The 72,089-nt window shown below is 37.3% G+C and overlaps 3 protein-coding genes, 2 long non-coding RNA genes and 2 pseudogenes across 12 annotated transcripts; 4 read left to right on the top strand and 3 right to left on the bottom strand.

The window, feature by feature from the left end:
• Positions 1-17,897: 17,897 nt before the first annotated feature.
• Positions 17,898-25,481, bottom strand: LOC147485737 (protein FATTY ACID EXPORT 5-like). The gene is made up of 3 exons (XM_086570810.1): positions 25,189-25,481; positions 24,983-25,070; positions 17,898-18,188 (listed from the first exon to the last, which is right to left on the bottom strand). Exons 1-3 carry the CDS (start codon positions 25,385-25,387, stop codon positions 18,116-18,118), a joined length of 360 nt encoding a protein of 119 aa, XP_086426936.1. The 5' UTR covers positions 25,388-25,481; the 3' UTR covers positions 17,898-18,115.
• A 5,832-nt stretch (positions 25,482-31,313) lies between these two features.
• On the top strand, positions 31,314-34,378 carry LOC147485736 (uncharacterized). Of its 5 annotated transcripts, none has more exons than XR_015203131.1 (4): positions 31,314-32,040; positions 33,278-33,592; positions 33,863-33,929; positions 34,021-34,378. It is a non-coding gene; the product is annotated as an uncharacterized LOC147485736 (long non-coding RNA). The 5 variants fall into 5 exon arrangements; XR_015203129.1 differs by having other exon boundaries at positions 33,863-33,933; XR_015203130.1 differs by having other exon boundaries at positions 31,319-32,040; positions 33,278-33,298; positions 33,408-33,592; positions 33,863-34,378.
• A 4,291-nt stretch (positions 34,379-38,669) lies between these two features.
• On the top strand, positions 38,670-39,074 carry LOC147485735 (uncharacterized). The gene has a single exon (XM_086573579.1). It carries the CDS (start codon positions 38,670-38,672, stop codon positions 39,072-39,074), a length of 405 nt encoding a protein of 134 aa, XP_086429705.1.
• Positions 39,075-50,389: 11,315 nt separating this feature from the next.
• On the bottom strand, positions 50,390-51,891 carry LOC147485734 (uncharacterized). The gene is made up of 2 exons (XR_015201158.1): positions 51,758-51,891; positions 50,390-50,724 (listed from the first exon to the last, which is right to left on the bottom strand). It is a non-coding gene; the product is annotated as an uncharacterized LOC147485734 (long non-coding RNA).
• Positions 50,602-56,046, top strand: LOC147485733 (stromal processing peptidase, chloroplastic-like). Of its 3 annotated transcripts, XM_086570952.1 has the most exons (10): positions 50,602-50,742; positions 50,949-51,008; positions 51,760-51,958; positions 52,756-52,803; positions 53,208-53,315; positions 53,846-53,998; positions 54,423-54,549; positions 54,802-54,881; positions 55,093-55,193; positions 55,896-56,046. In XM_086570952.1, the coding sequence occupies exons 2-8, from the start codon at positions 50,992-50,994 to the stop codon at positions 54,816-54,818; spliced, it is 669 nt and encodes a 222-aa protein (XP_086427078.1). In that variant the 5' UTR covers positions 50,602-50,742; positions 50,949-50,991; the 3' UTR covers positions 54,819-54,881; positions 55,093-55,193; positions 55,896-56,046. The 3 variants fall into 3 exon arrangements, with proteins under 3 accessions (XP_086427078.1, XP_086427077.1, XP_086427079.1); XM_086570951.1 differs by lacking the exon at positions 50,949-51,008 and having other exon boundaries at positions 50,606-50,742; XM_086570953.1 differs by lacking the exons at positions 50,949-51,008; positions 53,208-53,315 and having other exon boundaries at positions 50,606-50,742.
• Positions 56,047-56,063: 17 nt separating this feature from the next.
• Positions 56,064-59,365, top strand: LOC147485732 (patatin-like protein 2; annotated as a pseudogene). The gene is made up of 4 exons (XR_015201157.1): positions 56,064-57,100; positions 57,264-57,448; positions 58,760-58,952; positions 59,158-59,365. The product of XR_015201157.1 is annotated as a patatin-like protein 2 (transcript).
• Positions 59,366-64,923: 5,558 nt separating this feature from the next.
• Positions 64,924-65,764, bottom strand: LOC147485731 (ubiquitin-ribosomal protein eS31 fusion protein-like; annotated as a pseudogene).
• Between the last annotated feature and the right edge of the window lie 6,325 nt (positions 65,765-72,089).

Here is a 72,089-nt window from a genome sequence, read left to right as displayed (position 1 = left end):
AAATGGATATCTCTGATATTTCCGTTATATCTGATATATCTCGGTTTATTAGTACATCGAGATATTCATCAAGATATTCACCGAATTTGATATTTTGGTCCTTGCAACTTACTGCATCATGAATGTTTATTTTTTGGGGGGAAAGTGTTTTTTGGAAATAAGCCGTACGAAAAAGACCTACGGATCCCTTAAATATAGCGCAGAGCCCAATACATTTGTTTTCGTTATTTTATCCAACGTGTCTGAGTGTCTCTCATCTCTCATCTCTCTTCAACCGTCTCTTCAAAGCCAATATCAAAATCAAGAAAATCAAAACTCGAATTCGAAGAACAACCAACATTTAAAGGTATGTTTTTTTATCTCTACTTGCATCCTACTCTTTATTTGTTCGACAGAGATGACCTAGCCTAAACCATGTATTTTAACTCGAAGTGTTTGTTGAACACAAGTTTTTGTTGGCAGACAGAGATGACATAGCCTGAAAATTAAATTAAGTTTTGTTTTTTTTTTGCTAAGTGAGCTGAGAATTTGATTAAGTATAGGAAAAAGGGGAGGGAAATTACAAAAGGTGAAAGTGTAAAAGAAAGAAAAGGAAAACCAGAATCACAGTGTGATATTGTCTTAGGTAATAGTATTTGAGGGAGTGAATTGCAACCCTACTAGGTAGGCCTCCAATACAACACTTCTTCAAGCACCTCACCCATTCAGTCCAATCTAAATTAAGTACTTGTGCAAGCCTTCCATTTATATAACCATGGATGCTTGCCATGATACAGAAAACGTGACTCAGACAACATAGTTGTTGCATTTTTAGCCGATTGATCTGTCGAGAAGTTCACTTCCCTCCAAGTTACGATTATTAAATTAAGTTATTTGTTGAACACAAGTGTTTGTTGGCACACTCTATCCAAGCTATCCAGGACAGTAAATAGCTTTACCAATAAACTATATTAGGTTCTAAAACCTTGTAACTTGGGTGTTTTTGCTGTTTCTGATAAATTATCTAAGCAATCTTGTTTCAATATATTTAGGATGAAAAATGGAGTAGAAGGGAAGGGAAAGCAGACTCTTGTAGAGGAGGAAGATTCTGGATCAGAAGGTGGACCGGAGATTGACATCACGACGCGTTGTAGTCCGAAAAAGCTGCATGCACAGTTTTTTGAAACATTTGATGCAGATGAATTAAATGACTTCAAAACTTGTCCGTTTGGTTTCCCTCTTCGCACCACAAAGGAAACAGATCCAGGAGACGATAAGGTGTACTCGTTGGTAACCCACAACAACTTAATTGTTGCGATTTTGAATCGGAGGGTTTGTAGGCTTACTTTCATAATTAGAGATATACATTTGAATTTCAAGAAGTCCGATGTTGCGATACTAACTAGACTATCCACCACAGAACTTCCCGATGAATACTGGAATATGGAGGATACAAAGCCCACACCTTTAGGCTTAAATATTTTCTCCCGAATAAAAAAGCCAAAAATAACAAGACGGATAAAGGAGCGGTTCTTCTGGACCTGATATTGGAAGCCAGTGAGATGGCGAAGAAAAAAGCCGAGTCACATCCGGAAACACTTTCGGATGTCTACCGACTGAACCGGTTTTATGTCCTTGGTGCCTTCTTGATTCCATCGGGGAGTAAGGATGTTAATGTAAAACATATTGACCTTGCTGATAATCTTAATAGCTTTGATTCTTTCCCTTGGGATTACCTTGTCTATGAAGGAATCAATGATGGGGTAGAGACGCTCCATGGTCAACTTGTAAGTCACTTCGAAAATGCTCCTCAAGAAAAATTTACAGCCTGCTTTCATGGTTATGCAATCTTGTTCACTCTTTGGGTTTTCCTCCACATTCCATCTTTGGGGCCTCGCCGACTAGATCCTAACAGTTTCCCTTGGGTGCTTGGGTGGGTGAAAATTCCTGGAAAAAGCACCCGTGGAAGTACCTGGGAGGCTAGGTTGGCGAAGGAAAATTTCAGAGTGAAGAAACTGCTGGAACTTCCAAACTCGGTGAAATCTGAGGATGTCGTAAGGCTCGCGCTAAAGGTTTGTTTGTTTGTTTATTAGTCATTGCACAAGTTAGTGTCCTTACCATGTCAATAATTGACAACATAGTATTGTCAATGGCGCAGATTAAATTTTTTGAAAATTCTTATACAGCGGCCTGCCTAGCCTATATAGAGTCCTCCAGTTATATAAATGTTATGTACTCATACATAGTCCAGAGTTTTACAACACAATGAAATTGATCACATTACCCCCATTATATTGTATTTCCTATGAGTAGTGTGTATACAAAATTTCATAGTTTAATTTGTTGTTCTTCCACAGGAAGAAAAGAGCGATCGATCGTGGTTGTACGACGTCTTAGATGCGATCGTGGACAACTCCCCAACTTTTGTAAGTGGTTGTTGGAACTCATTGTGTTTAAATATTAGAAGCTCTTACTAAGTACATTGATAGCAATTTGACTATTTGGTTTTCAAATTCAGATAAAAAGACGAGAGACGAGGAGTACATAGAAAGTGAAGAAGAGGTAGAGTTGGAGGGAGTTAGGACACGGCAGAAAAAGGTGCCTCCAGTGGGGAAGACTACGGTGGTGTTGGAGGGAGTTAGTACATGGCAGAAAAAGGTGCCAGTAGTGGAGAAGAGTACTTCAAATAAAGGAGTCGGTGTTACCCAGACTCAGCTCGTAAGAGGAGGGCAACTGAGGAGGGCAGTAGTAAGAGTGTTAAAGAGGGTAACCACACTGAAGGGCCTTTGAAGAAGAAAGCATGTCTTGCGACTGGCAGGAGAGAGGTCATAAAGGGCGACCAAGACCCTTTGAAGAAGAAACCTACATCTGGAAGGAAAAAGTTGCATGTTACCCGTGTTGGCACTCAGTTGAGGAGGAGCATTAGATTGATGGGTTCAGATGATGATGTGCTTCTTCAACCAACTACTGATGAAGATGTTGACATGTCTGTTGGACAGAATGATGTTGGCCTTGTTGAACTTGGCACATCAAGTGATGAAGGAGATGACACGTCATTTTCTAAAGATAAGGTGGTGGGTTTTGAATCTGGCACAGCTACTAAACCATAGTTGGGTGCCATGTCATATGCTGAGGATAATGCTGTTGAAGTTAAACCTGACAAAGCTATGGATACTGATGAAGTTGATAGTGAAGTAAGTTGTTGTCTATTAATTGTTAAATATTGTATTGTACTAGTGTACTTGAGTTGCATAATAGGAGACTGTATGGATGCTTTAAGTTATCATTTTGGTTTCAGGAAAGTGAGTCTGTCAATGAAATTGAGTCTGACGTAGAAAAGAAGAAAGCTGCTCCGCAAGCTAGTGCTCAGACTGCCTCTACCAAGAAAGCATGTCTTGCGACTGGCAGGAGAGAGGTCATAGCGACTAGCGGGAAAGAGGTCATAGAGGGTGACCAAGACCCTTTGAAGAAGGAACCTATATCTAGAAGGAAAAAGTTACATGTTACCCGTGTTGGCACTTATTTGAGGAGGAACACTAGATTGATGGGTTCGGATGATGATGTGCTTCTTCAACCAGTTACTGATGAGGATGTTGACATGTCTGTTGGTCAGAATGATGTTGGCCTTGTTTAGGATAATATGGTGGGTTTTAAACCTGGCACAGGTACTGAACCCTCATTAGCTGCCATGTCATATGCTGAGGATATTGCTGATGAAGTTGATAGTGAAGTAAGTTGTTGCCTATTAATTGTTAAATATTGTATTGTACTAGTGTATTTGAGTTGCATAATAGGAGATTGTATATACGTTTTAAGTTATCATTTTGGTTTTAGGAAAGTGAGACTGTCAGTGAAAGTGAGTCTGACGTAGAAAAGAAGAAAGCTGCTCCGCAAGCTAGTGCTCAGACTACCTTTGCCAAGGAAGTAAGTTATGAGGATGGTGATGAGGATAGTCCTATTAATTCTGAGGTAGATAAGGAAACAGCTGGTAGTCAAGGTACTCCTGATACTGAACAAAAGAAAGCCGGTATTAGTCATGGTAGTGGTCAGAATGACTCTGTCAGTGATATTGAGTCTGAGCCAGAAAAAAAGATGGCTGCAACTGAAGCTAGTGATGACGAGAGTGCTTAAGATATTACGTACGATAGTCCTCCTCCTAGGGTGGGTATCATAGGGGGGCGCACAAAAGAAAAAGCTAGGTGGGTGCCGAAGGTGAAGGGTAGTGATGAATCCGATAGTGAGGAAGATGAGGACAATAATGAAGACTAAGATTAGGGTAGTGATGAAAAGAAACAAGCAAGGGTAGTCACTCTGTCGTATAGGATTGTTCTTAACATTTATTTATTTATTTTTGCAACTACTAGACAAGTTTCCCTGTAATTTAAGATGGTTGTGTGAGACATCATAATGGCTGAAGAAGACATTATACTAGACACTGCAAAAGGAGTAGCCTGAACCCTTGGTGATAAAAAAAGGTAGCCAAGGTATTCTTTAGGTAGCCAGTAACAAGTATTTGTGGTAAAGGATATTTTGTCATGATGGCTAACAGGGTATATAGCCATCCTGGGTGAAGTATCCTTTACCAGAAATACCTGTGACAGGTACTCTTCAGAAGTTACTAGTAAAATGTATTATTCAGAAGTTACCTGTAACAAGTATTCTTCAGAAGTTACCGGTACCAGGTATTTGTGGGAGAGGATATTTCCTCAGGATGATTAACAGGGTATATAGTCATCCTGAGTGAAGTATCCTTTCGAAAATAAACGTGGATACTACTCTTCGGTTACCCGGTGACATGTATTCTTCAAAAGTTACCTATAACAAGTATTCTTAAGAAGTTAATAGTAATAGGTATTTGTGGTAAAGGATATTTTCTCAGAGCAATAGAGAGTCTTTTTTCAATATTCTTATAAAGTGTCGTTTAGAACTTGTATCGTGCCTCGCACAACTTGTATCGTGTCTGGAACAATTTTGTGGTAAAGGAGTTTTCTCATAATTTATTCTTGAAGACCCAATTTTCTCAGGATAGATCACAATTATGAATAATTTATTTAGAATGGTTCCAGTTATTTCCAATAATCTGTGTTTTTCTGAAATCCAATTCGATATTTTGTTGAATTTGACAAGGATATTTGTGTTTTGATTATTAAAAAGTTTATATCCGATTTTTCCCAAAAATAATGGGTCGCAGTATTAGCACCCCATAAAATAGGACTAGCACCCCTTTTGGATGTTATATAATGTGTTGATGCATTTTATTTAGTGTCTTGAACAGCTTATTTGGTGACCTATATCATTCAAAGGGGGTGCTAGTCCCATTTTATGGGTGTCAATACCGCCCCCCAAAATAATTGGATAGGAATTGGATGTGTTTTCAAAATACGATCTGATTATTTTCAGAATTTTGAACATATATTACATGCCAATTTCATTTATAGTCGCTAAATCATAACCACAATGGACCTAACCACAAATTATATCCGAATATTTATGATTTTTGCTGATTTTTCAAAATTTCCTAATTCGGAACAAAAATTGTTCCATCCGGAAAAAAAATGAGGATCAGAATCGGATATTGTGATCCGAAATAAATTTGATATTTTTCCGAAAGCCCTTCTTTCAAGTTTCCCAAGGCGAGACACATAGAAACCGCATAGAAAATGTAGATCACGCTAAATTCAAACTATAAAAATGTTATTCAATTAGTACTATAAAAAGGTTATTCAAGTAAGATCAGTCCTATACAGTTGTTTCGAAACATGTCCATTTGTAGTGTTTGATAGGAGCTGTGGCAAATGCAAATCATGGCAAATAACACTATTCACACATTTGCCACTATTTACCACGTACTATTTGATATGATTTCTTACATGTGGTAAATGATTTTGAGTTTTGCCACAACTAGTGATTTGCCATGATTTTGATGACAAAATTTACTGAGCGGAGAGCTATCTAAATTTTGCCACAGCAAATTACACACAAATTTGCCACAAACTATTTGTTATCATGTAATCAAACAACAACAAATCTAGATTTGCCACAAACTATTTGCAATTGCCACTTTGATTACCATGATAAATTTTCCATTGGCAAATGGTGACAAAATTTGTCTTTGCCATAGCTCCTATCAAACACAATAAATTCAATATAGTGGTGGTGGATTGTCTTGGTTAGGGGTGCAAACGGAGAGGTATTGGAATTCGGATATGGATGTATCTGAATCCGAATCCAAAAATTTATCCCGATATCCAAATCCAACGGATGCGATTATAAATCCTATCTGAATCGGATATCGGATAAATATACGATCGGAAAATGAATATTAATTAAAATTTTATTTGCTTTGAATAATTCATTTTACCACTATAAAAACTAGTATAAATATATATTTTTGTCATTTATTATTATTTTTTTGTTATTATAGTTTTATATTATTAATTTATGATTTTATATAATATGTTATACAATAATAAATGAATAAATTAATTATATATATAATAAATTAATAACTATTAGTTTTTTAAATCGGATGGAATATTATGGGATGCAACTTACCACGTGACAAATGTTTTTGGGGGGAAAGTGTTTGCCCAAAATAAGCCAAACGAAAAATATCTAAACCACTTTTATATTTGAATATTTAAATTGTATTTTGATCGGTCTATCACTCTATCATATCTCATCTGATTCATCTCTCTTCAAAGCTAATCTCAACCCAATCTCAAAACCAAAACTCGAATTCGTAATAACAACCGACCATTCTCAAATAATTTCCGTTCTATTTAAAGATGAGGGGTACTATTTATCAAACAGGTATGTTTTTTATCTGGCCGTTTTTATCTCTACTTGCATACTCTTTATTTATTTGTTCGACAGAGATGACATAGTCTAAACCATGTATTTTAACTTATTATATATATATATATATATATATATATATATATATATATATATATATATATATATATATATATATATATATTGTTTGCTCTATATTGTTTGTCCTCAAAATGGTTTAAAGCTTTAGAATTTAATAGATTTTTTCCTTGAGCAGACATTATAGTCAACACATATTTGTATTGTTTCCTTGAACAGACAGTAAAGCCTGAAAATTAAACTATATTAGAGTTATTTGTTGAGTTATTTGAGTTATTTGTTGTTTGTTGAGTTATTTGTTGAACACAACTGTTTGCTGGCAGACTCTATATAAGCTATCCGGGACACTAATTTGCTTTTCCAATAAAGTATATTAGGGTCAAAAAACATTTTAAGTTGGGCTTTTTGTTGTTTATGATGAATAATCTAAGCAATCTTGTTTCAATATTTTTAGGATGAAGAAGAAGATTACAGAGAGGAAAGGGATTACAGAGAAGAAGGTCAAAGCGGTGGCAACAATTGGAAAGGCGAAGGGGGGCAAGAACAGTGACACTGTGAAACTTAAAAGAAATGTGAAGTCGAAGATCAATGTAAAGATAACAGCACGCAGTTGCACAAAAAGTCTGCAGTCATTGTTCTTAGATTTCAGTCAGGAGGAGGTAGAAGATTTTAGGCAGTCGCCATTTGGTTTTCTGCTAGATATAAAAGAATATATGGTTACGCAAGGCAATCTCATTATGTCTGTTTTTTCAAGGAGGGTCGCTAAGCTAACGTACAAGTTAAAAGGAGAATATTTGACATTTAAAAAATCATATTTCACCCTACTTACGGGCCTCTCTACAGCTTATCCTCCCGAAGAATATTTTGAAATGGATGAGTTGGATCCATCCAAATTTCGCCAAAAGTATTTCCCCTACTTAGAGAAAATGCGAAAGACGTTCAAAGGTGCGGTTAAATTGCAGGAGATTTTGGCTGCAAGGAAGGAAGCCAAGGCAGACCCTAGCTTACTAGAGGACGTCTATCAGCTGAATAGGTTGTATGTGTGATGAGTACCGAAAACTGTGTTTTAAACCCCGTAGAGACATTACATTTTGGTCAATTATGTGTTTAATAAATGTAAATTAATTGTTTTTTCGTGTTTTCACAGGTTTCAACAGACAATGATAAAATACACACAGAACCTGCATTTTAGCATGAAATACAGCCGAATAAAGCTTGGACTTGAAATCTTCAGTATCAGCTCATTTAAAGCTCCAAACTGCCAGCAAAGCTCATGGACTCAGAGAACCCATGAAACAAGCTGAAGAATCCAACTTGAGTCCCTAAGCCAGCTAAAAAAAGATATTTTGGTCAAACTGACCTAAATCAGACCAAAAGTCAGGAGAAAACTTCAAATGGCGATATCTTCCGTCTCCTAACTCTGATTCAAGCATTCGACTAGCTAAAATGATCAGCGCAGGAAACTTTACGTAACGGTATCTAGCTTCCAAAAAATGGTCGTATAGTTTGGAATATGAAGATAAAGCCAAAGCATGTTAGTATTTAGTCCAAGCCCATTACTATTCTAGATAATATTCTTAGAATTTTCTCTAAGATATTATATTTTATTTGTAACCGTTAGATTTAGATTAGATGGATTGAATCTAGACCGTCAGAAAAACTATAAATAGAAGGTTCTAGTTTTAGTTTTTCGGATGGAATGGTTAGCATTCCATCAGTAGGAGTAGAGTAGTTTACTGCTTTCCTAGTGTAATAAAGAATTTAATTTCCAGTTTTTAATTAAAATGTTTTTAATTCAGTTTTATTTTCTGTTAATTAGAATAACAATTTAGTTTCTGTGATCTCATAACAGAAACTCTGCTCGAATGAGGATCCTTTAAAGAAGGTGTTTCAATAATTATAACGATTAGGAATCGAGTAAGTTCACCCAGAGATGGGGTTCTGAATCGATTCCACGTGCTAATAACGCTCGTTCAGAGATGAAGAGTCATTATTAGGGATCAAAAATCGAGACTAACTCTTTTAACGGAGGTAAGATTCGCTCAAACAGATTTTCTATCTCTGAAATCAAAGTCTGTTTTATTTTATTTTCATCATTTTCTCATCTAAATTCACTTTCACAAATTCACATGATCAAATTAGTTTTGTTTATAAATAACATTTTGCAATTTTATTGAAATGTGAACGAAATGACAAACCCGACCGCTGTTTTACAGAAAGATCAATGTGCTTGGGGAGTTTCTAATCCCGGTTGGACACAAAGGAGTGAGTGTCATACATATTGATCTTGCAAGCAATGTGGAACAGTTGGATCAATTCCCTTGGGGATGGGTTGCTTTCGATACCTTCAAGCAAAGCACCGACGAATTGTGTGATAAAATGGAGGACCACTTTAGCGAAAAGCCGAATGAACTCTTCACAGGGTGTCTACATGGTTGTGCTATGGCTTTTACACTTTGGATTTACTTACACTTGCCCAAGTTGGGCCCGCGAAGGGCGGATGATAAGAACTTCCCATGGTTTCTTGGGTGGTCAGAATTCCTTGGGAAAAGCACGGGGGGAATACATAGGAGTCAAAGTTGGTTAACAAGAAACTGTCTCTCAAGAATGTGATGAAGGTACCAGAAGATGTGAAAGCTCGTCCCACCGTTAGAGCTGCATTGGAGGTCAATTTTAACAGTAGTACATGATGTCTTGTCACTCTTATATTATGACGCCTGCCTCTGAATGTATATCTAACTCTTCTTTGATGGTTTGTAACTCTTATTTGATATAGTCTCCCTCCTATTTGTTGTCTTCTCACTCCTATTGAATGTCTCCTCACTCTTATTTGATCATATGTAACTGTATTGCTCTTTTACAGGAAGAAAAGGGAGAAATAGAGCAAATCGAACCTTAATTTTAAAATCATGGATGTCCTCTTTGAAAGCCGCCAAAAGCCAAAAGCCTTCCGGAAAATGTTCCATTGGAGCGACACTAAGCAGGATTATGGTGGAGCCGTTTAATATATCGAAAAAGAAAATGTTCCATTGGATATCTCGGGGACACTAGGCGGGGATAGTGGTGAGGAAGACTTTCAAATTAATTTATTAACAATTGGGATAGTGGTGAGGATGACTTTATATCGGAAAAAAACTTTCATATCGAAATTCTAATATATCTAAAAAAAAGGTTCAATATTCGATGGATATATATCGGATGTGTTCTTTAAGATAAGACAAAAACCAACTATTGGTTGAAGACCCCTTGAAGAAGAACGCACAAAAACCAGAACGAAATGAAAGTCGTACCCCTTCAAAGAATAAAGGCGGCGAAAAAGTTGTCCCCCACAATCGAAGAAACGAAAAGTAGCACTAAAAGTTGTGCCCCTTCAAAGAAGTCAAAACCCGAAGAAGAAGCGTAAAGTAAAAAAGTCGTCCCCCTTTGAAAGAAAGCGTAAAAAGTTGTGCCCCCTTCAAAGAAGTTGCCCTCGAAGAAGAAGGTCGTAGGAGTAAAAGTCGTGGGCAAGCAACATGTAACTTTTGAGGAAAGTCTTCCCGTTGGCAGCCCCATTGCTAATGTCACTGAAGAAGAATCTCTATCGAGTCAAGATGTTACATGCTGTTTTGGATAACACCATTCCTTTTTCGGACCAAGCTGGTGTTGTTGGAGGGACCATCAATGGAGCGGTATGATTTCCGTTGTTTCATTTACAGGCTTAATTTGATATATAAGCGGTGTTACTATACGTAATAAATGTCACTAAAAAATTGTTTATTTTCAGACCATGGACAAAAATGATGTTGAAGCCCAGAAAAGTGTTAATGGACACTTTGGAAGACATTAACAATACCATAGTGCAGAAGCTAAGATCTCCATGCAATGTAGCTGATCTCTAGTCAACACTAACATACTGAATGGTAGCCAACCCAACCCCGAAGAAGGTGTTAGACTGCAGTTCATACCTCTGTTATCCGATTCTGAACACCTAGATTGCTTTTTGAATCGGAGTCAGCCTGAACTGGAGAGAAGAGAAGAGGATCACTTAACAAAAGGCATATCTAACGCTGACATTCGCAACGATTTTTTGCAAAAAAATCAGTCCGAGCAAGGGAGAGCAGAAATAGGTGAAGCTGTTAAGGACATGAACATTAGTGATCACAATGCTCTAAACACTCTAAACAATGGTGATGCGGATATTGCTGTTGGGGATGGTGCGGACATTGAGGAATCTGTTCCTGTGGACATTGAGGTATCTGTTCCTGCTGTTGAAGTGGTTGATTCGGCAAAGACAGATGATGGGAATGTAAAAGAAACTTCTGCTGAATCAAAGGTTAAAATTTAAATAGCATTTTCTTGTGTTGTTAAATAGCGTTTTTTATATTTTATTTGCAATTTGGACGAGTTCTATGATTGAACATTTTTACACTGGTATCGGTGAGTGGTGAACAAGACAAGAATGTGGATGATGATGAGCAGTCTAGTGACGATGAGGATGACGGACGAAACTCTGTGTCTCCTTCCACAGCGCAGGCCGACATGGTGAGAAGGCGACCGCGCAAATTTGACACAGTGAACTATCCAGAACTTGAAAAGGAAGTTGCCCATTTCTACCAACCCTTGATTCGAAGCATTTTCAACAAAGGCCCATTACTGGATAGGCCACCGGGGATTGCAAATAGGAGAAGGCTCCTCAATAACTATTTGAAGTTAACTATAGTATTGTGTTTACGGAAATGTTATATAGGGTCTTCAGAATCTTATCTACTGTCTTCCACTAGGTATATGGTGTCATATAAAAGCTTTCCCAAGCAAGTTAACAAGTTAAAATTGTTAAGGACATACCCCGCTCCACCATGAAGTCTGTTTATGAGAAAGCATGCATGACGCCCTTAACTAATAAATTTTCCTTTCCATGACTACAGCGTTGTATGTACTTTTCCCACAATACTTTGGCAGCGACCCTTGACGATGACAAAATTGATTTGGAAACCAAGATCAAAGAAGTCACACATTCTATATTGGGAGGCTCTTTACACACAGGCAACATGACAAGGGTTTTCCTTTCATTTGTTAACGACATAGCGAACAAGTCGTGTTTGATGATGATGGTTAATATTGGCAGCATCCATTGGATTCTCATTGTAGTCAACTTCAAAGACTGGTCTGTTCAGATCTTTGATTCTTTGGAGGCTGCTGAGAGTGATGAGGAGTGGGAGCTTGACCACAGGCCGACTTTGGAGAAGGTACTCTCCGTATTGCCTTACGGGATGTTGGCTTTCAATAATGACTCTATCGATCACTCCAAATTGCATACCAAGTGGAAGTTTGTGTTCGCTGATTGCTGCAAACAAAATGATGATAACAGCTGTGGGGCCTATGCATTGACCTTTGCTGACTTTCTTCTCAGGAATAGGTCACCAAATTTTGACCCTAAGCGCAAAGTATACATCAGACAGAGAATTGCAAAGGATTTATTGGAGTATGGAATTACTGCTGCAGAGTATGTTAAGATGGGTGCTAGTTGTCATCAAGTGGACTTCAATGACGACGGAGAGGGTACTGTAAAGGATGGTGGTGACGGTACTGAAAAAGAAGTTGATGAAACCCAGACTAATGATAAGGTGTAAGCCAAGAGTATGACACATATTCAAAATGTCAAAGATAATTTTATTTGCTTTTTTTTTTTTTTTTGGTAGGCAAGCGAGGTTTTTAGAGAGGTCCCCTACCCCTTTTCATTAAAATAAATAATTTCCAACTTGTTACAATCTCACATAATCAATGCCTATCGCATCTTCATACACAATTTTCCTAATGTCCTCTGAAAAGGAGCTAGGGATAATATCGACATTCCTTACATTAGGTACATTATTGGCTAATGCATCCGCCAATTTGTTTGCTTCTCTATACACATGTTGTATAGTGAATTTTTCCATCTTCCCCACTAATTGTGCAATGTGCATGAGTATCTTCCTTGCTCGCCATGGCTGCTGCTCTGTTTCTTTCATGAAGGCGACGACATTTGTGGAATCTGTTCTTGCTTCTATCTTCTTGACCCCCTGCCTTATTGCCAGTTCCAGTCCCTTCTCCACCCCTTGTAGCTCAATCATCGAGATTACTCGATAATCCGACTTCCCTTTACTTGCTGCAACCACTGCTCCCTTTATTTGCTTTTTCACTTTAACACTTAGCTTAAACATGATCGTGGGGGCAGCTTATATAATCTCTTCCAACACCTTATCTAGTTTCGTGAACAACTTTTTAATGTACAGTTACTAACGTTTTAATTTAGGCTTATATATAACACTATATAAGTTGTACAAGACCCTATATAACGTCGTACGTACACAGACGTCTGATCTTGTGTCATATATAAGCTTCCCTCGAACAAGTTCTTAAGCGGAAATTAAAAGTTATTGAAGACTCGATATAAGCTGTTCAAGAGACTATATAGCCTAATATGTTCACCCACGTCTGATAGTGTCTTGATCAGCTTATATAGTGTCTTGTCACAGCTAATTTAGTGTCATATGTAAGCTTACCAGGAACAAGTTGATAAGTAGAATTTCAAAGTTATGGAAGCCACTATATAAGTTCTGCAAGACACTATATAAGCTATTCAAGATTCTATATACGTTCCCTTGTGAACGTGTCTCTTCACGGAAATGTCCGTTGAAGAGAAAGCCTTAAGTTGTGAATAGTCTTCAGTATGTATACTGCTTTATTGTGAAGTCCATTGCGCTGTACTAACGGCCTATGCCACTAATCTGGATTTGTCAAAATGTATTTGAAGGTACTGTCCTCAAACAATATTGTCGATGACCAGTTCACAAAAGGAATGCACAGAAGGAGTCCCAGTGGAACAAATTTAGTGTACTAGAAGAATAAGTGGCAAAACTATGCCAAAAAGATTCAAAGATACTTTTTTAAGAATGCGAGTAATTGCTAGAAACTCTACTGTATGCACTCGAGGTGAACTTACGGATGATCCAGTGAAAAGGACCACTACCGCCTATGTCACAACACAGTACTGGTGGCAGCATGATCAACCAAACATGGAAGCTGTTGCACCAATTATTAAAGTCAGATGTTTTGGCCGAGGCTTACTTGCTTTATGACAAACAATGATTGAATGATGAGGTTTGAAAACAAATTATTACCATATAGTAATCCGTCAACGCCCATACGTACACACAATGGCAAACTTCTTTTACTTTATTTATTTATTATTGTTATATTTTTTTTCCCGTAGGTTCTTTCTGTTTACATAGAACTTTTGAATAGGTGGAATAATAAAACGGTGGATCCAGATTTCCAGACACATTATGCCAGATACACTATCATCCCTGACACACTTGTCCCAGTAATTTATTAGACATTCCCAACCATCGTCCTTCTTCATTTTTTCTGATATAGTGACACAAATTACTTCTGTGTCTATTAACTTAGGTTTCGATGGAGGCGTTATATGGAACCCTGCAAGGCACCCTCAGTGATGGGAGTCTAACCACAACAGAAAAGCATACAAAAACTGGTTCAGTAATATCGTGGAGCCTAAACATGACCTTCAAAGATTTGGTTCAAGAAAACAGGCACATCCCTCACGCGGCAAAATCGAAAGGATTGATGATGGCTTTGAACGTGGGAAACAACCCGCACTGGATCCTTGTTATCTTCAACTTTCAAAATTGGACGTGTTTTGTGTACGATTCATTGGTTTCCAATGCGATCGACCCTTCCCCAACTATAGATAAGTTGTGTGCTTTGCTCCCGTATGGACTCCTATTGCACAACCCAAATTGTATACACCCTACGTTCTTGCAGCAGAAATGGCAAATAGAACATCTTGATTGTATAAAACAAACTGATGGGTGGAATTGCGGAGTGTTTGTACTTGCATATGCAGACCAATTAATCAGAGGTGATCACCTCCAATTCGAAAGACCTGCACATTGCATCCGCAATACCGTGGAAAAGGACCTAGTTGACTGTGGTATTGCTGAACATGAGTTCCTCGACATCGACAAAAATATGAAATACTTTGTATAGCTTTTATTCGCGGGGACTCCATCTTTTTCGTAGACTTGTTTGTTATAATGTAATTTTGGTCAATTGTCTACTAATCAGGCTATTGTTATGTGCCCTATAATGTTAATCTTAATATTTGTTAGTAATAAAACATAGAAACATTGTATGATATAAATATATCATTGTCTTAAGATTTACCTGAATCATTATACCTACCTACCAACATAATCTCAAATATCTCAAAAATGTCAGATGTAATAATATTCGAAGCATTACAAATATACTATAAAAACGGATTTCCTCGAGTACGTATCTACTGTCGTCGAAAGCTTATATAGTGTCATATCTAAACAAGTTAGTAAACTATAAAAAAAAAAAATAAATAAAAAAAAAAAAAAAAATAAAAAAAAATAAAAAAAATTATTAAGGACACTATATAAGTTGTCCGTGACACGGTATACGATTTACGCGAACATGCTTCACGGACATGCCTTATCTTAGGAAGCTTATCAGGAACTTATCCAGCAACCAACTATAAGAATGCAGATTTGATACTGGGAGAGAATGATCTCTTACTGCATCTTTAAAACGGCTTCAAAAATTCTTATCCAGAAACTCGTTCCATCCGCCCCAACTCGACTCCCAACTATACCTTGACATACTCATAAGGCTTTCGTTTGGCACAAAATCTGACATTAGTTTATGAACGTGGTTCCAGCCAACTTTTGGGATTTCTTTGATTATCAAATCCTCGGTTTTTGTTAAATTATACCACACCATTTGCCTTCCACAGTTAAAAACTGCAACACCATTATCTACTAGGTCCACAAAATGGGGTCGACAGATGCCTTCAACATATAAATTGTCCAACTTAAACCTCCGACCTTCATCCCAACAGTTGTCAATTACAAGTCGAAGCTCCAATTCATGTGTACGATACCCAACCCCTATAAAAGAGAACATAACTGCAATTGTTCCCTGAAATTGGAAAAGCTTGAAACTCTTCCAATGGCAGCCTGTCAACAGTAGTGCAATCTTACTTCATCTCTCGGTGACAATATTGAATCGCAAAATCCCCCCCTCACGAATAGGCCAATGAAAACATCCTTTCGCCACAATACCCGGATTCATTTCAATGTGCTCACTATTGAAGGACAACTTCAAATCTTTCAACCTTCTCCATTTGCGTATGCGGGAGTCGAACTTTTCAACCACATGACAAATGACTACCCTGCGGTTGTTGACTTCGGACTGTCTTATAGTGTTTCTTCAGTCTTCTGACAAATGCAATATCATAAACTCCAACGGTTCCACAAAACTCACATACAAACCCATACACTGTGTCCGAAATCTAGTTTTAGGACTGGGCAACATAAGCATTTGCTGCGTCATGGGTTTGCAAAGGTAGTACACGTCCTTCATTTCAACTTCCTTGTGACCTAAAAGGATACCTTGCATTGAAGACGCCAAAATTTTGAAACCTTATCCACAGAAGTCCAGAGTAGGAGTAGGAAGTGGTGGAATATAATCAATGTTCGAAGCGAAGGATGTATATGTTTCCTAACCGTGTGCAGTCTGAATTATGTAACCTAGAAGAGTTCTTATCTTCAAAACATAATCGTTAATGAATGAGGGGTCAAACCTACTCTTTTCCCACTCACGAAAAACAAGCTTTGATTTGTCTAACAATGGGAATGGAGCACAGAGAAGAATCTGTCGGCACATTTCCTGAGGAAGAACGCAACCCTCATCTTTCCCCTTTCTTTTAGAAGATTGGGCCATCGTTATAAAAAGTCACCAATAATTCATGCACCAACACCCATGCTTATATAGCGCATGTTTACTATTTAGGGGAAGGTGGAAAGTCACCAACAACCTAAGGACGTTTCACTTCCAAAGGACACTTCCAAACACATGAAAAACTAAACTAAGCTCATGGTGATTTACAGATTTACTGGACTAAAACTCAGAAACTCAACAAACGACATGTTCTTGTTATGAGCCTACTAGAAACTGTACTGGTCTTGAGAAGTTCAAACACAATAGAACTAGATAAATAAGAAAAGAAGAGAACTCTCTGGCTTCAAAATGAAGTTAAGAGCCTAAGATAAATTTTCTCATTAATTTTCTGACATAAAAACCTTACAGGGAAAGTACCTTTATACTCTCATTTTCTAACAACCACTATCTCACCGACTCTGCAAATTCCCTCACGTGGCATGGCACTCTAACTAATTTCTAGATTAAGCTAGAAGCGGACTAACAAAGATGCTTTAAGGGATAGATTAACTGATATATGTAAAATTGACTGACCAAACTACCAGTACAAAGACTGCCCTTCTGTAACTCCATTTGCTCAGCATGATTTAAAGAGAACTTCAGGCATGGGGCATGACAGAAACCTTCGCTGACCTTAATTTTTCCCATCTTCCTTGTACTCCTTGCTAATGATTTTTTCTTTTTTGGCAATAGCATACTTATATTAGAAAAGATTAACTGGGCTTACAAACCGGGGAAAACCCTCCACGTACTACGTACATTCTGCCAGAATATGATAAGACACTAGGATCTACATATACCTCATTAGCCTGCAACTAATTCCATGCAATTTGTTTCTTCCAATGTTCATAGCGGCTCTCAAAAGAAAGCAGTATAGATAAATGGCAAGCAATTATGGTAGTTTCACCTAATAGATGACATTGAAACAGTAAGGCTAGGCCTGTTTGAACAGTAAATACGGATACCTTTTGAAACAGAATATGAATTCACAGTAATTGCTTGAAGATTGGGTAGGTCAGTTGATGCTTCCACCACCAAAATCGTCCCAACAAGGACGGAAATCCACTCATAACTTTGCTCCCATTTCAGAATTGCAAAATTCTGAGTATTTGCATTCTTTTTTAGAGGTGGAACAGCAACCAATTCCCTGACTCGTCCCCTGTTCTAATCAAAATTCTTCCTCGAATAGATTACAGAGTTCCCGATTGGCAGTGCAAACAAACACAGCCTAACAAAAGTAAAACAAAAGGAAGGTGTAGTCATCAGAACAAAGGTTGTATACATTCACTTTCAAAGATAAGTGGCGTTTGTTCACCTTGAGACACAACAATATTAATCATTCAACACAGTGGACCATACAGAAACACATTTTACATAAGAGTGCAATAAGCAAACAACAGGTGTGATTAGTACAACCAAACCCCACAAACTCGAGCTCCAGTTGAAGAAAAAGATGACCACCAGTTGACCAGTGTTACTCAGCCTTGGTAGGAATATGGTTGCCACCGGTCGCAATCTTATACAGATAAAAGCCAGTCATGAGAGCACTGCAAGAAAATAAAACTATTAGCATGCAGATAAACCTTTTATGACTGACACAAAGAACTCGTCAAACAAACACAACAAAATGAAGGACGAAGAAGTTGTTAGGAGACCTATACAAAGTAGTACGTTAGTTAGTAATAGACTTCTATTTTGATTAGACTTTGTTAATTTAGTTGCTTATAAAAGAACTAAGATGCAATTCTGTTTTGGTATCGATCAATTTTAATAAGAAGGTTTAGGTGGTTTGGTCTCCAATCAAAGGATCAATTAGGTGGTTTATCTCCAATCAAAAGATTACTTAGGGTTCTTCATCAAATTGAGTTAAGAATCCTAACATACCAGCGCCATTCTTTTTTGGGTACAAATTTTTTTTTCCCCTCTTCCACACAATGGTGCAAGTTACTGTTAAAGAGGTTAACGAACATGTCGATGCGATCGAAGGGAAATTGGATCAGCAACATGCTGGATTCAACACCAGCTTGCATAATCTAAGCAATGAGGTTAAGGCAATTACTGATACTACGCACAATGATCAACTTACTCAATTAAACAAAAGTGTGAACTCTCTTGTGGCCTTTTTCACCAATCCAGCAAGTGTTCAAGTTCCTACCAATGTACCGACCATCGTTCCTACCAATCTAACGACTAGTCAAGATGGTGAACTACGCCAAGAAGGTCCTCAAGTTCCTTTTGTTTTTCCTCAGGGTGTCACTCAAGTACAAGGTGTTCAATTACAAGGACGTACACTACGAATTGATTTTCCTCAGTTTGACGGTAAAAATCCGGAAGATTGGGTTTTCCGAGTGGAACAATATCAACAAGTTCATGGCCTCCATGCTGCTCAATTGGTTCCAATTGCTTCCATTCACTTAACCGGTGATGCGGTAGCTTGGTATTGGTGGATGCGACACTCTATTGGCCCTATGACTTGGTCAAATTTTCTCATGCACTTTGTGTTCGTTTTGGGGATCGCAAAAATCTAGACCCTGGTGGCTCTCTTTCTAAACTTCGCCAAACAAGTACCGTTCGCGAGTTTCTGCGGGAGTATGAACGCTTGGCTAACTTGGTTCCCGGTTTACCTAAATCTCATCTGATTAGCATGTTTATTTCTGGTTTGCATGATGATATTTGAGCTAGTATGCGGACCCTTCGGCCCTCAATGCTCACCGAACCTTTTGACTTTGCTCTTGCCAAGGAGGAAGAACTTGCTGCTCTCCACGAATTTTCTATTCGCCCTGGTCCTCCTCGTCTTCAACCTTTGAAGTTTGCATCCACTTCATCAAAAACAACACCTCCAGGTTTTAAACTTCTTCCTTGGGCTGAATTACAGGAACGCCGCTCTAAAGGCTTATGTTTTAATTGTGATAAACTTTATAAACCAGGACATCAATGCAAGATTAATCAAGTTTTGCTTATTGATGCTGATGAATCTCCTTTTGTGGATGATGTAGCTACTGATGATTCCGTTGAGTCCAATTCTGAGATTTCTTTACATGCTCTTACTAGTCAAACTCAGCCACAAACTATGCGTATTACTGACACCTTGAAAAATAGACTTATCACTGTTCTTATTGATTCTGGTTCTACTCACAATTTTGTTCACCCATCATTGGTTAAACATTGTGGCTGCTCTATTGAACGTAATAACTCTATTCGTGTTATGGTTGCCGACGGTGGATTTTTAACTAGTGCTAGCAAGTGTAACAATGTTCCAATCACTTTGCAAGGTTGTTCTTTCTCTGTTGATTTTTTCCTTTTGGCTGTGATGTGGTTTTGGGTGCTCAATGGCTCAGTTCTTTGGGGATGATTTCTTGGGATTTTACTAATCTCATTATGAAGTTTACCAAGGATGCTCACGAGTTTACAATGGTTGGAGATAACTCTCCTTCTTTGATGTTTCTTGACAGTCCTTCAATGCATCGTTTAATCGAGCGCAAGCGTCATGGTGTCCTCTTTCAGCTATCTCTGCCATCCAATTCTTCTACAGTTCCTATCCCTTTGGCAATTGGTACAGTTGTCTCTCACTTTACGGATGTGTTTAGCTCGCCAACTAGGTTGCCACCGTAACGTTGTCATGATCATCATATTCCACTATTGCCCGGTTCCATTCCCGTTAATGTGCGGCATTATCGCTATCCACACTTTCAAAAGGCTGAGATTGAACACGCTGTTAACGAACTACTTGATGCTGGTCTTATTCGCCCTAGTTGTAGTCCATATTCATCTCCTGCTTTGTTGGCTCGAAAAAAAAATGGCTTGTAGGCGCATGTGCATTGATTATCGTGCCCTTAATCTACAAACGGTTAAAGACAGATTTCCAATTCCCGTGGTTGATGAGTTACTTGATGAATTGCATGGTGCTAAAAATTTTACTAAATTAGATCTTCGTTCTAGGTTTTGGCAAATTCTTGTACATGGACCTGATATTCCTAAAATGGCGTTTCGCACTCATGATGATCAGTATGAATTTCTCATTATGCCTTTTGGCCTATCCAATGCACTGGCTACGTTCAAGAGTTTGATGAATGATATTTTTCATCCCTACTTGCGCAAATTTGTCCTTGTTTTCTTTGACGACATTCTAGTTTACAGTTCTTCCCTATCTGATCATATTCGACATCTTTATGTTGTTCTTGGTATCCTGCGGAGCCACAAGTTATTTGTCAAGGAACCCAAATGTTCTTTTGGTCAACCTTCAGTTGCTTATTTGGGCCATATTATTTTTGTTAAGGGTGTTGCCGTCGACAATGATAAGATTCAAAGTGTTGTTGATTGGCCTTTACCTTCTTCTTTAAAGGCTTTGCGTGGGGTTTTAGGCTTAACAGGTTACTATCGAAAATTTGTCAATTGGTCAAAGACTATGGGACACTTGCTAAACCACTTGCCCAATTGCTCAAGAAACTCTTTTGTATGGACTGACGAAGCCACTAGGGCTTTTAATTTTCTCAAAGCCTCTTTGACATCCACCCCCGTGCTTGCTTTGCCCAATTTTTCCGACGAGTTGTATATTGAATCTGATGCTTCAGGAGGGGGTTTAGGAGTTGTTCTCATGCAGGCTGGTTGTCCTCTAGCTTATTTCAGTAACCCACTTTCTGTTAAAAACCTCAATCTTTCGGTTTATGACAAAGAGATACTTGTCATTGTATCTACAGTTCAGCACTGGCGCCCTTACTTGCTAGGAAGATACTTCAAAATCTTTACTAATCATCGAAGTCTCAAATATTTTCTTGAACAACGACTTTCGTCAGCAACAAAAGTGGTTATCTAAACTCATAGGCTATGACTATGAGATAATCTATCGAAAAGGGTCAGAAAACAAGGCTGCTGATGCCCTTTCTCGATTGCATGAACATGGCAGTCTCTCTATTATTTCTTCTCCAGTTTTTACCGGCATTGATGATATTGTTCGCGAGTATCATAACCACCCTTCTCTCCATGCCATTATCAACTGTCTTCAACATTCTTCTACTCCAGAAAAGTATTACACTTATACCAATGGTGTTCTTCACTATAAAGGAAGGATTGTTGTTGTGCCTAATTCCCTTTGGTGTTCTAAACCTTTACAAGAATTTCATGCTACTCCAACTGGGGGTCATTCTGGATTTTTGCTTACTTACAAACAACTTCATCATAATTTTTATTGGTCGGGTATGAAAACTGCAGTCAAGGATTTTATTGCACATTGTGATGTATGTCAACGTAATAAAGCTGAAGCGATTGCTCCTCCAGGTCTTCTTCAGCCACTACCCATTCCTGATGATGTTTGGTTGGACTTATCTAAGGACTTCATTGATGGACTGCCCAATTCTCAACGCAAAACTTCGATTTTGGTTGTGGCGGATCGTTTATCCAAATATGCTCATTTCAACGCTATTTCTCATCCTTATACTGCTACCACTGTTGCTGAAGTTTTTGTGCGTGACATTGTCAAATTGCACGGGATGCCTCGTTCTATAGTGAGTGACAGAGACCCAATTTCCATTAGCAATTTCTGGGAAGCCTTTTTCACCCTGCACGGCACTCAACTCTGTCGTAGTTCTACTTATCACCTTCAAACATAAGGCCAAACTGAAGTTACCAATCGCACTCTTGAATGTTATCTGCGTTGCTTTGCAGGAGACCAACCTTCCACTTGGACACATTGTTTACCATGGGCTGAATGGTGGTATAACACTTCTTATCACTCCGCTATAAGGATGACTCCCTTTCAGGCTGTTTATAGTCGTCCCCGCTTTCAGTGTCTGCATATCTTCCTAATACCACAATTGTCCATGTTGTTTATATCGCATTACGTGATCGTGATCATACTTTAAAAATTCTAAAAGATCATTTGCAAAAGGCTCAAAGTCAAATGAAGTTTTATGCTGATTCAAAATGTACCGAGCGTTCGTTCGTGGCTGGTGATTGGGTCTTTCTCCGATTGCAACCTTACCGTTAGGTTACAACAGCTTCTCAAACATTTTCCAAGCTTTCACCAAGGTTTTATGGTCCTTTTAGAATTCTTGAACACATTGGTCCTGTTGCATACAAGTTGGATCTTCCATCTGGTTGTCGAATCCATCCAATCTTCCATGTCTCATCCTTAAAGATTAAGTTAGGCATTCATATCACACCAGATTCACATCTTCCACCACTTGATGATTCTACCACTTGGGTACCTGCCAAACTATTAGACCGTGGCCTATTCCAGAAGAATAATTGTGCTATTACTCGCCTACTTATTCAATGGAAGGGTCACTCAGAAGCAGAGGCTACATGGGAGGAATATACTGAATTCCGTGCTTGTTTTCCAGATTTTCCAGCTTGAGGACAAGCTGTGTTTGAAGGCTGAGGGAATGTTAGGAAACCTATACTGAGTAGTACTTTAGTTAGTAATAGACTTCTATTTTGATTAGACTTTGTTAATTTAGTTTCTTATAAAAGAACTCAGATGTAATTCTGTTTTGGTATCGATCAATTTTAATAAGAAGGTTTAGGTGGTTTGGTCTCCAATCAAAGGATCAATTAGGTGGTTTATCTCCAATCAAAAGATTACTTAGGGTTTTAGATCAGGAAGTATCTGCAGCTTCTAGCTTGCTACTAGCTCGTGAGACTCGCCCTTGTGGGGCTATGACATGCAAATCTCAGCAAACAGACCTTATCCTGAAATAACACAAGGGTTCATTGATCACTCTACACAATAAGAAATATGTGTTTACTTCCTGAAGAATTTTGGGTTTAAGATGAGCTTACAGTCTGCTTTGAGTTTCCTAATGCCTTTTCCTATCTTCATAAATTGTATGCACTGACATTCGGCCTACTTTGCTAAGAGAAGAGAGAGAAGGAAAAGACAGAAGGAAGAAAGCATTCCAACCCGAGACACAAACAAAGACAAGGAGAATCTTTCTAAAAGAGACTCTCTAAAAGACCCGATGTACAAATAAACATAAAGGATCTGTTTTGACATGAAATGGATATATCCATATATCTCTGACTCATATTTATGAGATGATAAAATATGGCAAAAGCTATACCAAGAATTGGTTCACGTAAGAATGCACGCAGAATACCAAAGGGGGTTATTCATGTTCAAGCAAGTTTCAATAATACCATTGTGACTGTTACAGATGTACGGGGTCTGGTAGTTTCTTGGTCCTCTACCGGTACTTGTGGGTTCAGGGGTACAAGAAGAGGGACACCTTTTGCTGCTCAAACTGCAGCAGGAAACACTATTCGTACAGTAGTGGATCAAGGTTTGCAACGAGCGGAAGTCATGATAAAGGGTCCAAGTCTCAGAAGAGACGCAGCATTACGAGCTATTTGTAGAAATGGTATACTATGTACTTTCGTACGGGATACATCTGAGCATCAGACCATATTTGTGAAACTTACTTAACAGGTCTTTCCGATCAGGACGTAGACAAACCGCAGGTGGATATAATAGTTGTTCCAAAGGTAAAGTGAAGTCACAACTCACAACAGGCTTCCTCATACCACCGGACATATTGTACGAGAGATTCCACCCAATATATGAGCATGACTTTCTCCTCCCCTTCTTCAGTGAGCTTACGCTCAAAATAATCCCGCACAGACAACAAATACTTGTCATCTGGACGACACGACTCCAAAAGAAAATACCATACCAAGGTGATAGCAATTCACTACTAACCCATATGGAAAACCTAGCCAGATAGGAAATGGTAGTGGCATCTCTCCCGGCGGTAGTGGTCTCTCTCCCTAGGAAGGGGGTCCGGAAGACGATCTGACGGTCAAACAGAGGGGAAGGGGAAGAAAGAGAGATATAGAGTTTGTCTGCTTTCTCCCTTGCCTTGCCTCTTTCCCTAGAACCCGACTTTCCCTGTATGGAGCCACTGTCGCGGCACATGGAATCGGCGTAAGGTCAAATCAAATTCAATACACCTCCTCCAGAGAGCAGGAACCTGCAGGCATTCACAAGCTCAGTACTCCCCAAATCACAGCCTTCTTGTCTTCGACCCTATAGTGGAAGTCCCCCTTCATTCAGCCGGAGCTGGTGAATTCAATGATAGATTCTTTAGCCAAAAGGCGGGTGGCATTTTCCGGAGTAAAAGGCTATCTTATTACGTTCATCAAATTGAGTTAAGAATCCTAACAGAAGTAGGGAAATAAACAATGTAGAGAAATTAGGCAACTAAGCAATATATACATGTTTCAGATTTCAAGACAAAATCAGTTCAGTGAAACAGTAAGGGTATGAACAGTGGTGTATGAAGACTAAGATACTTGAATACATATTGAACAAGAAAATGGCTTTGATATCGAATAAAGTTCAGGCTACCTGATTGCAGCAACGACACCGGCTGGCATTATCTTGGACGTTTGCAGGTACCTTTGTCCCATGACCCACGTAAGGACGACTGCACAAACTGTTCATAGCGACATATTCACATATTAAAAGCTTATTTTTCTGTCCATCATGTTATATCAAATCATAGACAACATCAATAACTTGTTCAAAATCAAATATCAATAAAAAGAAATTACCAGTTTCGAGGACTAATGCAAGGGGAGAATTTTTACGTTTCTTGAAAGCATTGAGACTTAATACTCCAGCGAGTATGAGAATAAAACCAGTACCACATCCACCAGCTAATGAAGCTGTACTTCCTTTTTTAGCATAACCAATTACTCCACCTGATAATAGGAGTAATCCATATGGTATTGTGAAACAGAAATCATGCATTTTTCTTTTCAGGATTTGGAATTTTTTTTTTTTTTTTGTGAGAGATTGAAATGGTAAAGCGAGTGTTTTTAGTAGTGGAATTGGTCAACGTTCAAAACTATTAAACTATTAGAAGCGTGTGTCAACGGTTTAACTGTCTATGTAGGTGGACACGTGGAAGAGTTTGATAGTGGGAAAGCGCGTGGGTGGGAAAGTTTAGGTGTGCCCACCAGAGATATATATATGATTAAAATGTGTTTAGAAACAAAAATTGGTATGGTCGAAAAAGTTTTTGAAAATGTGGTATTTGATGGTTGAAATTGCAGCAATCAAAGTCAGTAGCAAATACAAGTTTAGAAGTCAGCCCACTTTGCGCTTGAACATTCAATGGATTTATTTTTGCTGCAATGTTTGGAATGTTTAGTTTGCTTCCAACCTAACCAAAATATCACAAGTGTACGCCCAACACCCCAAAACTAAAAGTCAGAAAATTGGTAGCATATTTGGATAGCCAATTCAGTTGAACATTGCCTTGCCTACCCTGATTTAACACGAACTTATAGGGTAAACTCACATCCAGATAAGTTAGGATTTAATTTGCTACAACTTCACCAAATCTAATGGAATCTTGTATTACGTCAGTTTCAGTGTGTCCTTTAGTTTGACAATTACCTTAGAATATTGACACATATATGTTGGCGGGTTCACTTGCCATGAACAACATCGAGTACAAGTTTAAGGAAACAATATATAATATACAAAAAGATTAAGATACTTAAATACATATTGAACAAGAAAACGCCTTTGATATCAAATAGACCATGGTATGAAGAATAAAGTTCAGGTTACCTGATTCCAGCAACAACACCGGCTGGCATTATCTTGGACGTTTGCAGGTACCTTTGTCCCATGACCCACGTAAGAACAACTGCACAAACTGTCCATAGCCATATATCTCAATAAACCAATTTCAAGTAACAACTACCATGATAATCACATTAAAAGCTCAGTTTTATGTCCCTTGAGATGAAGTCCATCATGTCGTATCAAGGACAACATAAATCATTTCCAAGACTACTTCAGAAAAAGCAACACCGATATAGGACTAAATCATCAAAATCAAATATCTATAAATTATTGACATTTTGATCAAGTAATAAAGATACAACAGAAAATTGAACCATTTTGGTTTCTTTTTCTGTAATCATATTGTATGTTGTTTCCTCCCTTTCTTAAGTTCCCTCTTGCACCATTTTGTGGTTTCAAACTCCAGAATATTGTCAACAAGTCATAGGGCCTTTAAGGGCTCTAGGCTTTTCAGTTGAGAAAGTTGTATGTACTACCATATTAGTACCCTTATTAATGGATTCCATTGGAATTTAATCTTCATCGAAAGTCTGTGTGACCAAGCGGCTTATAGACACCTGAACAACTCACATGTTCATCACATGTTCATTTAGCCACCTGGATGACTCACGTGTTCGGTTAGCCACCTGGACGGCTCACAAGTTCAATTAGCCACCTGGACGGATCACATGTTCAATTGGCCACCTGGACAGCTCACAGGTTATGTCGGTCACTTGGACGACTCGCAGGTTCAGTTAACCACCTGGGCCGGACATAGGTTCAGCTGACCAGTCTTATCTAGTACGTGAGAGTCCTTGTTCTCTAAGAACTTTTATTTTCTACATCTATAAATATCATTTCTCTTCTACAAAGAACTACGACCATGAAGAGTGAAGACTTGATTCCAGTAAACCCTCAAGATACGTAGGCAAGTAACCATTGACATAGTTCAGTCTCGCCTCCACCATAATCACACCCCTTAGAGCATCTCTACGTGGTAGTATAACCTGCCTTTTTCTTCATATTTGAAGAAAAAGTTCGGAATATCTCGGAATTCCATCTCTAGGTGGCTGCATTCATGGTCGATCACCGCTTTGTTCGATTCTTGTTCGCAAATTTGACAATTTGGATGCGGATGCGGAGCGACATTAGTAATGTCGCCCAACTTTTTGTTGACTTTGACCAGCACCACGCGCCAGTGGTACTGTCACACGCCACTCCTAATGTCGCGTGGGGGGTTTTTTTTTTTACTTGCGTGCCACTCTTAATGGTCGTGGGGTTTTTTACTTTGCCGCCCCAATGTAATGTCGTGGGTTGTTTTCAAATTATACATGGGCTTACATTACAACTGTCGCATCGACGCGGTAATGTCGCGTGAGTTGCTTTTGGTAATCGAATTTTAATACCACCTAGAGTTGGTCGAAATTTGCGACCAGCTTCTTCAAAAAAAAAAAAATTCTTCAAATATGAAGAGTATGCTACCACCACCTAAAGATGCTCTTACAGCTTTATTAGTGTGTTTAGGTGATTTATTGCCCAAGCAAAAACTTAGGAAAACAACACCGTAAGAGCATTCCCAATGCAAGCAACAACTTGTTACCTCCACATATATAGGCGTCATATAAGACTATTTCCCCTCATAGTTATTTTGCTGGTGAAAAACTACTAGACGTTGCCCAATGCAGAGGTCTGAATGTAAAAAACAAAAAAATATCAAAAAAATGCGCCGGACGGAATGAAACATCCCGTCTGATATATATATATATATAAATTCAATACATGGTAGGAAGATCTTCTCTACCAAAAATCAGCCCTTAGTTCATTGTGTAAGTTGTGGATGTCAAAATAAGGTGTCAAAATAAGATGTCAACGTAGCCTGACCCTATATATATATACCCCATACATATATATATACCCCCCCCCCCCCTCTTTGCACCACACCACTCGTGCAACACCTTCTCTACCACCGTGTGCCGCCTTCCTCCACTCTCTACCGTTCTCAACCATCTAGGTACTTCCCCTACCATCCTTCAATTCACCAACCCCTAACGGATTTGCAGCATCTCTTTGTATTATTGCCAACCACCCTGCCACCATCATTACTTAATATGCCGCCACCACCACCCTCACTCACCCTCATTCACACCACTCCCATCAATCCCCCCAGTCTCCTCCCCATGAACTGACACCACCACCATTGCACATTCATTTGAACTGCCACAAGCACCACCCCCCGCCGCGAATCGTTACCTCCACCACTAGCTTCCTCCAATCAATCACCAACAAATACTAATTTTGCCACCTATAAAACACTTCCCCTTATCACTTCCACACATCAGTCACACACCCCGACAGTAGCGTTTAATACAACTAATCACCCAACACCGCACCCTTCCATAAAAAAAATACAAAAAAAAAAAAAACTTTTATTTTTATTTTTAATTGTGGTTTAGGTTTTGTATGTTGGTTTGATGGGTTTTGTGATATGTTGAATTTGGGTTTGGGATTTGTTTAATTTGGGTTTTGTTTGATTGGATTTGGGTTTTGTCTAGCTATCGACGGGATTTGGATATGAGATGAAATAAAGGTGTTGTTTCTTCTGGTTCCATTGCCCTGCCTCTTAAGAAACGTGTTCACTGTCATTTCCGAGGTCGTGATGGATGCACCAATGGGGTAAACGGTAATAGGTTTATTGTTCCCTACTTTCTCACGCATTTTGATAAACTACATGTGGATTGTCAGTTGAGTATCGACAAGGTACGGGAGGAACTTCAGGATGATCCTGATTTGTATTTGTCATTGGAGAATTCTTTCAGGTCAATAGACAAATGAATTTGTGGTCATTGTCTTTGTATCCACACACTTGGTATACCGTGTCATCATCCAGATGCTACCATACCACCACCTGTTTTGATGGAGAATGGGGAATCCACATGTGTCATTGTAGGCATACCACAACCGCCTCCCAAGTCCGACACTATGGATCTTACACTCACGACACAGAGTGGTGATGGTGATACCCCTGATATGTTTGTTGTTGTTTCTTCTCTTGATGAGAAATTACTTGATAGTGCATTTTGTATACATTTTCGAACCATGAAAAGTATACCACATGCATGTCGTTTGGCCTTTTATGGTGCACTAAAATCGGCTCTCTCTGGATATTACGGCTGATCCTGGTGCAGTTATGCCTTGGGTTCATCTTCTCCTTCTGCCGCGTTGCACTCTGCTAGTTTTCCTACCACAGAATTGAATCATCAAAAATGTCGTTCTGGTACTAGGAAAAACCTTCAACGGAAACAGATTCTCCATGTTTTGACGACATGGAATGAGCCTGGCAGAATGTTTCGTCTCTTAGAATCTGTAATAGAGCCTCCTTCAATCCAACCAACCAGGAAATCCACCCCCGCTCAAAATGTGCGTCGATGCTTACAGAAAGTTGCTGATGGACATTTAAAATGATATCTTGTGAAAGATATTATTTGATTGCACTAGGATTTCCAGCTTTCATGGATGGATCGGATCCGTGGACATGGATGACTTGAATGGCCTGGACCTGTTGTGAACTTGATGGATTTGTGGACCGGAGTAATCTAGATAGATCCCGAACAAACCCAAAACATCTTTGGTAACTACCTATATAGTCCCACGCTAGTCCCCCACCAGGCCCAAATATATTTTTGAACAAATATGATACTTGGTACACACAGTCCCCTCATACATATTTCTCTTTACGTCAAACCTAATTATCGAAAAAGAACTACGTCAAACCTTGATGCAAATTTTCATTGGTGATTACATAGGCAATTTCAAAGAAGTTCAGTCTCATACTCAAACCATAACTTTCTCATCTATTATTATATTTCTCCAATTAATTACTTTACATACTCTCTTGAGGTGTTTTGAAAAATCTTGGTAAAACAATTGTCATGAATCATGATGATATATAAGAAGCTAAATAGCTACGACCTCATCCTTACTTAGTGATAATTGAGAAGTAGTTATTATGTTAGAGTTCACATCAAAAATTGTCTTACTACATCAATATAACAAAACAGCTCGGTATCCTGACTCACGGCTGGGGTTCAATTTCAGGGGTATAAATCGAGGGTCAAGACTAAGACACCTCGACAGATGCTGAGCAAGATTAGACGATTAAATGTGATTAAATTAGCACAATAAGATTTAAAGTTGACGATTAAAACTATTCACCTCTCTAAAACAAATAAAAAGAAAAATAAGCAGGCAACTCCTCATCTCCTGATCTGATCTAAACTCTCTTCCCATCTGTTCATTTGTTGTTTCGCAAGAACTCTCAACCCAAGTGCAGTCTCCCTCTCATCTCTCATTCTCTCTAAACTATCCAAGGCTCTTTATCACATGAAACTATCCATGCCCTGACACAGCTCTACAACAGTCTTTCACCACCAAATCCGAAATCGTGTTTAAGTTTCTGACATGAATTTATCAATTAATGTTTATTCACATGAAAACATTTGCATGTCATAATTTTTTTCAATCTTTTGGAGTCGGAAAAATTGATTACTAAATTATTGATTCCGATATTTGTTTGTTGTTGTTTGCTTTCGGGTATAGGTGTTTATGATTTTTTGCAATTTTTGATGGCAACGAATAAACCTTCAAATTCAACTACTTGACTTCCTCTATCAAGGTATCAAGGTAAAGTTTTTAACAGCCTTTACATTTTTAGTTTAATCCGATTTGGTTATTAGCATTGTTTTGTTTTGTTTTGATTTAATTATATTAGTTGCGTCCAATTGGTTTTAGTGGATCTAATTGCATTTTCTGTTGTAAATTGGTGTTATTTTGGGTACAAGAATTTTCTTTTTATTGTGAATGGCCTCACCGTTTTCCGCAGTGTTTGTTGAAGTGAATAATAGAAGAAATAATGTTTGTTAAAGTACCTCAATGAAGTAATTTTTTTGTTCTTAACTCAAGTCCAGTGATCAAAAATCGACTTTTTGACCAACTAAATTATAAACCAAGGTACAAAATCAACTAAATCATATTTTCCAAGAAGCACTACTTTAATTTACTATGTTTTCTTATTTTCCTAAAGCTTTTATTATTATTAGACTCTTTTACTATTATTATTATTATTATTAATTCTTCTTTTCTCCAAATTTTTGAATATCCAGTTTCCTATCCGATGTAGGCCTTTGAAAAATAGACACTTCTCCAGAACATGTCAAATATCATTATTAAATAATTTCCCTGTGCCAAAATTAGTAGAGCTAATTACAACATTGGGGTAATTTAACTAGGTTTTAGATTGAATTAGTTTGTGATTTTTAGCAACTGCTTGCGAGTGAAATTAAAAAAGATTGAATTGGTTGTTGCAAGCGGAAAACAACATCAACTTACAACACATGATACTTTACTTAAACACCTCACCAGTTCTTATGGTAAGTTAGCTAACCCTATCAAATCCAAGTACATGTTTTCTACCTAGAACTATGCAATGTGTGTTGGGATAGTTCATAGTTGAAAGGAGCTTGGATTCCCTATCTCTCGGTAACTAATATGTCTGCGCACTTTGCTTTTTTTTTTTTTGTTCTTTGGTTATTTTCAAAGATTGTTTACCAAGTCATCCAAGTGACACGTTATTATCATAGAGCCAGTGGTTCTTGCTTTCTTTTGTTGCCATTTTTTTTAAGATAGTAGCAATATATGTTTTACTTATTCCTATATCCTTCTTATTTTCAATTATTTCAATTTTGTTTTGCGCAACACCACATTACAAGGAAAATGATCACACATCAGCTCATTGCACCTGCTTGAGGCAAAAATAACCTATCTACACGCAGGTAACTTCCTTTTAACTTACTATATATTAGTAAATAATTGTATAGTTTCATTTCTTTGCCTTCATGGAATTGAAAAGGGGGAAAGACCCATAATGTGTGTAACCTGCAAGAATTACACGAAACTACTTTATATTTCGCTCTCTATTTTTCCAGATTTTGTTTTTGCTTGGTGAAAGTGATATTTATCTTGGACTAAACTATCTTACTTTGCTGATGTATGTGTTGTCTCTTCCCTACACTTTGTTCTATTGTCATTTGGACAGATAGAAAGTCCCTCCATATAAGAATTCAATTACCAGTTTAAGTGAGTGACTCATTTAGTCAAATAGTTACTCAATTTTTTTTGTAGGCTATGACTTGCTTTTTCTTTGGATGTGATATGATGTTCTGTTCACGTTGAGATTGTTTGTCTCAGTTTTTTTTTTTTTTTGCCACAAACTCTAAAGATTCTTTTCTGGCATGAAAGAAATGTAACTTACGTCACCATGACTAATGCGCTTTCCATCAGACTGTTTGAATGCAAAGTTAGACAAATGTGTGACAATGCATATATTTTACTTTCCATTAATCTCATTGAAAAAGTGAGTGAATTTGGATACTCACTTCATTGTAGTGGAAGAAATGTCTTTGGCATTGATACATTTAATAAAAGTTGATTCATTCTTAACTAATATGAAGACTCATGTTGTTGTCACTGACATGGTTTACATGGTATTTGAGCTACACATGGAATGGCTATACGAATCTATGGATTGGTAATGTCCCCTATATAGGAAAAAGCGTAATAATGGAATATTATGATGAAACCTTTTGGGATTGTTTTTGTTTCTCGCAACGGTTATTACAAGGCAATGGCTGAGTACCAAGTTGTATTCAACTGAGCCTTCGGGGTGTATTTTCTCAAGGTTTGGTTAAGTAAGCTCTTGGAGATTGCATTGTAGATTTGAAATTGATGTCCTATTGTAGCAATTTTTTTTATTCATACCTAACAGGCTTTAGTGAAAACAAGTTTCTGTAGCTATAAATTAATTTTATATAGAGACAAGTCCTTGCTATGAATATGATATAGAGAATAAACTGTAATTTTGTGCTTATATTCAATTTTTCCGTTCTTATAACTGAAATGTATTATTATATCATATGAGATTAGGTATGATAACATTTGCATGCATTAAGCTAATTTTAGTGTGTTCTTCTTTAACATGTATAATCAATTGGTCAGTTGGTTGCATTACAGGAAACACTGTACAATTTGGAGGTCAGATTTCGTAACACCCGCTATGTTCCCAAGACAGATTGCATTTTTGGAAGTTCTTCATGAAACATGATTGCATTGGCACATTATAAACCCATAACATTTATACTAGATGCAGCAGTTGCAAACCCAATCGTATAGCTATGTTTGGAGGATGCTCGGTGACAATTGAGGTCTATGGATCGGATAAATTTGGAGGATGCTAAGTAGTAACTGAGGTTTACTCTCAACTCCAATCTCTCCATCAGCCATTCAGAATACTCTCAAGGATAAACAATCTCTGTCAGAAAGAAAAAGGTCTGTACATTCACTCCTTTACCTATTTTTCCAGGTCACTACTTAGAGGGATCAGCACAGCTTCCCATTATCCCCACAAGAGGTTGTCATACTGACAATTAGAGTCTTAAATTGTAACCCATCCGCCAGTGTTCCCCACCTTTCAATATAGCAATGCCTATATATTGTTTTTCAGGTTTTTTGCGAACAAAACTATGTTGAATTTTTGTTTTATTTGTATTCTATGATATGATTATTGCTACTTGCATTGAAGTGGATTCATTGACTCAGGTTGGATGGTGTATGTTTGTTTAACAGAGAACGAATTTGTGCTCTAAAGACTGCCAACTCCAGTAAAGTATGTAAGCTCACGTGTTACTCTCACAATTTCACTTACATCTACATCCTTTGTATTATGTCTTTGGTTAAGAATTTGATTTATTCTCCAGGGTGGGATAAAGGAACTAATGTATATCTTGCCTTTTTAGGGCCTGTTGGGAGGAGCAGGTCCTAAAAATGGAGCATACTCTTTTGGATGAGTCAGAATTTTTTTGGTGTTTTTCGAGTCATTTACAAACTCAAATTTTGCTATCTCATAGTGAGCTATTGTAGTAGGGATGGGCTTCTGTGTTAGACAACAAACTTGGCGCAAAGGCAAGTCAAGAAACTTGCTAGGGTGCAACAGAGATTTCATTGAAGACAACATAGTAGAAATACAATAACATGCGAATGGAGTACGTGATAAAGACTTTTGGGACTAGAAATATTGTTGTGGACTTGAGGGTTTTTTTTTTTTTTTTTTTTTTTTTTTTTGACTTACTACACAAAGTTGGCAAAGTTGGCAGTTAGAGAAAATGCCAAAAATTTATGTATGTGGAGTGTGGACTAGGAGCAAGGGAGTGGTAAACCTATTGTATTTTATTAGTGGAATTTCAACTGATCAAAAAATAAATAAAAGAATGTTGATGATGACCACATTAGTGCGTACAAGTAAATTTTTTATGTCATAGGTAATAGGTAATAGGTAATAAGGACTTAAAAAATGAATGTTGCCATTTAACTTTGGCAAATCAATGCAAAACATACATATTAGTGACATACATCACTAATAAAAGAGGGAGAAGGTATATCAGAGATTAAGATATCTGTCTTGGTCTCTTTTAAAACTGACTTGGTCAAGGTAATTAAATTCTTTACTTTCGTATCAGTTCTTTTTCGATATGTAGAATGAAGTCAACACCAAATGTTCTCACCATTAAGTTATGTGATTAATTCTACTGCTGCTAGACATCAGATGAACGGTATAAGGATACCTATGCAATTCAGTAAGGAGCATACAAACCTATTCAGTAACAACATGGGAACATCAGTACGAGGCAACTATATGCTAATCGCAGATAACCAGAGCCATATGCAAGAAATGGCAATGGAGAACTGATAATAGTTCACGTTGCAGATGGCTGAACGAGGAAGGTTGTACTCTTTCAAGAACTTAAAGCAATTGTAGTAACAATGCTGGTTTTCAAGTACTTAGGATAATAGTTCATGTTACAGGTTGCTTAAAGAGGAAGGTTGTACTCTTTCAAGAGCTTAAAGCAGTTGCAGTAACAATGCGGGGTTGCAAGTACTCAGGATTTAATAAGGTGTGAATTTATTCCAACTCTGTTAGAAATCATTATGGCATAGGGGCTCTTGGTACTGCCTGAATACATTCTCCTTTATCCTCTGAATACATTCTCCTTCATCCTCTTCATGGCACATGACTTTTACTATAAAAGAGTCACCTATGTACTTTACTTATCCTTTCCATTGTAGTCTTATGCTCATATTGTAAAAGATGACAAAATTAGAAAGTGGCCCTTCAGCTATTGAATATGAATACATTTTTAGTCTCCCTACGACAATTTATTTTTATTTTTATTTTTTTTTAAATTTTAAATTCTATTAATACACTTTACCTATCATTCCAACTATTGCATCCCAATCTACTACTCTTTTTAACTACCCATATACACCAAGATGATAGTATTGCTATATAGATTATACTTAACCACGTTCTATAAAACTCACATTTATTTTCTTTTTTGGTCGGCGTCTCAAGGTTGTGGAATTTGGTTTTATGTGTTGTGGGATATGGATTTCAACATTTAGACTTTTTCGGGGAAGTCAAATATATGAAAAGGCTACAAGCGCATGATACTTTGGATGTGAGGCTTGGAGTGGTGTTTATCGGAAAAAAAATGTTACAAGGAACTTTAATTTTCATTTGAATAAATTCCGTAATACTAAAAAAAATTTGAGTGAAGACAATTAACACAATTTTCATAAAATGCATGAGGAGGCAAAATTGTTACAAGGAATCACCATGACTAGCCTATTTGGCATAAAATAATTACACCAAATAAATTTCGGTGCGCATTTTTAGTGTATCTTAATTAGTTAACTTTTGAAATATGAAGTCAATAGGAAGGATCAAATACATTTGTGTGAAACTAATGTTTTTTGTTAAGTTCTTTTTCAAATACTCTCACGAATAAACTTTCGGCCTTCAATCCCCGTCAACACGAATAAAATGTATGTAGTTCCCTACCTTACTTCTTCCTCTCTCTACGGTCTAGGGATTTCATTTAATTCACTTATTGATTACGTTAAATTCATTGATCTTATCTAATCAAGTTAATTTCTATGTTTCCTATAACCAAAAGCTTTTCTATATCTATTTCTGCACTTAAGATTTTAAAAGATTTTCATGGTACATATTTGAAGTAATAGCTAGAGTTTAAGATTCAACTACGTACATATTCTCATAATGTTGTATACAGATTAGGTAGAGCGACCATCATGACATAAGCAATTTCGCAGGCATACAATTTTGATCTTTTGTATCTTTAGTCTAGCTTCTAGGAGTTTGCAATTTCATTGAATGCACCCACATTAGAACTATAAGCTATCTTGGTTTGAAACTGTTTTGCCTTTCCAATTCTTTCCTTTACCTTGCAATTACTGCACACGCCTTAGTGAATGTCCCATATCCGTATCAGATTGGAATTTCACTAAGACCTGAGTTCCCTATTGTTCAATGTGACTCTATACCGTTAGGGGGTTTTGGGCATTTTTAGTGTATCTCAATTAGTTAACTTTTGAAATATCAAGTCAATAGCTAGGATCAAATACATTTGTGTGAAACTAATGCTTTTTGTTAATTTTTTTTTCAAATACTCTCACGAATAAATTTTCGGCCTCCATCGATAGGAATAAATTAAAGGTATGTATTTCCCTACCTTACCCTACCTTACTTCTTCCTCTCTCTACGGTCTAGGGATTTCATTTAATTCATTTATTGATTACGTTAAACTCATTGATCTTATCTAATCAAGTTAATTTCTATGTTTCTTATAACCAAAAGCTTTTCTATATCTATTCCTGCACTTAAGATTTCAAAAGATTTTCATGCTACATACTTGAAGTAATAGCTAGAATTTAAAATTCAACTACGTACATATTCTCATCATGTTGTATACAGATTAGGTAGAGTGACCATCATGACATAAGCAATTTTGCAGGCATACAATTTCGATCTTTTGTATCTTTAGTCTAGCTTCTAGGAGTTTGCAATTTCATTGAATGCACCCACATTAGAACTATAAGCTATCTTGGTTTGAAACTGTTTTGCCTTTCCAATTCTTTCCTTTACCTTGCAATTACTGCGCACGCCTTAGTGAATGTCCCATATATGTATCAGTTTGGAATTTCACTAAGACCTGAGTTCCCTATTGTTCAATGTGACTCTATACCGTTAGGGGTTTTGGGCATTTTTAGTGTATCTTAATTAGTTAACTTTTTAAATATCAAGTCAATAGCTAGGATCAAATACATTTGTGTGAAACTAATGCTTTTTGTTAATTTTTTTTCAAATACTCTCACGAATAAATTTTCGTCCTTTTCCATCATCGACAGGAATAAATTAAAGGTATGTATTTCCCTACCTTACCCTACCTTACTTCTTCCTCTCTCTACGGTCTAGGGAATTCATTTATTGATTACGTTAAACTCATTGATCTTATCTAATCAAGTTAATTTCTATGTTTCCTATAACCAAAAACTTTTCTATATCTATTTCTGCACTTAAGATTTTAAAAGATTTTCATGCTACATACTTGAAGTAATAGCTGGAGTTTAAAATTCAACTACGTACATATTCTCATCATGTTGTATACAGATTAGGTAGAGCGACCATCATGACATAAGCAATTTCGCAGGCATACAATTTCGATCTTTTGTATCTTTAGTCTAGCCTCTAGGAGTTTGCAATTTCATTGAATGCACCCACATTAGAACTATAAGCTATCTTGGTTTGAAACTATTTTGCCTTTCCAATTCTTTCCTTTACCTTGCAATTACTGCGCACACCTTAGTGAATGTCCCATATCCGTATCAGTTTGGAATTTCACTAAGACCTGAGTTCCTTGTTGGCGGTATTAGTATTATATGCCTTAAAGAGCAGTTTAGTCTTTGCACCTATTTTAGGTTCTATATAAATAATATATGAGGAGGCCAGCTACTAGCTAAGTCGTCTCTCTTTTTTTGCTCTCTCACCATGACTCTCTTTCTCTCCTCTCTCTAATTGATGCTCTCAATTTTCTAACTGGGTATCGGAGCCACTTCTCCATCTTCCTTCTTCTTCTCTCTTTTTTTTTTTTTTTTTTTTTTTTAACTCACTGGGTTTGGTGGAAGTTTAGAGAAACTCTCCACTTTCTATGTGTTTTGTTGTTTACTTGTGTGTTTTTGCACCCTAGATGATTTGAAATCGTTAGTATCTAGGGTTATATCCAGTTTGTAATCGGTGTGGATTTTTACTGATTTGGTTGTTTTGTGTAGTTGTGATTGGTGTGAATTGGTTGTGTTAGTGAAATCCACATCGAATTGGAGATTTTTTTCTTTCTTGCTGAACAGTGATTTTTGTGTCTTCGGTGTGGTTGTTGGCGGTATTTTCTGGTGTGAACAATGAATGACACAGTGAATCCTAAACCTGAATCTAAACAATCTTTATATTATGTCAATGATGATCTCGGTAAGCCCATTACTAATTTTCGTTTAAATGGGAACAATTATCTTTCATGGAGTTATGCTAGCTGTTGAACACTTTATTCGTGCAAAAAAAAAATCTAAAATTCTTACTGATGATCCTCCGAATTCCAATGATTCTACTTATGAGGACTGGATGGCTTCTAATTCTATGGTTTTGACTTGGTTGTGGAATAGTATGGAGCCAAAAGTTCTTACTAATGTGCAGTTCTTACCCACGACAAAACGGGTATGGTCATCATTAAAGGAGATGTATTCCCAAGAAAATAATATATCTCAAATTTATGATCTGTTTGAGTCTTTGTTCAAGACAAAACAGGGTGATCAACCTATTGATGAGTATTATAGCACTATGAAAGGACTATGGGAAAAGCTTTTGCTTTATCAACCATTTACAGTTAATTTGGAGAAGCAATGAGAACAACGTGAACAATTTTAGGTTGCTTTGTTGCTGCATGGGCTGAATTCTGAGTATAATGTTTACAAGGATCAAATTTTAGCAAGTGAAATGGTACCCTCTGCAGCACAAGCTTTTTCGCGTCTTAAGAGAAAGCATTTGGAGCATGGTGAGTTTGTTCTTGTTGCTAAGGAGTCATCTGCCTTACTCTCTACTCCGAGTAATCGTGGTGGACGAGGAGGTTTTGGTGGTGGTAGAGGCTTTAATGGCCGTGGAGCTCGTGGTAATTATGGCTTTGGCAGAGGTAACCGTCGTGGTTTTGGAGGACGTCGTGGTCGTGGGGATAGGTATGATGGTACTGATGAGAGGAAGTGCACACATTGTGGTAATGATGGTCACACTGAGCCATTTTGTTGGGACAAACATGGGAAACCTGCCTATGCCCATAATGTTTATGATCAGACTTTTGGGTCTTCCACTGCTGCACCTTCTATTGCTTCTAATCCTTCTACTACTGAAGTTTTGGGTCAAATTTTGAATCGTCTTAACTGTATTTTTGTTCCTTCTGCAACACACACAGCTACTATGGTAAGTTCTGGTAAGTCTGCTAGTTTGGCGGTACCTTCTTCATCTTGGATCATTGATTCAGGAGCTAGTGCTCATATGACCGGTAATCCCTCTTTTCTTTCTAATTTTGTGCCAACTAAGACTAGCATGACTTTAGCTGATGGGTCATCACGTCCTGTTCTTGGTACCGGTGTTCTTCGTCCTACAAAGTTTTTAAATTGCAGTTGGGTCTTTATGTTCCTAATCTTTCATTTAATTTGGTCTCTGTTAGTGAACTTACTAAATCTCTACACTGTTCTATAACTTTTACTCCTACTGGTTGTGTGTTTCAGGACCTCAAGACGAAGATGACGATTGGTTCGGGGTATGAGCATGATGGGTTATATGTATTGGATGTTGCAAAATCAAGTTCTGTTTCTACTTTGAGTGTGTTTGTGTCTCCACTTCAGTGGCATCGTTGTCTTGGTCATCCCTCGTTGGTTAAGTTGCGTCAGTTACTTCCTAAGTTAAGTCCAATATCTATTTTAGATTGTGAAGCATGTTAGTTGGGAAAACACCATCGTAGTACGTTTCCCAGTAGGATTGATAAGAGGTCTTTTTGATGTAGTCCATACGGACATTTGGGGTCCTTCACGAAATAAAAGCTTATCTGGTTTCTTTTATTTTGTAATGTTTGTTGATGATTTTTCTAGAATGACATGGCTATATTTGTTAAAGGATCGTACTGAGCTACCTCATGCTTTGTCCAATTTTTACAATGAAGTTGCGACTCAGTTTGAAAAAAAATTAAAATTATTCGTTCTGACAATGCCTTAGAGTATACTCAGTCTTGTGTGAGATATTTTTGTGAAGATCGAGGTGTTATTCATCAAACCACTTGTCCCCACACCTCTCAACATAACGGAGTTGCTGAACCCAAATTTTGTCATTTACTAGATGTTACTCGCACTATGATGTTTGCCATGGGGGTTTCTAAGCCATATTGGAGTGATGTTGTTCTCACTGCTAATTATCTCGTTAATCGTATGCCATCGTCTATTCTTGATGGTCAGTCTCCTTTTGCATTGATGTATCCTACTCAGTCATCTTATGGTTTGCCACCTCGAGTGTTTGGTTGTGTTGTTTTTGTTCATGTTTTAGGTCATGGTCATGACAAATTAGATCCTCAGTCTATAAAATGTGTTTTTCTGGGTTACTCACGTACTCAAAAAGGGTATCGCTGTTATAGTCTTGTTACTCATCGCTATTATGTCAGTGCTGATGTTACTTTCTTTGAGTCTACTTCCTATTTCTCTATAGAGGGGCAGTTGTTTGATCCAAATTTAGTGTCTTGTCGTGAGGGGGAGTTACTTAATCTGCTACCCCAACCAGTTGTTCCCATTCCAGTTGTTCCTTTTGAGGAGGTGCCTCCCTCACCTATTATGCCCTGTGCGGAGGGGCCTAGTCGTGTTCCTATTACAACCGTTAGGGGGGCCATGCCTATTTATGCTCAATATCATCATATTTTTCCTCGAAAGAAAGTTACTAATGTTGAATCTGCCATTGTTACTACTGTTGAACCAGCTCTGAACCAGTCGTCATCTTCTTTAGAGGCTCATTCGGTTCGTGTTGTACCTGTTACACGGACTAGGACTCATGTTGAACCTGTTGCTCAAAAGACTAGGTCTCAGGTTGAACCCATTGCTAAATGGACCAGGCCTAAGCCTCCTTATCCTATCTCTCAGTTTGTTTCATTACATCGCTTTTGCTCTCGGTTTTCGTGATTTTTTGCTTTGTGCTCAGGCTCTCGCTTCGTTCCCTCGTCCCTTACCCAAGCACTAGCTTCTTATGGCTGGACATTAGCCATGAAAGAGGAAATCTCAGCCCTTCATGAGAATAAGACTTGGGATCTTATGCCTCTTCGACCATGGAAGAACACAGTTGGATGTAAATGGGTTTTCACAGTGAAGTACCTCCCGGATGGTTCTATTGAGCGTCTGAAGGCACATTTGGTTGCTAAAGGATACACTCAGACATATGGGGTTGATTATATGGAGACATTTTCCCCTGTTGCTCGACTTAACTCTTTTAGGATTTTGCTTTCTGTTGTTGTGTGCAAGGGTTGCCTCTTTATCAACTTGACATTAAAAATGCCTTCTTGCATGGTGTGTTACACGAAGAGGTGTATATGGATCAACCACCCGAGTTTGTTGTTCCTAGACAGGATAATATGTTGTGCAAGTTGAAAAAGGCTATTTATGGATTGAAGGATTTGAAGCAGTCACCTCGTGCTTCGTTTGATAGGTTTAGTTCTTTACGAAATGAGTCATGTTACTGTCGGACCCCATATTGTGTTGGGCAGACCCCGAGTTGGGCCGGGGTCTGCCAATTGTGTTGGGCGCAACTTCGAACCATACACCCCCCAACCAAAACACTTAACAAACCGAGAAACCGGCAATAGCCAGTTACTACCCTTCATCAAATTCACAAACAAACCTACCAAAACCAAAAACAAAAAATTGCTCTCGTGAATTCACAAAAAAAACCTACCAAAAACCAAAAATTGCGCTTGTGTTCTCCCTCTCAATAGACCCCATCTTCCAGGTGAACTCCACAAGCTTCTTCTCGCACTTTCAAAGGTATTTTCTCTAAAAAATTAGTGTTTTTTTATATATTTTTTTTATATTTTGCCGATTATAGATTAGAGATATCGTTTTCTTCTTCACTTGCTTTATCAATGTCTTCTTCTAGGTATCCTACCAACAATTGCTTACAAATTTTTCTTGAAGAACATTTTTGGTAAGTGTTTAAACTTTAAAGTTGGGGATTTTGAGTGTGTATTACTGAGACTGTCAAACAATTTGAGTGTACATGCAATTGTTATGTGTTTATACTCTATATTATATACAGGTAGTTTGTGTTATGTGTTTATACTCTATATTATATATGGTGAGAATACTGGTGTGGTGAATAACTCAAAGACAATAGCTACCCAAGGTTGTTATGCAGAACTGAAAGTCCCAGGAACCACACAGCTAGTGTTAGTCCTTATGCAGGCAATCCTGGCATTCAGTAGCAGCTAATGCCAAACTACAATAATAGTGTGGTGAAGGCACAGGGTGTGTTATGTACCAGATGAGTTGATGGTTTCGCGTGAATACTTGAGCATAAATTAGTCCACGCCACCATTACTAACAAGTTGATCGAGCTATTATAGTAACCAAATGCCGAGTCACTTAACATTTTACTCAGAGAGTTGCATACATACAACTCTTAACAGAAGTTGTTGCTTCTCTTTTCTATTTTATCTACTTCTATATTTCCAGTGTATGTTCATACAATCTTATTAACTTATCAGGAAGATGTAGCTTTTGTTGAAACTAGTAGTCTTACGCTAATCCATTGAATACACTACTTTTATGGAAGATATCGTTTCGTTTACATTTGTTGTAATTCTTTTCTTTGCCTGTTGGTTTGTTTTTAATATGGGCTTTCTTACATTATTATGCATTCCTTGCAATTAAACGACGATAAAAGTCCTTTTCAACGAACATTTGTTAATCAGGTATGGTCTGTTCCTATGTGTTTTTACCTGTCCAAGTACATCATCAAATGCCCCTTGAGAGTGGTAGTTTAAGTTAATGATTTCAGTTTGCGGAACATTGAAAATTGCTATATGTTCAGTGGCATCTTAAGTAACTTTTAGATTCTGGTTGGATATGGATGGGCTCATTTTTTTCATTAGCTAATGTTTGCCATGTGAACCAACACCCCATCAATCAATATCTTTCTCTTCCTTGAAGTTCATCTCCAACTGAATACTCCAAGTCTAGTTTAGCTTCATCGTTGTTGTAGTATTTGAATTCATCTTACTATTTACCATCTTAATTCCACAAAGCCATCTTTTATTCATCATTGTTTCCCTCTTCCCTTTCATCCATAATCGTTAACAATTTCCCTTTGCTCTTAGTAACGTTAACACCCATCTGCTTTCAAATTCTAGTGACTGCTTTTACGACTGGCTCCTTAATCATGCTAAGGTTGATTTAATTTGATTGTTAACGACTGTATTGTGTATGATATGCCATTAATTTTGTGAAACTGTAGGAAATAAGAACCTGCATGTTCCATCTATGAGTTTTGATTGAAAACAAATTTGAGATACTTTTAACCTTCTCTGAATTATATTAATTGATTTCTAGGGACTTGAAATTTATTTATTTATTTATTTTTCCAATTTACTTATTATTCATTTATTTGGGTATTTTGTAGCAATGCCTCGAACAAAGAATGTGAATGTGAAGAATGTAGCAAAAAGTGTTTTCACGGGTGCTAAGAAGTTGTTAGGTGGGGAGAGTAGTACCTCAGGTCGCGATGAGGAGCCTGAGAAAAAGAGAGAAAGGGCAACAACCACCTCGCATCGATCAGTAGGGGATCGAAAAGCGGATGATCCCAGTAATGTAGTAGTGGTGTAGAGTTAGGAAATCAAAAGAGAAGAAAGCGGACAGTTCCGAGTGATGTAGATGTAGATGTAGATTTAGATTTAGATTTAGATTTAGATTTAGATAAAGATGTAGATGACGTAAATATGGATCATGGGAAGAGTGTAGCTGTAAGTCATGGTGATGGTGAAGAAGATGACGAAGAGGGTGTTGATGATGCAGAAGAGGAGAATGATGATGAGGAGGAGGATGAGGAGGAGGAGGAGGAGGAGGATGACGAGGAAGTCCATGAAGTCCCTGTACATGTACCTCCAGTGAATATTGTGAGAAAGTCCAACAATGACTTGGAGTTCCAGAGAGGTGTTTATGGAGGTGGCCCTCGTGTGCCACATATGTTGTATGACTATGCGGTGCACGTGGCTCGCGATGTTTGGGAGGGGTAGGTAATATTATCATATAGTGTCTATTAGTATTTAAATTTTGTATTACGAAACCTTGTGCATACATTAATACTGAGTTTTTGTTGTTTTAGGCGGAGCGAGGGGTGTTGAAGTGCCATGGGCACCTAAACAAGTTGGTACAATGGGATATCGTCGGAGAGTGTTCAGAATGTTCTAATTTTCACATGGAGCTTCAAAGGACCGACTTATGTGCTCTGGTCTTAGATGTATACAGGCATCAGGATCCTGTGTTGGTCTTTGCGTTTGTGGAGAGGTGGCATCTAGAGACCAACACGTTTCATATGCCGTGGGGCGAGATGACAATCACGCTGATGATGTTTCCAACTCTTAGGAGTTCGATCATAGGCAAAGCAAAGGATCGGGACACCGATTTGACCCCGAACGATTAAAAAAGACTCCTCCACAAAGATCTTGGCATACCCATGGACAAGATAGATGCGGAGATGAAAGCCAATAAGTTCACTTCCAAAGTTAGGATGGATTTCTTGATGAAACAGTTTGATGGGAAGGTAACGGATGAAGATTTACGTGATGAAAATTGGGTTGTTGTGAAGAAGGCGTCAACCCAAAAAGAGTTGCGCTTTCTTTGTGAGAGCTTATCCGTTATTTTTCTTTGGATGTACCGCCTTCACCAACACGCCCGAACTGCAGCCCCGCTTGTTATCTAAGACCGCTTTTGAAATTTGCCGAGATCGAGACTACGCGGTAGAGTGCAGCCTTTACCGGGCTTACTTGTATGCGTGGTCTTGGGACTACCACAAGTGCCAAGGTGAAGGGTGTTTCAGGCTATTTCACTCTCCTACAAGTATTAGTTTTTTTATTTTTTTTTAAATGTCAATTTTATCTATCTATTACAATATTAACTGGGTGTCTATATTAATCTAGGCATGGATTTATGAGTACTTCCCGGTGTTCAGGCCATTCCCAAACGAGGACTATCAGTTGAGCATGTCGCGTGCTCATAGGTACTCAGTTACTCAGTCTTTTTATGCTAGCACAATAGCTACATTGAAGCATACCCGAGCGGTGATTGATAATATGACTTGTACCGATGTAAGCATTTTTGTATGTAAATAATTTTATTTATTAATTGATATTATTAGTATATGGTTAATGATTAATTTCCTCGATCATATGCTATTTGACAGGTTGAATGGTATCCTTATGCTGAAGTCCGAGCTACACGGTCGGTTGATGAAATAGCATTTTTCGAGGGATTTATATGCTTTCTTGATAATGTCGAGCAGTACAATGTTTCGAGGGTTGTGCGTCAGTTGGGTCATATGCAGTTTATACCTTCAGATCCCCCAAGACCAAAGACCTCGACGTGAACTACTTCCGGACGCGGGTACGTTGTGAAATTTAATATTACGTCTTCCTACTGGAGTAAATGGCATAATCACTTGATACAACTTGAACATCGATGACCCATTTCGTCTTATCCATGGGAGTGTGTTAGTAGATACACGAGTTGGTACGAAAACAATAGTCATATTCGAATGATAAACCGTGATCATCCTAATCACTACTCCCTACAGAGTCTTCCATATCATAATCTGGTGAGTTAATACCTTACAACGTTTTTGTTTTGTTTTTTTTTTTTTTTTTTTTTTTTTTTTTTTTTGTTTTTTATGTATTTTATAAATGTATATACTAATGTAGTTTTTCGTTTTCATTTTCACAGCACCCCATCGTCGATGAAATTTCTCGCTTGCTCAATCAAGGCCTTTGGGTGGGATCAAGGATTCCGATGATGCACGGAACGAGTTCATGGAGGCATACAATTTGACCTCGGTGCAAGTTCATTGGCGGACGATATCGTGAATGAGCATAAGTGAAGAAGCAACCTATTCTTGAGCATTGATCTCAACTCTTGGAGTTCTAATAGTATAAGGATGTTTAGGTTGTTTTTGTTGTAAAGAGTAACGTTGTGATATCTGTACCCAAATACTTGATTTTGTCGTATGTTATTTCAAAATATTATTTGATGTTATGTGATTCTCCATTTTATGTGTTTGGTTTTGAATTTGGAAGTGTTAGAATTGTTGGAATATGGAATTTGGAAGTGTTAGAATTGTTGGAAGAGTCCTTGTTGGAATATGGAAGTTAAGAAAAAAAGAAATCGAGGTTCGCCAAATTTCAGTCCCAAACGACTTGGCCACACCGGTCAAGAGGCCAAAAAACAGACCAAGTCATTTTTTCAAGTTCAAATCTCAAACGACATGGCTACACCATTTGGACAAAGTCCCAAACGATGTCAGATAATATGAGTATTGTGTCTAAACTAATGAAGGAGAATTTTGTTTGATGATTTCATATACTACTAGCTCAAATGGTAATGTCATCAATTTATAATAAGCTAAGGTGGGAAGACCAAAGTTTTGTTTTTGTATTAATTGTTGCATATGGATGGGACCATAGGTTTCTTTTTTTTTTCTCTAGAAAGACTAATTACTTTTTATTTCTTTTCTAAATCACAAAAGATTCCTTGGGACTCAATTTTCTTTACATTCGAAGCTCTTATACATAAATACACTTTGGACGCATTTTGTTTATTTGACGAAATTAGCATATGTTGTTGTGTTGCTCCTTATAATGCCTATCATTGCTCTGTAGCTGAAAATTGTACAGGAGACAACTGAAAAACGGACTTTGGTGGGCGAGACGAAGGGTTTTGTTTTGTTTTTCGTTTTGTTTTTGGTTTGTTTTAATTTGGGCCCTTAGATCTCGAGATGGAGTGGGCGAGATGAGTGCGCGAGATTGGGAGTGGGCGTATCCCTCCCCTATATATATATATATATATATATATATATATATATATATATATATGGGGAAAGATAGAGGCACATTCATCAGAGCCACATTCTAGCCACATTGTAAATTAATCTAAGCAAAATCATGGATTTAAAAGTTGAATTAAATGCTGAATTTTTGTAGATATAATCTCCCCACCATGGAGAACATGCTCACAAAAATTCATCTCATTCAAAGAAATCTAACCTTAGAACATGCTCACAAAATTTTTGGACCGTTAGATAAAGAGCTCAAAAATGAACACTAATTTTACATGGTTAGACATATCCAAATATTATAATTTTTGTGAGAATGATCTTTATGGTGGGAAGATCATCTCCACCAAAACCAGACCTTAATTCATTTGTATGTGAAAAATGTGGCTATAATGTAATGCGATAAGAATGTGCCTCTATCCTCCCTATATATATATATATATATATATATATATATATATATATAATTACAAAATATGAATATGATATACGCTCCAGCTAGCCATGAAGGCACAAATTATGTTGTCGTCTTTTATCTTTGGTGCTATCTCTACACGTCTATGAACACCATGTCGCAAAGAATTTTGGCAAAACCTTCTTTGTGTTTGTTATTTTGGGATATTGAAACACATAAACCACTGTTGACATTGAAAATGTAAACAGAAAACCTATGCAAATTGCAAATATACCAAAGTTATTGGGCAGGTAATTGAACCATACTATACAATTGAGAATATTCACTGCAACAGTTAACTACACTTTGAGCAATCCTTTGCACATTGTAAGGTATATCAACAAATGTTAATTTGCTCTTGTTCAACTCATGACGGCACACCTGACTCATCTCTTACTTCAGAACCGTAAAGTATAAGACATGAAATAAAAAATAGAAAAAGATTTGTGTCAAATTCACTCTACAAAAATTATTTTGAACATACTTCAACGGACTGAACATGAAATTTTGTAGTTCAAAAGAAACTTAATTCAGATATATATATATAAACGGTGACTACATGCAATCGGAGGTAATGCACTTTTCCTAAATTTCATAATTTGATTTCATTTTATGGTTTTGAATTGTTTTTGTTTATTTCATTTTCGTTAACTCATAGTTTTTCTATAATTCCAATCGTTCATCGAGACGATGTAAACCAACTATCCATTTTAAAGTGTTGCATAATGGTTTTGTCGCCCTCATATTTTAACGCCTTGCATGTTATTGACTCGATTGAAATCCAACTATTTTAGAGTATGTCTCATCCTATATTTTAACCAATTAACTCAGAGTAATATCTAATTCATACTTGTCATAACTTTCCGATCCGCTTTTAAATTCTTGTAAGCTATCAATTAAGAAATTAAAATACCCATGAAAAAAACCTCATTGAACTGATCATCTCTATAAGAACTTCTCAATAAACTTGTTATTTTTTATTTTGATTTTTTCGTAGACTTGTCTTTTAATAAATTGCTTTTTGGAAAAATGGTAGAAACCTTAAATAATTTGCTAATTTTATTTTAGTATTTTAGATAGTCTAAATCTTTGGCATATAGTGTAATACCTACGCCCGTGTGGGAATATAATCGCTTCTAGCCCGTGAAGTGAGGTTGAAACAGTACTTGAAAGGTGCCTAGCCCCGGCAAGGGTAAGCCTCATGTATGAATTCTAGCATCTATGAAGTTGTTTGAGATATGAGACATAAGTAATTCATTCGCCAAATCCCAACATAGAGATTTTTTTTTTCCGGATTTATAGATTCATGGAAACAATGTAGTGAAGTTTGCTCATGTAGGAGTAGTCATAGGATGGGTGGCCTCCTGAAAACTTGTTGTCGGTGTCAAAAAACCTTACACTATGGTGACTATGTGGGAACAATCGATGTGTAGGATTTTTGATTCCTTAAATATCAACTTTGATAATAAAAAAAAAAATTGAAAATTTTGATTGAATTGAGTTCTTTATTTTAATTTTTGAAATATTGCAAAAGCATTAATTAATTTGATATTATTGGAAAATTATTTTTTAATTACCTAATTAAACCATTATTTATTGATTTGCAAAATTAATAAAAAAAATTTAACTATCATTATTTATTGATTTAATAAATTAATGAAAAGTTTTAATTACCAATTAAACCATTATTTATTGATTTGCTTAATTAATAACAAATTTTAACTATCATTATTTATTGATTTAATAAATAGAAGTCTTAATTACTACTAGCAAACTGACACGTGGCATAGCCACGTGAGCGGGCAGTTTTTTTGGGCAGTGGTAATGCTGTAATTGTTCACAAAAAATGAGGGCAATGTTTCAATTTCGAAAAGAGGAGTCCACGTGTCAGCTTTTTGGACAGTGGCAATATTGCAAATATTTGCAAAACTGAGGATAATGTGTTAAATCAAGGGAGAAACGTCTAAATTTTACCGGTCAAATACCGGTCTTACCCTTCCATAACATATCTTATTTACGTATTTACCTTTTAATAATAATTGTAATAACCAAATATGTTCAGGGGTATAAGAGGAAAATATCACTGTTCACGAGACAGTTTTCTTTAAAGTAGTTAGATTATTTATTGATTTGGTAAATTAATGGGAAGTCTTAATTGCCATCAAACTCCAACACGTGGCGGAACGGTGGCCCTCGATTTATACCCGCTCATATTGAATCCCAGCCGTAGGTCATAAAACTTCCCTCTCTTGTTATATTAGATATTGTTTATGAAATTGAACTTTTGACTTATTTTTTTTACCGGTTGGATTTGCAAATTTGATTTTTATAGACGGGAGAGGGTGCTTGAGAACAAAAACATATCTAACAATTCACAATAATTCATTTGATTATAAAAGCTATAAAGAATATAATTTTATCTATCTAATAAAAAGGACAGTGTAGGCCCCCAAAAGTAATCCTAACTTTTGAATCTAATTTATGATATGACAGATCGAAAGACTTATAGAGTGTGGGCAGGATAATAAGGGGCAACAAGAGCAGTAGATCATTATTGAAGTTAACAAAGGCTGTTGGACTTTTTGGTGTTCGGTTGGGCGTTTTTAACCGGGCTTCGGCCTTCGGGTGGTAATTCAACAAATAAAAATGTTGACTGTTTAATTAGGACCGAGAACCCATCTCGCTGCATAGCCTAAGACTTCGTACATCACTGTAAATGCCCCCTTTCGGGTGGGCCCGACAAATACAGGGTCGAAGCACTACGCGCTTAATAGGCCCACGCCCCTAACAATCCATCAAATTTGATGCCCCACTAAGGTTACAAGCAGGCGCTACCCAGCTCGGCGAAACATACTGGGACAAATTGAGTTATATAGTGTTAGAAACACATTCAATCACCCGATGTGGGACTAAGGTTTGTTAATGTTGGAATTTCGCTTTACCTTGAGAGATAATGGGATGCGCGCAGCTTTCCAACTACTTCATATGGTACTTGAGGTAAGATGATTCAATTATTGGTACTTTCATTTGATAACATCTTCTGTCCCTCACGCATGCCATGACTTACTTTTTAATTCCTTCTTGTTTTGAGCAATCATTCGAGGCTCTTATACACAAACACACTTTGGACGCATTTTGTTTATTTGACGAAATTAGCATATGTTCTTGTGTTGCTCCTTATAATGTCTATCATTGCTCTGCAGCTGAAAATTGAAAAACGGACTTCGCTACCTTATTCTACCAAATATGGTTCCAGCAAACAGGTACCTCTTTCTTCTGTTGCACGTGATTTAGTAGTGGCGATGATCTGTTCCTCCTTGGTAGATAAGTTGGGTTTGCAGTAGTATTCAGTGACTGTTGATTACGTAAATTTAGAAAGACAACCATCTGCATAAACACATTTTTCTTCGGCATGACTATTTTATGTTGACTTGATAATATGGCTGCGAGTAGTGCATTACAAATTAAAAAGACATGAGCTGCTTGTTGGAATGAATTAATCATGAAATTTTATGCAACTTTATAGTTTGGAGACAATGTTTTGAATACCTTCCTTAGATCTTTTATGAGCTATATTACCTGGATATTGGCACTTATCGTCTTTCTAATCATGTCTGTTTGAATTGTTAATGTAAATGGTTATTACGATATATTGAGGAAAAATATTAGGTTCAATATCTTATGTTCCTACTTCCTGTAAAAACAATACACTGCATCCTGGAGATCATCATCTTATGAACATTTTTTCCAACTTTTGTAGCCAGCTCAGATGTGAAATTCAATTTTTTTGCAATATCGACAACCCAATTTTTCATTTCTTTTTGGAAATGGATAGAAGCGCCAAATAAAGGTTGTTTGCTATGATGATTGCCATGAGCAGGACATCATCTTCACCCATATGATATGAGCATGTATCATTCGCTATGTCATGAAGTTGCTTGAATGTGTCGAGGGACGAGGGAAAGTTCTTATAGTTGTCATTGTCTAATTTTTATTTATCATTGTTGAGTACAGGTTTGAGGCTCATATGGAAGTTCATGTTGGATCAATTGATGAGGAAGATGATGAGCAAGGTATTGCACATATGATTGAACAGGTGGCGTTTTTAGGAAGTAAGAAGCGTGAAAAGTTACTTGGAACTGGAGCAAGATCTAATGCTTACACAGATTTCCATCATACAGTGTTTCATATCCATTCACCTACTAGCTCAAAGGTTTGCTATGCTTTTCAGATCGGATTTATTTTCTATGAAACATTTGAAGGAACTGTACTAATTCTAGTTTGAGTTATTGGTAAAACAATGTTAACCTGGTATCAGGTGCTAGTAGCAGGTTTTGGATTGTGCCATGTGTCAGACTTAGTTGAATCACGTAATTAAAATCTTGAGACAGCCATGTTGCTATTGTTTTGCCATCTTTCTAGTATTTAAGGCTATTTGGTAATTGTTTTCTCAAAATATGTCAATACTTTTCATATTTCTCTTTGAATAAGAAATATCATATCCTATAGTGAGTAGTCACATGCTAGGGTGTCAGAGACCTTGGTCCTATCATTCTGTGTATGAGATACCCTGATTAAAGTGTGTTGGTATCTAAGTTACATTGACACGGATAGGTGTGTCCGTCTCCGACATGGATACATGGCGAAATTTCAAAAATTGATGTATATCTCATACAATATGTGTCTAACACGGACATGTGGATAGATATCTGACATGTATTATTTTTGAAATATGGCATGTCCAAGTTACATAGGTTGGTATATGTCTAAAGGTGTTGGTGAATATGATAAGGTGTTTGACAAGGCTAAGAGTATGGTTGCCTTCTCTTATAGATAAAGACACTCAAGTATGTGTTGCCAAAGCTAAATGATCTAGAAGTATTCTTGGCATATCACTACATATCTAATCTTCTTTTTTTGTTTTTTAAAATTTTGAAAAGGTAGTAATACTTTCATTGATTTAAAATATATAATTGTATTTTTGAATCAAATACAATGTTTGTTTGTCAGGATTCTGATGGGGATCTCCTTCCTTTCGTTCTGGATGCTTTGAATGAGGTACATGTAAATCTTGTAGCAATTCGCATAAGATGTTGTTTTCTGTTTAAAGTTTAAACACCTTGACATGGCCTTCTGAGGTTTTTGGTAATATTTAATCACCAAAAAGTACACATGATAAAGGAATACAATAAATATATATCAACACAAATATCTCAATTTACTGATGTCCGTGTTAAGATAATCCTACTGACAGTAAGTTGACATTCATGCTGTCATATAGTTCTTTAATGAAAAATTTATCAGTTGTACTTTTCGGTGATTACTTTTAAAGTTTTAATGAAAAATTTATTTCCTCTCCAAAATTTCCTAAAGATACTCCTATTTGTATAATAGTACAAGTTAAAATGGTAATTCTAATGGTAATTCTAATCAAGTATACTTATATCTTTTTGTGAGTACAGATAGCATTTCACCCTAAATTTCTTGCTTCCCGGGTAGAAAAGGAGAGACGAGCAATCCTATCAGAACTACAGATGATGAATACAATTGAGTATCGTGTTGATTGTCAGGTGAGTAGCACGATCTAAATGTAGGCCCCTTTATAATTTTGATCATAGTTATCAAGTCGTATCATACTTTATTTTATTTTTAGTGTATCGAGTATTGAATCGTATCGTGTATCGTATGGTGCACTTGAGATAAATTTGTATAGTTTTATATGTGTTTGTGCAATGTGTTTGTAAGTTTCATCGACAAAGATACATATATACGGTTTATCATGTACACAATTAATAATGTATGGTAAGAAATGTCATCATTTTCAATTACTAGACGCAAATTATTATTATACATAAAGGTCTAGGCTGGATATTATCGGTCCATTCCTAAAAGCTTAGAACGATCATGGTAGCAATGTTGAATGGAGATGAGCGGTTTGTTGAGCCTACACCACAGTCATTAGAGAACTTATCGCTACAGACTGTGAAAAGTGCTGTCATGAATCAATTTTTCGGTGATAATATGGAGGTATCTCAGAATCATCTCAAAACTATATATATCCCCCTTTGTTGCCTTGATCCCCATCAATGTCTTCTTTCAGGTGAGTATTGTGGGAGATTTTACAGAGGATGAAATTGAATCTTGCATTCTGGATTATCTGGGGACAATTACCGCAAGGAGAAGTGCTGAGCAAGTGCATGGATTCGATCCAATCATGTTGCGACCTTCACCATCTGATCTTCAGTCTCAACAAGTAAGAAACTGGAGCTAGTATAATTAATATTTATTAGCATTAATTATCAAAAAAACATATTTATTAGCATCATTGTCATATTCTGAATCTCTAAAGAAGCATGGTTGTCGTATGTTCAAGTAAAATTATATTGATGTTAATGAAGAATAAATTTTGGAAAAAAAGGAGTAGTGCCCTTGATTGATTTCAGCCTTCTCTCACGCATCTTTATATAGGAAAATAGTAAGGTTTACATGATAGAAACATAAAAATGTTTGAGTCGTGGGGACCCTTTGGTGGGAAATGTCCCAACTGTCCCGTAGAACTCTACAACTCATATGTTCAACGGTTCAAATTCCAAAGAACTACATGGTGTTATTGTGGTCTCAGGGTAATTTCTTTATTGTTATATAACTTATATCAGGATAACTTTTTTAATTGCCAGGTATTCTTGAAAGATACTGATGAGAGGGCATGTGCTTATTTTGCTGGACCAGCACCAAACCGTTGGGGCTTTACAACTGACGGACAAGATCTTTTTGATTCTGTAAACAGTAGTTTGCGTGGAAATGGTAAGCTACTACTCACATCCAGGAGATACTGTTTTTTTCTTTTTCTTTTTTTGGATTGGTAGGAGACATTGGTTGTGGACGACCAACTGTCGTCTTCTAAGTATGTAAGATGAATCATTAAGTTCATTAGATGTTACTTATGGACTTTGTTGTTTTACACTTATTGCAATTCATAACATTGTTATATTATACCCATTTCCATTTTTCTTTTTTCACTTCACTACTATTTCTAAGGCCTGGTCTTAATTTCAGGTCTACAAAGCTGTTGATGCGTGCAAGAACGTTCTTAGAGGTCTGCATAGCAACAAGATCGCCAGAGGGAATTGGACAGGGTTAGTTTTTCTCCATCCACTCGGGAAGTTTTTTCTCCATCCCTTAAGTGATGCTAGTTTCAGTTATGTAGGGGATGGTAGCATCCAAATTAAGGACTGATCAAAATTTTGTTTTCTAATCGTTGAGCATTGTGTTTGAATCCACTAAGTCTTTTGGTCCTTATATCAATAGAGATATACTCTCACAGTGCTTCTCTTGCAAATGTTGCAGGCGAAACGAACTCTTCTGTGAGACATGAAGCTGAAACCAAGTCAAACGCTTATTGGCTTGGATTACTCGCTCACTTACAGGCCACTTCTGTTCCAAAGAAGGTATAGGAGATATTCAATGCTCTTTGCTATCTGTGTTTATTTTATATCATGTTTTGCACTGTTCTAAGGACAATCCATCGATTGAAAGATATAATCTACTTGATGAGGCTCAGATGCCGCTTACTTTATAGTTTATATTCTAGGTCTGAACCTATTCATCCACTCAATTATGTTTATTGTGGTAATAATGTTATATCTCTCACGATCTCAACTATCCCTTCTGGTCATCTCTTTGGTAGGTTGGTCCTCTACTCTTTTAGAATCGTCAAGCATAATTTGACTTCACTTGGAGATTTATTTGTCTATGTTCACGAGCGAATCCTAGCTCTACTTATTCTTGGTTGATCACCTATTGGGGCTATCTTCGATGTATTCCACTCCATCAACATCTCATCTCTGCTACCCAAGTCTGTGGACGTGTTTCTTGGTTGCTAAAACTTATCCTCCATTGTTGCTATCATCTTTACAAAACATGCTTTCTCAACTTGATTGGAGTTCATCAGTCGACCTCCAATTCAACCATCCATCCTTCGTGCTCCCCCCTTTGCCTTTGTTATTCCCACAAACTCTACCGACTAAACTAGCTGGCATCTGGTAGCTTAGTAGCATAGATTGTAAAATGAAGAAAGTATAAAATTTAGTTTGCCTGCCATACTTATTGTCACTAATCTGTTTGAAAACACGTTTGTGCACTTATACCAGGATATAGCGTGCATTAAAGAAATGCCTTTACTTTACGAAGTTGCTACAATCGAGGATGTATACCTTGCATATGAATTCTTGAAGGTAGATGAGGATTCTTTGTTTTCATGCATTGGAGTCGCCGGGTCTCAGGCAGGCGAAACCATTCCCGGTAAGATCTGTTTCCACTAACAGCTACAGAGTTGCATCTCTTTAGCTTAGCCATCATTGGATAAAACTTTGAATTCTGAATTCAATATATGAATGTTGAACTGACTGAACTGAAAGTTCGAATGAATGTTTGGTGAACTGAGTGAAATTGTTCTGAAGTCTGAACTTAAAACCAGCCACTTCAAATTTTGGGAATCTTACAAATAAGTCACCCAAATTTGACTTAATTTCTCCCACTTATTTCAAGAGATGTTAAATTTAAGCAATTTGTGTTTTTGCTACTTAAGTGCTTACTACTTATAAGTTTCTGTAAGTCAAGTTTTCCTACTTACACTTTTGAGCTTTTGGCACTTATAAGTAGCAAAATATACCAAAATAAAGGGCTTTTGCAGTGTATTTTGTTTTTTTAAATATCAACTTGGGAGTGCCGGAGTGCCAAACCTGTCCAAGATATGTGCTAGTTCAATAATGCCATACCTCCCTGGGATTCCTCGAAACTACAAGTCATTGCCTACTCAACATAAGTAACTCGATCCTACTGAATTTCCAAGCTCGAACAGAAGAACTCATCAAACCTGCCCAAGTAATAAAGTCAACTGGGTCTGCTATTCCATGTGGGCCCTGGTTTTCTTTTGGATAATCATATCATCATATGAGCGCTCTAATTATATTAGTCATTTGTATTATCGAAAAAAATATATATATTAGTCATTTCTTAACAATTTATCCAGTTTTCAGTTCACCATGAGAGAAGGAAAAGTATGACATGAATATATATAAACATCTTTGCCATGCCACTAGGTATAATATATATAGTTGCTCGTGCACTATTGGTACAATTATTCTATAAATTGTAACACAAAAGTCTTACATTTTCTTGGTATAAACCATCAAACACTCTTAAACCCTCGAGAAAGAAAGAGAGAGCAATGGCTAGCATTGCTACCTGATCACCTAGTAAGGGGAAGATGATTACAGTGTTGAGCATAGATGGAGGTGGTGTTAAAGGTTTACTTCCAGCAATCATGCTTGCTTTTCTTGAAGCACAGTTGCAGGTGAGGCAAACATACGTAACACTTCAGTATATCTATATTTAACTCCAATAAAAACCAGATGCCTGATCTCTTGACCTCTGACTCCCATACCTGTGTGCATGTTAGTTTTATATATTTTTCAGACTGATTGAATTCTGATGAATAAGGTGTAATTGTGTTGTAGGAACTAGATGGAGAGGAAGTCAGACTTGCCGATTATTTTGACGCTGTGGCTGGCACTAGCACTGGCGGACTTATTGCCACCATGATTACTGCTCCTGATGACAATAACCGACCACTTTATGCAGCCAAAGACATCGTCGCCTTCTACCTTAAGCACTGTCCCGGCATATTTCCTCAAAAAAACAAGTTAGTAATCACCCAAACAAGAAAATAAAGTTAATAAAAAAATTCATTAGGTAGTGCTTATCTGTGCATACACATATCTCGCTCTAGCCACCAATTGTTCGGACCAGGTGGTCCTTAGGAAACAAACATCGTGATTTCTTTTGTTGAAAACTCCCGTATATAGCCGTATATATAGACGTCCTTGACTGAAGAAGAATATACAAAAGGAGTTTTCGTCCCTGAACCAGGTGTTTATAAAGTAAAATGGAAACAATAAGAATTTATAGTACTGCATGTCCCTCTTTTTACAACTAGCCATTGTTCAAAATTATAAAGATGGATCGTGTTGAAGGAGTCAGAGCTGAAGCTTCTTCATAATGGCTTAATGGGATCTTATGGTATAAACATAAAATTACATATGCAATCATGTTAGTACTCTTAGACAATTGAGAATAATAATATCTTCTGAAGAATAAGAGTGTGTTTGGCAACTGAGACTGGAAACTAATTAAGAATAGAATGGAGTAGGAAACCATTGGAATGGAATCTATTAGAATAGAATTTGATTCCAACTTACAAAATGTGTATTTGGCAAACGTTCAGAAATCATCGGAATTCAATTCCTACTTCAATTAATGCGTTTGGTTGCCGTATAGAATTCTCTAACAGACTCCAATTTTTAGTTTATTTCCCCATTTTCGGATTAGAAATAAAAAACCGATTCCCATAGTCTAGGATTCCTTTGGATTAACAGGGTTTGTCAAAGACTTAATAAAAGGAATTGGAGTCCGTTTAGAATCCAATTCTATTGGATTCTATGTCTCCAAATAGGCCAAAAGTGAGTGGTCCACAAAGAATTCCAGTTAATTCCACTCCTCAAGTCCGATTCCTGGTAAACAAACGCACCCTATGATTAAACATATTTAATTTTCTTACCATTGTATATATGAAATGATGGTTTCACCATAAAAAAATAAGGGTTAACTAGTATTACCCCCCACTAGATGAGCCAATTAGGATTTCCCCCACCACTAGATGAGAAATTAGGGTCTCCCCTAATACACACAAAAAAAAAAGTCAAAGTGGGTTGACCGAAATTTTTTTTGTGTATTTAGGGGGGAGACCCTAATTTCCCATCTAGTGGGGGAGAAATCCTAATTGGCTCATCTAGTGGGGTAATACTAGTTCACCCAAAAAATAATATGAGATGATGGTAACATGGACGTTATCAAGAGCACATTTCTATTAGCAACACTTGCAGTGCAAATACATTCCTACTAACCTGAATTTATGAATGTATGTGTAAGTTTAATAAGATTTTCTATTATTCAGTTGGGGCTTGCTAGGTATGGCTACAAATGTAATGGATGCAATGAATGGACCCAAGTATGATGGAAAATATCTACGATCACTACTGCAAGGTTTCCTTGGGAATAAAAAACTACATCATCAAACCTTAACTCCAGTGGTTATACCCGCCTTAGACATCAAGCATCTTCAACCTGTTATCTTCTCAACCTATGAGGTAGAACTCAACTCCCATCCTTTAAACTTTTTTTGAACAACTAGGCTATCAAACAATTCATTCAATAAATTCCTTTAGCATGAGAAATTGATTTGAAATACTACTAAGACTACCTCTTTTCTGAGTTCTAAAGATGTGTGGTTCTTTCATCTATTCCTCACTCGTTAGCATAATTATAAAAAATAAATACATCTATTTGATGCAGGCGAAAAGAGATGGCTTGAAAGAACCTCTATCAGACATGTGTATCGTACATCAGCAGCTCCCACATTTTTACCAGCTCATCACTTCAAAACCATATTAAACATCAGACACCCAAGGAAATGTCAAGGGTTACAACCTCATTGATGGTGGAGTTGCTGCCAATAATCCCGTCAGTCTGCTCATTAATCTATAAATCTAGTTTGCAGGCAGGGAGATGTTGATCTATTACAAATAGGGTGAACTAGTATTACCCCCCACTAGATGAGCCAATTAGGATTTTCCCCTCACTAGATGGGAAATTAGGGTCTCCCCCCTAAATACACACAAAAAAATTTCGGTCAACCCACTTTGACTTTTTTTGTGTGTGTATTTAGGGGAGACCCTAATATCTAGTAGGATCTAAATACTAGTTAACCCTTACAAATATATGTAGGAGTAGGAACAATTCACGACACAATATAGTAGGATCAATGCATATAGAGACACACTGACACACATACAAGTCTACGCATGCCGACTGCCCATCTCCGTTATTCATATTTCCTAATCAATAAATACTAGCATGAGTTAAATTGCAAAGAAAGTACTTACATACCATTCCCTGCAAAATCACAGAATCCAACGATCTTTACATGCTTCGAGTGTTCTACCCCTTCGAGACCTGCAAAGCACTAATATCTCCATTGTTGATTTCTGACAGTTCAGTTTATACGTTATTAGTAAACGGGCACGTGCGTTGCATGTGCTAGAAAAAAAAATTGGAGAAAAGAATGAACGCATGTAAATTAGAATAGTAAATTAAAAAGTTCAATAAGAAAAAAAACACTTCAATACGATAGTTGTATTTTTAATTCGATTTGAATTATTATGCTCTACCATCACCCTTTTTGTTGTTGTTGTTGTTTAAATAAGTAGGTAGCTTGGACAGAGAAAGAATTTGTAGCTAATTTAAAAAAATAAATTTTATGTATTTATTTATTTATTTAGAAACGATCACATTTGGAAACAATTAGAAAAAATGCATTGGACACTGTTAATATTTGGAGTGAATTGAATGTGTAAATAATAGCTTTTCGGAAAATGGTTATGCACCAAGATTACAATTTAAAAGCTTTCAATATAATGTTTCAATATAATGTTGATCTTATTTCATGTGTATGGAGATTGAATGATTCAAATGTTGGAGTGTTGATTTTTTCAAACCATTTGTATGTATGGAGGCGACAAAAGGAAGAAAATATGGATTCTAGCTAGTTGTATCGCTAAATTCTTACATTGGTTATTGGTCCCCATTATGAAAATATTATTAGCACCCAACGCCACATGCAGAACTTTTGCAGGTTTTGGGCTTCAACTTGATTAACATAATGTAATGGAATGTTGGTTCTTTGATAGTCAAATTAAGTGTAATGATTAAGTAGTTAGGAGCAAATGTAGAGTGCACGGTGAAGGAGTGCAGAGGCATTATAAGTAGGGCAGGGATCGGGGTCGGGTTCGGGTTGGATATGGCTATATCCGAATCCGAATTGGAATAGTTTCATAATATCCGAATCCAAACCCTAACCCGATTGTATTTGAAATTTAATATTTGAACCCGACCCGAACCCGACTAACCCGATCGGATAACACTAAAAATTAAAAAACAGCCCAAAAATTATATCCGAACCCAACATATCCGAACTTGAATCCGACCCAATTACATAAACGGATATAAAAATCGACCTGAACCTGATGTATTCGGTAATTGGGTCAGGTCAAATTCGGGTCTACCCGACCCGATTCCCTGCCCTAATTATAAGCGTGATTCATTGTGCATAAACACTATGCTATGCCTAGTTAGATGATTATAGAAACATTTTGTCAAGCGGCAACAATTTGATTATAGAAACATCCTTAATACAGACGGGTGTACTGGGAAAAATGGTAGTGTTCTTCGTAAAGAAAAAAAATTGTTGGACTGGTATTAAAAACTCTAATATTGTTTCCAATAGACGGAAGTTCTATATGTCAAAGGTGTCATGTTGAATAAAAACCTCATCTTCAAATGTCTTAAAACGAAATTTTCTTCCGTACGTTGGTTTCCTATCATTTAGTACTCTGGAGTCAAAATAAAGAGTCTCCATGCATGTTCAACAAAATTTTCACCATAGATATAACTTAACCATCGTTTGATTCCATGACTGAAGAAAATTTAAGACAACAGAAAATAGTAGTATAAAAAGTAAGTTTATTTATAGTAGTGCAAAAAATAAACAAACTACATCACACTTACACATGCAAGAAGAAAATAATGAGACTGGAACTAAGTGTATTGGCAAATCTTTTTTTTTTATGCACTTTCTATTTCCTAGGACCGCACAACAAAGAAGTAAACAATGGATATTTTCAATTGTTTATGTTTCATATTATGATTTTCGATATAACTATGCCAAAAGTGAGAGGCTCCAAGTTTTTTATGGGAGTTACAGAGACTGAAACGAAAGTGAGAGAGGTTACGATTCATTTACGGCTTGAAAGGTTTCATGGTGTTGAAGAAACTTTTATAGCAACTAACGAACATACACTAATTTTTTTTGTGTTAAAATTAGAAGGGAAAAACATTAGTGGTAAAAAACCAGCAGAGTAGCTTTTAATCTATTGTTCTGCAAGTAGATGACAAATAAATGTTTAAAAAAAAATACGGTAACATACTTTTGTGTGCCAAGTTTTTTTTCTAAATTCTTTTATAAAATTATGTCAGAGTTGTCAATTACTCGATTATAAATAAATTTTGTTGAAGACCCTATCTTACATGGCAAACATACGAAGTGAAGAATAACTGCTTTGTCAAAATGTTAATAAGAAAAATACAATAATTACTCCCTCGGTAGAGATGTGGAAATGAAAAGAGAAAGAAAAATACAAACATGCTTCTACGAAATAAGCAAATCCCTTAAGAGTAACACTTGAGATCCTTGACTGAAATGCATTACTTTTAAGGCTATGCAAAACATATAAAAGTTGGTAAAAATTGAAAACTCGTCAAAATCTCATAATTGCCGATGAACTGGAACAGATAGAGTTTGTCAAAAACCAAGATTGTACTGAAGCTTTTGCACAAACTTTGCGTTGGACAAACAACCAAAGTTCTACATAACATCCACTGCAGGCTGGGATAGCATAGCCATCACATTCAAATTTGTATGTACTTTAAGTTTCTCCGAAATTGTGCATCATAATCAAAAGAAACATTTTCCTGGAAAACTTGCAATGTATCAAATCCAAATTGCTATTTCATTGTTTAAACGGGGACAGTGTCGGAATGAGAATTTGTGCTCCCAACTTTTTCCTAAAGTGAAAAGGCAATAAGCCAATAACAACGTACCTGCGGAAGTACTCAACAGAGAAAAAAAACCAAGTAAGATGGTTCTCCTGTCCTCTATTGAAACACATCATGATAACATTACCAATAGGCAATATGCAGTGAAGTAATTTGAGGTACACCCATCACTGAACCAATATCACATCATATCACCCATTGAAATTCAAATCAAGTTATGGTTCCAGAACATATTAACCAAATGAAATAAAAGTCAAGAAATAATTGAGAAAAAAAGAGTATAGTAGATTTAAACATGGTTTCTTAAATATCAATAGCCATTACCTTTCCAGTAAAGCAGATATTAATGCCATAACACATCTAAATAATCAAACAAAACAACTAAATATTCATTACTAGTACAAAAAAAAAAAATAAGCTCATTAATATATCAAGATTTTTTAAAATAATTCCCAGTCAAACTAACTATCAAACACTTTTAACCACATTTAATTAACTACTAATAAATTCTCCAACCCCTAACACAGAAGAAACCCTAACCAACTACTCTTACCCAACCCCAAATTCTCATATCTAAAGCACCACAGATCCTCCAAGCCAACTGAATATCTTGGGCATAACAGTAACCCTCTTAGCATAAGATACTACGCTACCTATTCATATACATAAGTCAATGCAAAGTGCTAACTGATACCACAATGAAACGTTTACTGATCTTAAATTCATTAGGAGTAAGACTTAAGGTAGTGTAATACTTGAACATTTTGCATGCCATTAGGGAGTGGTTTGGTTGCTGTCGTTGCCATAAAATGCATAATCGTTACCTTTGGCTGGAGAATTTAATGTTTACCGATCTTAAATTCATTAGGAGTAAGACTTAGGTAGTGTAATACTTACGTTTTGCATGCCATTAAGGAGTGGTTTGGTTGTTGCCGCGGCCATAAAATGCATAATTGTTACCTTTGGCTGGAGAATTTTCAGCGAGCCAACATAAATTATACTCTCTTTGAGATCTGAGATAGGCGTATATATATCTGATAAACTACATCTCCATAACTTATTATAAATTTCAAAACTTAACTACCTTTAAAAAAATCATTCTGAAAAGAAAGCATTGGATTTTAGAAATGCCATGTTAAATGGTGTGACAACACATCACGTGGATATCCGAGACAACTTGGACAATCTTAACTTGAACTATATATAATAGAAAATCAGTACGTGTTTTCTACTTATAATGGGCATCTTCAATGGGGGGTGTAAACCATATAGAGTGTAAAGTTTACACTCCAAATGTCAAAAAACTCTTTCCAATGGGGGTGGTATACCGTAGGTAATAGACTATTAGTTGATAGAGGAGGGGGGAAATTCCCCATCTCGCTATAAGTCGATAAATAGCTCGGGCGACACTTTAACCAACGTCTGAACAAAAAATTCCGGACGTCACTTTAAGTCACGTCCCTTTCTAGTTCTAAAGTCATAATTTGCAATTTTTTTTAACTTTCGACGTTTAAATTAAAGAGAGCGTCCTAGTGTAAAATCCAATTTTTTTTACACTTTTCTATTGGCCGGGGACTACAGAGTGTGGATATTTATAGGCTATACAATAGTACGTATGCAATTAGAATTGTAAAATCCTAATAACACCTACATGGAGTCTACGTGGAGGTGTAATTTTACACCCCCCATTGGAGATGTCCTAATAGTTATACTTATACTTATAAGACAGTCACGGGCGTATAGCACTTCAAATATACAAAGCTATGGTAATAATGTGTCTACTGGATCAATATTAGAAAGCAGATTAATCAAAATAGAAACATCCGAGATTGATCAACATGTTACTGGGTTTGCTTTTTGTGAAAATTATTTTCCAATTTTTTTATTATTTCTTTTTGGAAATTTGGGAGTTTGTTATTAGAAACATGTTGCGAGAAATTAGAGAATTGGATTCTATCGTTCATGGGAAGTTTGCTTGGTGGTGGGGTGGGTTTTCTTGCTTTGCTTGGTTTCTAGTTTGTTCCTTTTCCTTTCTGGGTAATTATGTGTTAAAATGTGTTTGATTAACACTAAACATTTGTTAAGTATACTCTAACTGGAATAAGATCCATACTTCATCATTGAATTTGAGCTTTTTTTGTGTTTTTAATTGAGTATCAAGGATATGGCCTAGTCATTTGGATTAGTGTGGGAAGTGGGTACAGTCAGTGCTGACACTACTTAGTGTCAGATGTCTTCCAGTCGAGCGAGTCGTGCTTTAGCATGTTTAAGTTTGGCATATACTAAGTTTAGGGCCATAACACTTAGTTGCTTGGATTGTAAGCAACAACATTTATACTCATTTTCGTTTTTGTTTTTTTGTTTTTTCCAATTAACCTTACGAGCAAACTACAATACGAGGTCGAGCATAGCCTAAAGAATTAACAATTTACAACAGTAAAATGGTAATTGAGCAATTGAGCTGACTGCCGAGCCTAGTCATCATTATTCATCAAGTAGACATGGTAACAGTACAGTACCCAATTAAAATCCTAGAAATGGTTTAATTTAAAATCCCAACTGAAGCACTGCCAAAATAGAAAAAGTTACAAAACAGTAGAAAACCAAACATCAATATCTGATCATCCTTCCACTCGTACTTCCCTTGACTGGCAGCATAGTTTGACTGCAGTTCTACCTGTACCAAGAGGAGATGAATATAGTAGTAATCAATCACCACCAACCTTCTGATAAACATAAGTCAACACTTGCTGCAGTAATGATTGGCCATAAAAGTGCCCGCACCACACTCCTGATTAGGACATTCTTTCCTCAGCTTCTGCACTTAACCAGAGTCATCCACTTTGTAAAACTACAAAGCATCAAGCTTAACCTTCTTATGCTTATGCTTAATCTTCTCGGGCTTGGTGTAAGTCTTCTTCTTCCTCTTCTTCGCACCTCCACGTAGACAGAGGACCAAATAAAGTGTTGACTCTTTCTGGATGTTGTAGTCGGCTAGTATCCAACCGTCTTCTAGCGAAGATTAAACGCTGCTGGTATGGTGGAATTCCTTCCTTGTCTTGGATCTTCGCTTTCACATTGTCGATGGTGTCACTTGACTCGACTTCTAGTGTTATCGTCTTGCCCGTCAGGGTTTTCACAAAGATCTGCATCTTTTTTTTTCTTTGGTTGTAGGTTCTCGAGCAGACTACCAGCAACTATCTTCTCAAATATCCGCTAAGGTTTAGCATTTTATTCCTGATGACTTTGAATGCCAAAATATCGTTAAATATTCCAAAAACTTGCACATACCCCGTGTAGAGAAAAAAACGAGTTTTTCTCTGTTTTTTACATTCGAGTCGCCAGCTTCCAGAGTGAAGCCAGCTCATGGTCCGGTTTTTGTTTTTTGGAAAAGTTAGGTTTTCCAAAAAACCGCACTCAACTCAACTCACCCGGTCAGTCATTTTTTGTGGGCTTTCACATAAGAATCAGCGATTTTGGTTTTTTGGTATAAAAACAAAATCAGTTTTTTGGAAAACCTAACTTTTTCCAAAACCAAGAAAGAGAGAGATTATAAGAGAGCAATTCTTTGTGAGTTGAGTGTTCATTCTTTGTGAGTGAATTGAGAGACTTGTAATCTGTTACTCAGGACATCCAATAAAGCTTGGAACTTCGCAGCGTGGAAGTAGGCAAATTGCCAAACCAACGATATATCTCGCCTTGTGGTTTGTTTTTCCTTTACATTAATTGTTTTACTTTATATGCTTGTTATTTGATATTGAGAAGTGTTGGGATATTGCTTGGAGGGTGTTGAAGTCTTGTCTAGTGTGAAGGATCGATCTTTGTGTAGGATTGATCCGTTTGTTGTGGGTAACGCGTTGTTTCCGCGACTTATATATTCACAACAATTGGTATCGGAGCTTAGGTATACGACCTACGATTTTGAGTTTAGTGCTCAAAATTTGTGTAGACAAGGTGTTCGATTAAATTCCAAGGTGAAACTGTTTCTTTTGGGTTATTGTGTGTAACTTGAAAGATGGCTCCCAAGATGTCAAACGCAAGGTTTGAAGTAGAGAAGTTTAATGGGAAGAATAACTTTGGGATTTGGCAAGTCCAAGTAAAGGACATCCTCATCTAACAAGGTTTGCACAAGGCTTTAAAGGGGATTAAATCTAAGGCGGCGAGTATGAGTAATGATGATTGGGAAGAGTTCGATCTTCAAGCTTGTTCATCAATCCGGTTATGTCTTGCTAATGAGGTTATGTATAGTGTGATGGGAGAAAATACCGCTGCCGGTATTTGGCTCAAACTAGAGTCTATGTATATGACCAAGAGCATGACGAACAAGATGTACCTTAAGAAGCGTCTTTATCGGTACATGATGGTCGATGGTTCAATGATGCAAGAGCACGTTAGTGAGTTCCGTCGACGTCTAGCGGATTATTTGAATGTTGGTATGAAGATGGATGATGAGGATCAAGCAGCATGTTTAATATTCTCCTTGCTAGAAAGCTATGAGCATCTAATGACTACATTCATGAATAGAGAAGTCGTCGATCTTGACGAAGTACAAAGTGCACTTCTTTCTTATGAGTTGATGAAGAAGACACGTGTAGAGAATAGCATTGATGCAAGTCAGGGGCTAGTGGCAAGAGGAAATTCGTATGAACAGAATTATTCAAGTAATGAGAATTCTAGGTCCAAGTCAAAGAAGCCTTTAAAATATGTACAGTGCTACAATTGCAATGAAAAGGGACATTATGCAAGTAATTGTCCTCACCCGAAGAAAGAGAACAAGAGAGATGGTCAGAAGAAAGGTAAGGCAAAAATTGAGGCAAATTATGCTTCAGGTTCTGAAGAGGATGAGTTCAGTCTCTGTGTGTCCACATTAGACTATATGACCGAAAAGTGGATTCTTGATTCCGGATGTTCCTATCATATGTGCCCGAATAGAAAGTGGTTTACTTCTTATGAGAGCATTGATGGTGGTTCCGTTTTAATGGGTAATAACGTTGCTTGTAAGACGGTAGGAATTGGAACTATACGGGTCAAGATGTATGATGGTGTAGTGAGGACTTTAACCGATGTGAGACGTGTTCCTGAGCTAAAGAAAAGTCTTATTTCTCTTGGTACCTTGGATTCCAAAGGCCACAAGTTTGTAGGCGAAGGTGGAGTCCTAAATATTGTTAATGACTCTTTAGTTGTTATGAAGGGTAAAAAATATGGAACCTTGTATACTCTGATAGGTAGTACGGTGATAGGCGATGTAGCAAAATGGTGCATGTATTAATGATTCCCGAGTGCACTAAGATATGGCATATCGCGTTTAGGGCATATGAGTGAAAAGGGTTTGTCCGAGTTGTGGCAAGCGAGGTTCTTGAAGAACTTGAAGAAGCCAAGTATGGGGTTCTGTGAGCATTGCGCCTATGGGAAGCAAAGGCAGAGTCAAGTTCAAGTCAAGCAAGCACACGACAAACGCACATCCTTGATTATGTGCATACGGATGTTTGGGGACCCTCCGTGGTGGCTTCCAAGGGAGGTAACCGCTATTATGTCTCATTCATTGATGATCATACTCGCTATGTGTGGGTGTATATGATGAAATCGAAAAGATGAAGTGTTTGAGACATTTAAGAAGTGGAAGGCAAGGGTTGAGAATCGCACAGATAGGAAGGTAAAGACATTACGGTCTGACAATGGTACTGAGTATACCTATGGACCTTTCCAAGAGTTCTGCGCAACATGGAATTGCCAGACATTGGACAGTCAGGGGCACGCCACAGAAGAATGGAATGGCAGAGAGGATGAATAGAACTTTGCTTGAAAGAGCAAGATGTTTATTGTTTAATGCCGCGGTCCCAGGCAAAGAGTATTGGGCAGATGCAGTGTCTATGGCGTGTTACCTGTACAATAGGTCACCAGTACCAGCTATAGATTGCAGGACACCTTATGAGGTGTGGTCAGGCAACCCAGCTGATTATAGTATTTTGCGAGTGTTTGGATCGATAGCTTACTACCATGTGAGGGACATCAAGCTAGATCCTAGAGCTAAGAAGGCCATATTCTTAGGCTTTGCAAATGGGGTAAAGGGATATCGATTGTGGTGTCTAGAAGACCACAAGTTCCTGGTCAGCAGAGATGTTACCTTTGATGAGACTTCCGTGTTATCTTCAAGAAGTTTAAGAAGTAGGCGGGCGAAATGGTGAGTCATAGGTTCAAGCTAATGAGCTTAAGTTGTCCGATGCAGCAGATGACCGGTTAGATCATGATGAGGTACCAAATCATGGAACCACACAAAACAACAGAAGAAGAGCAAGAGCATCCGCGAACTTGTAGTCACGACCCTAGGCCCACGACAAGTTAAAGAAGTACACAAGTATGGGCACGGTGAAGCCGGTGAAACACTATGGTCGTGGATTTAGTGGCATATGCACCGAATATCGAAGATGATGAGCCGATAGCTTCAAGGAAGCTGTTAGAGATGCTCATTACAGAGATTGGTTGGTAGCTATGCAAGCAGAGATGGAATCTCTTGATAAAAATTACACATGGGACCTAGTTTTATTGCCAAAGGGCAAAAGGACTATCGGCAAGAAATGGGTGTTCAAAAGAAAGAGGTCCTTCCCCGAACCGACAAGACGTCATCGGGTACAAGGCAAGAGTGGTAGCAAAGGGTTTTTCACAGAAAGAAGGAGTTGACTACAATGAGGTATTTTCCCCGGTGGTCAAACATATGTCCATTCGTGTGTTATTAAGTTTAGTTGCTCACTTCAACTTGGAGTTAGAGCAACTTGATGTGAAAACTGCTTTCTTGCATGGGGACTTGGAAGAAGAGATCTATATGAGACAACCCGCGGGTTTGTCGCTCTTTGAAAGAAGATTATGTATGCAAATTGAATCGGTCATCGTGCGGGTTAAAGCAATCGCCCGCATAATGGTACAAGCGCTTTGACACATTCATGATGCAACATGAGTACAATCCAAGTAAGTATGACTCTGTGTCTACTTTTTAGAAGGCTTCGTGGTAATGACTTCATCTATCTCCCCGCTTTATGTGGATGACATGCTTATTGCTTCCAAAAGCATGGTGGAGATAAACAAGTTGAAATCTCAACTTAGCTCGAAGTTTGAGATGAAAGACTTAGGTGGAAGCCAAAAAGATATTGGGCATGGAGATTGACAGAGAGATAGGAAGAAGCGGCGGATAGTTGTATCTCGGAAGAAATACATTCAGAAAGTAATTTCTCGATTTGGTATGGAGAATGCAAAGTCGGTTTCTACACCTTTAGTCGGGCATTTTAGGCTTTTCACTAAGTTCTCTCCTAGTTCGATTGGAGGAACAAAAGCATATGGCAAATGTTCCTTATGCAAGTGCCGCGGGCGGTTTGATGTATGCTATGGTGTGTGCACCGGACATTTTTCCGCAGCAATTAGTGTTGTCGGCGGTATATGGCAAATCCCGGGAAGCAAAGATTGGGAGGCAAATGAAATGGGTACTAAGGTACTTGAAGGGTACTTTGGATGTGGGATTAGCTTATGGTGGAGGCACTTGTTATGTCGATTGGGTTTGTGGATTCCGATTATGCCGGTGATCTAGATAGACGACGATCGACCACCGGTTATGTGTTTATGATGCATGGTGCACCGTTAGTTGGAGGTCTATGCTACAGGCTACAGTTGCTCTATCTACTACTGAGGCAGAGTATATGGCAGTGGCAGAGGTAGTGAAAGAGGCACTATGGCTTCGAGATCTTCTAGATGATTTGGGTATTGAGCGTAAACGTTGTTGCCGCGGTATTGTGATAGTCAGAGTGCTATTCATTTGGCGAAGAACCAAGTTCATCATGGTCGGACCAAGCATATTGATGTCCGTTATCACTTTATACGGGATGTCGTTGAGGATGGTGATGTAGCACTTGAGAAAGTAGACACCCATGACAACCTTGCTGATATGCTGACGAAAGTTGTCACCGGAGTTAAGTTCCAACACTGTTTGGACTTGCTCCAAATCCTACATGTTTGAAAGAGCCCTGTGTGGGCATAGCCCTTCGGGGCAGTTGACTGCGAGTCTTCCTTGCTGGAGGTGTTCTTACTGGATGTGATCTTGTTGGATGTGTTCAGCTTGGTTTTATGTGTTAAAACCTCACCGAGGTGGAGAATGTAGAGAAAAAAACGAGTTTTTCTCTGTTTTTTACATTCGGGCCAGCCAGAGCGCCACCCGCCATGGTCCATTGTTTTTAGCGAACGCCGCCGAAGCCGCCCGCACTCACCAAGCTTCGAAAGGAGCCGGCACCAGTCATTCATTTTTTTTTGGGCTTCGCATAAGAATCACGATTTTGGTTTTTTGGTATAAAAACAAAATCAGTTTTTTGGAAAACCTAACTTTTTCCAAAACCAAGAAAGAGAGAGATTATAAGAGAGCAATTCTTTGTGAGTTGAGTGTTCATTCTTTGTGAGTGAATTGAGAGACTTGTAATCTGTTACTCGGGACATCCAAGAAAGCTTGGAACTCGCGATTATGGAAGTAGGCAAATTGCCGAACCACGATATATCTCGTCTTGTGGTTTGTTCTTCCTTTACATTAATTGTTTTACTTTATATGCTTGTTATTTGATATTGAGAAGTGTTGGGATATTGCTTGGAGGGTGTTGAAGTCTTGTCTAGTGTGAAGGATCGATCTTTGTGTAGGATTGATCCGTTTGTTGTGGGTAACGTTGTTTCCGCACTTATATATTCACAACACCCCGCCAAACAAAATAACTAAAATGATTACTAAGGTGCTATGTCAAAAGCATGCCTATCTAGCTAGGCTAACCCCTAGTGCTTATAGCTCAACTGCCTAAGGTTGCATACGCTGACCAACCAGCGTAAGTGCCTCTAACAGTTATGCAAAAGGCTTCAAGTACGATCAATATTTTTAAGCTCAGTTGAGTTGTAAATCACATTGCCAAGCTTGTACATCGTTAAACTGATTTCACAAACGACATAGCATGCCCACATAATTGATCGGCCTATTTAAGCCATAACTGGAGTCCAGGCCCTTATGGTAGATTGGTCTAGATGCCCTAACCTAATAAGCTTAAGTTTCTGATCACTTAGTGCAAAAAGAAATACAATAGCCCTACTATCATAACACACATTAGCAGCACTTTATTACCATACGAACTGCTTTAACAATATAGGATTGATAACCTAAGACTCCACTATTTTGGATAGTATTTATGGTTCTACCTTTTCCTTAGTAACTGGCTTTCATGGTTTTCATGTGATTATAGGTACTCTTTTTATCGTCATGTTGAGCTAGAACTGCCCTAGCCTGTTTCAGTTGATAGAAACATAAAGGAGCATAGGCCTTCCCGCATTGTGTTTAATAAGACAAAAGGCTCATGAGGTACAACTTCAGTTTCCTTCAAATTCTTGACAACATACACTTTAATAGCAGCATGGAAGTGATGTAACTCACATATACAAATTGATAGACAACTTTCTATGATGGATGTTCATAGAGTTATAGTACCAATAATCTATGAATCATCACCTAGACCTAAAACATGCTTGATATCTAGACATGCCCACTTTGAATGATGGAACACAGCTTGCATACAGATTCGCTTCATTCACGCACTAAATGCTAT

Source organism: Coptis chinensis, chromosome 7, assembly GCF_015680905.1.
Source record: "Coptis chinensis isolate HL-2020 chromosome 7, ASM1568090v1, whole genome shotgun sequence".
Taxonomy (NCBI): Eukaryota; Viridiplantae; Streptophyta; class Magnoliopsida; order Ranunculales; family Ranunculaceae; genus Coptis; species Coptis chinensis.
Note: the sequence above shows the minus strand (reverse complement) of the source record. Positions and strands in the feature narration are given on the sequence as shown.

Coding starts and splice junctions, on each gene's coding strand:
- LOC147485733 (XM_086570951.1), top strand. CDS start 50,699: ATGGGATGCGCGCAGCTTTCCAACTACTTCATATGGTACTTGAG. Junction 51,959..52,755: donor ATTCACCTACTAGCTCAAAG/GTTTGCTATGCT, acceptor TTTGTTTGTCAG/GATTCTGATGGGGATCTCCT. Junction 53,999..54,422: donor CTGATCTTCAGTCTCAACAA/GTAAGAAACTGG, acceptor TTTAATTGCCAG/GTATTCTTGAAAGATACTGA.
- LOC147485737 (XM_086570810.1), bottom strand. CDS start 25,387: ATGCATGATTTCTGTTTCACAATACCATATGGATTACTCCTATTATCA. Junction 25,071..25,188: donor TGCATTAGTCCTCGAAACTG/GTAATTTCTTTT, acceptor CGCTATGAACAG/TTTGTGCAGTCGTCCTTACG. Junction 18,189..24,982: donor GGTGTCGTTGCTGCAATCAG/GTAGCCTGAACT, acceptor ATTTTCTTGCAG/TGCTCTCATGACTGGCTTTT.
- LOC147485735 (XM_086573579.1), top strand. CDS start 38,670: ATGGGAACAATTATCTTTCATGGAGTTATGCTAGCTGTTGAACACTTT.